We start from the raw sequence: 72,089 nt of genomic DNA, 5'->3' as shown, positions 1-72,089 counted from the left end.
ACTCGTTGTGTGAATCATTTGCCCTTGTTAATTAGTCAATGTGACTCGTTGTGTGAATCATTTGTCCTTGTTCATTAAGCATTGTGACTCGTTGTGTGAACCATTTGTCCTTGTTCATTAGTCATTGTGACTCGTTGTGTGAATCATTTGTCCTAGTTAATTAGGCATTTTGACTCGTTGTGTGAATCATTTGTCCTTGTTCATTAGTCATTGTAATCGTTGTGTGAATCATTTGTCCTTGATAATTACTCATTGTGACTCGTTGTGTAAATCATTTGTCCTTGTTCATTAGTGCTTGTGACTCGTTGTGTGAAACATTTGTCCTTGTTCGTTAGTCATTGTGAATCGTTCTATGAATCATTTGTCCTTGTTCATTAGTGCTTGTGACTTGTTGTGTGAAACATTTGTCCTTGTTCGTTAGTCATTGTTATTCGTTGTGTGAATCATTAATCCTAGTTAATCGATCATTGTGACTCGTTATGGAATCATTTGTCCTTGTTCCTTAGTCATTGTGACTCATTGTGTGAATCATTTGTCCTAGTTAATTAGTCATTGTGACTCGTTGTGTAAATCATTTGTCCATTTTCATTAGTCCTTGTGACTCGTTGTGTGAATCATTTGTCCTTCTTCATTAGTCATTGTGACTCGTTGTGTGAATCATTTGTCCTAGTTAATTAGGCATTGTGACTCGTTGTGTGAATCATTTGTCCTAGTTAATTAGTCATTGTGACTCGTTGTGTGAATCATTTTTCCTTGTTCATTAGTGCTTGTGACTCATTGTGTGAACCATTTTTGCTTGTTCGTTAGTCATTGTGACTCATTGTGTGAATCTTTTGTCCTAGTTATTTAGTCATTGTGACTCGTTGTGTGAATCATTTGTCCTTGTTCATTAGTCATTGTGACTCGTTGTGTGAATCATTTGTCCTTGTTAATTAGTTATTGTGACTCGTTGTATGACTCATTTGTCGTTGTTCATTAGTGGTTGTGACTCGTTGTGTGAAATATTTGTCCTTGTTTGTTAGTCATTGTGACTCGTGTGAATCCTTTGTCCTAGTTAATTAGTCATTGTGACTTGTTTCGTGAATCATTTGTCCTTGTTCATTAGTCATTGTGACTCGATGTGTGAATCATTTGTCCGAGTTAATTAGTCATTGTGACTCGTTGTGTAAATCATTTGTCCATATTCATTAGTCCTTGTGATTCGATGTGTGAATCATTTGTCCTAGTTAATTAGTCATTGTGACTCGTTCTATGAATCATTTGTCCTTGTTCATTAGAGTTTGCGACTTGTTGTGTGAAACATTTATCCTTGTTCGTTAGTTATTGTGACTCGTTGTGTGAATCCTCTGTCCTAGTTAATTAGTCATTGTGACTCGTTTTGTGAATCATTTGTCCTTGTTCATTAGTCATTGTGACTCATTGTGTGAATCATTTGTCCCAGTTAATTAGTCATTGTGACTCGTTGTGTATATCATTTGTCCATGTTCATTAGTCCTTGTGACTCGTTGTGTGAATCATTTGTCCTAGTTAATTAGTCATTGTGACTCGTTGCATGAATCATTTGTCCTTGTTCATTAGTCATTGTAAATCGTTGAGTGAATCATTTGTCCAAGTTAATTAGTCATTGTGACTCGTTGTGTAAATCATTTGTCCTTGTTCAGTAGTGCTTGTGACTCGTTGTGTGAACCATTTGTCCTTGTTCGATAGTCATTGTGACTCGTTGTGTGAATCTTTTGTCCTAGTTATTTAGTCATTGTGACTCGTTGTGTGAATCATTTGTCCTTGTTCATTAGTCCTTGTGATTCGTTGTGTGAATCATTTGTCCTAGTTAATTAGTCATTGTGACTCGTTCTATGAATCATTTGTCCTTGTTCATTAGAGTTTGTGACTTGTTGTGTGAAACATTTATCCTTGTTTATTAGTTATTGTGACTCGTTGTGTGAATCCTTTGTCCTAGTTAATTAGTCATTGTGACTCGTTTTGTGAATCATTTGTCCTTGTTCATTAGTCATTGTGACTCATTGTATGAATAATTTGTCCTAGTTAATTAGTCATTGTGACTCGTTGTGTGAATCATTTGCCCTTGTTAATTAGTCAATGTGACTCGTTGTGTGAATCATTTGTCCTTGTTCATTAGGCATTGTGACTCGTTGTGTGAACCATTTGTCCTTGTTCATTAGTCATTGTGACTCGTTGTGTGAATCATTTGTCCTAGTTAATTAGGCATTTTGACTCGTTGTGTGAATCATTTGTCCTTGTTCATTAGTCATTGTAATCGTTGTGTGAATCATTTGTCCTTGATAATTACTCATTGTGACTCGTTGTGTAAATCATTATTCCTTGTTCATTAGTGCTTGTGACTCGTTGTGTGAAACATTTGTCCTTGTTCGTTAGTCATTGTGAATCGTTCTATGAATCATTTGTCCTTGTTCATTAGTGCTTGTGACTTGTTGTGTGAAACATTTGTCCTTGTTCGTTAGTCATTGTGATTCGTTGTGTGAATCATTAATCCTAGTTAATCAGTCATTGTGACTCGTTATGTGAATCATTTGTCCTTGTTCCTTAGTCATTGTGACTCATTGTGTGAATCATTTGTCCTAGTTAATTAGTCATTGTGACTCGTTGTGTTAATCATTTGTCCTTATTCATTAGTCATTGTGACTCGTTGTGTGTGTTGGGAAATGTGTCCTCAACAATAGTGCGATCACATGATTTAAATATCATTATTAAAATCTCATTTTAAGAATACATGTGGGATGTAATATTTTACTATCAACTGGTCAACATATATCGGTAATGATTGGCTGACTAGAGTTTGACATTACTGTCGTGCGACGGTGGTGATCAGTTGATCCCCTTAGGTCATACCTATAGGGAAATACTCTTAATTGATTATTTAATTAATCGTATACCGATATGAGTTAATTAAATTGCTTAAAATTGACGGATGATTTTGTGAGTATAATTTACGTATCTTATTGTAAATATGATTAAATAAGACACGGTCTAAGTAATTGAATTATTTTATTACTTGGATGAAATTATTGTTTAAAGAAACAATTGAAACGGAATGAATAAATTATTATAAATACAGAATGTTGTAGTTTATAATTTGGAAACCTTTTTGGTACAAGTAATTACGAATTACTAGTCGATTTTGTATATGACATATTTTATGAGTATGTTGATTTTTAATATGTTAAAAATACATTACAATTTCATATGTCAAGTAACATGTCACATATGTTACAATTGACAAATGACAAAATAAAATGGACCATCCATTTTATTTTGTATGTACCGAAATTATAAGGAGTTAGTGGAATAAAATTGTGTTAATTGTTTAATGGTAGACACAATGATAAAAGCTAGGTAGTAGGCTTGCATGCCTAGTCTCTTGTGAAGAGCAAAAACAAAAGGCATTGGGCATACTACCCAATGCCCCTTTTTCGGCCACCAACAAGAAAGAGAGAAAAGCTCTTCTCTTTCACATCATTCATTCCTCCCATCTTATTTTTCTTAGTGTAAGAAAATCCTTAAAAACTCTCTACAATTTATGATAATTCTAGAGAAATAAAATCTCACAAAACATCCCCTCTTGACCGAAATAATCAAGAGCCCAAATACAATTTATTTGTATCAATTTTATTGTAAAACCATTATTATTACTAGATCTAAATAGTATTGGTTTATTAAGATGTATTCCTTGGGTATATGCTTTTGGGAGGGATTCTATACTTGAATCCTTGTTCTTCCATTTGGAGAGCTCAAGAACAAGTGAGTAGGAGAACTCACTTGTGCCCATAAAATCCGAAACATCCAATGTAAGATGATGATTTCTTCTTTATATTGTTTAGTAGTTTGCATGCATAAGATCACCATTTAATTTTATGACAAATTAAAATAAAACATATATGAGTATGTTAGTATGTATATGAATCTATATTTCCTTCAATCGGTATCAAGAGCCACGGTTGTTTGCATGCAAATCGGTTAAAAGTTTTTCCGAGTTATAAAGAGTAACATATAAAACTTGTAAATTTTGTGTTATTATGATATATCACGAAATTAATCCATGCATGTTAATATTTCTGGTCCTAAAATGTTTTAGGATATTTTGGTTAATTTTACGGATTTTTATTGTTCATATTTTACAATAATGGCATTTAAATATGATTTTATGAGTAAAAATGTCATTTTTGGTCTAAAAATAGCTATGCTTCGAATTTTCACTTGGATTTTGGATATGTTGTCACATGTATTATTTAGAGATAACCTGTAAATTTTCATAATTTTTGGACTTGTTATGCTCGAAAAATGAATTTTTCATTATTAAATTCGGATTTAAGTGAAAAATAGGTTAATATGAGTTAAATTTCGAATCTGGTCATAGAAAATTAATATGTTGTCACATGAAATTTTACAAGATGTGTGTAAAATAATTGGCTATAAAGAAGTCTTTTTGCATGATTTATGAATTTTTGGAAGAAAAATGGCATAAATAGTGACATTATTAGTGAAAATTAATAAAAACATAATCTATGACTTAGGAAAAACGTCTAATGTTGCATTTTATTATCTTTTTCAGATCTAAAATTGAAAAGTTAGTGAAAATAATTTTTCCATGTTTTTATGATTATTTTATTAAAAATCGATAAACCGCAACATTGTTTTTCCGGTAAATTTTCGAAATTTTTAACCTAAGATTTTGAACATTATGAGTGTCATGGAATTTTTCCAGAATGTTCATGAATTTAAATTTCAAATTTTGAATTTATTTGAAATTTTGTGATTTATTTGAAGTTTAATAGCTTATTTTTGTAATTTTGGTCCATTTATGAACAATTTTGTATATAAAAGTTAATTATGGTCAAATTATTAGTGAAGACTATATTTTGAGTCCTAAGAGGTTAGGGTAATTAACTTATGCATAAATATGAGTTTATGTATTTTTGTGATTATAAAATGTTGAAATCACGCAAATCCGTAAAAACCGAGTAATATACGATATTGGCTATTTAAAGGCGATTTAGCATAAAATTGAGCATGTTTATACATATTATAATGCTGCATTTTCTTTATGATTGTCATAATTTTAATTTATGTAATTTTTAATTATGTAATTTTACTTAGTATGGCCTTAGATTTTAATTGGTATTTCCCGAAATGTATGGGAATATCGATTCGGTTGTAATTTATTGTGATCTCGTATCACCGTTTTGTAATTTAATAGATTTATTTTATTTTAGTTACAAATGTATAATAGGAAATTATGTAATTTATTATGTAATTTAAATTCATTCCGGAGTTCCCAAAGACGGATTTCTTCAAAAATGGCGATACATAAAGACGGTGTTACCTCGAGATGCGTGCCACAACCGAAGTTCAAGGGACCAATGGAGTTGGTTTCCGAATATGTAATAGTTAAATAGTTTTTCTATTTTAGGAAAGGCCATACTAGGATTTATTTATTTTTATGCTTGCATTTTATTTTATGTCGCATGCATCGCTAAATCGCCATAACTAAAACATGCATCTTCTTTTATCGAGTTTATCGACCGTGTCAATTAAAATTATCGTAGTTCACCGCTTTAGTTCACTTAAAACGTGATAGATAATAAATTGACATGACCTCTCGCTAAAACAATCAATTGAGACATAGCCTTACCAAATAGTAGAAACCATGAAAACCTATTTCGCGAGGGAGTGCACTCGGCCCTACCGGGGTACAAACCTTGTTACGTAGGGGAAGTGGGTGATGAGTGTTAATCCACCGAGTTCATATTAATAAGGGTTTCATCGGCCATACCGTGCCCAAGTTGATGTGGACTTGGATCATGGACACATTTATTCGAAATTTGGATTGAGCTCAACGGAAGTATTCGCGACCGTAGTTGCATGTGTTCCGGGCTATAGATAAATATTAGAGTAATTTTATCGACCAAGAGTTCTAAAAGTATAATCGATTAAAACGTTAATCCACCGAGTTATATTGATAAGGGTTTCATCGGCCATACCGTGCCCAAGTTAATATGAATTTGGGTCTTGGAATCATTTATCATAGTTGGGTAGAGGTCACTATGTAAATGCTATACTTGTTTTTCCAAGTATTAATAAAACGATAAATGTTTTGTTTTCATTATTCCGTTATCACATTGTTCTATTTCTTTACCACTATTCATATACGATATCATTTCGTTTTTGATTCAAAACTCCATTAAAACATCGTAACTAAAGACAAAATTTGAATTTTCTTCTAAAGACCTCGTATTAACCATTGCTAAGGATCTCTTGTAAAGAGTATAGATTAAAGTTATTCATTATCAAACAGGTTTTTGATTCTTGACTAACACTTCTACTTACAATGGACTATGTTTCATGTACTTAAATGAATTACGTACATTAAAGCGATAAATTGTTTTGGTAATTAGTTTTGTCAGAATTCGTAATTGACCAAAATAACGCAACCACTTCAATGAAAGTTTTAAGACTAAAACGAACAAATGAAGATTGATCTTCATGAATTCAACTTTGCTTCTCAAAGCAAAGACTCATTGAATTAAGTGGGAGCATTCTCTTAAACCGTTAAGATAAGGACGAGGTTCAAGAAGTAAAGATTATAATGGAATTGATACAAGGTAATGTTAAAGGTAAAGTTGTTGAGAATGACGATACTAAACCTATCAATCCCGACCGATAAAGTTTCCATTGTCTTAAATGTTAGACACGAGAAAGGAAACTACCCCAAATTATTGAAGAATCAACAAGTTAGTTGTGTGACATCTAATGGGACCTTCTTCGTTAAATGTTTATTTGATTAAACATAAATTTTGCTAGTATTACTTCATCAATATTAGAAACCGGTGGTGGTTTTCATCATTATGTTTGATACATAGGATGATTAGAATATGACGACTAGCAACAATGAAGTCGAGAGATAGAGTAATTGTGTACTCAATCTAGTTTTTGGATTTAAAGTTGTACTTAATTATGACTATTAAGTGCATTAACTCTAAATAAGAATATAAACTTGTTAAGATACAAAAGAGGTTTCACTTTTGTGACCCTATACACCACGATTTGATGTATGGCTGGCCCATTATCAAGGTGAATATATTCTAAACCAAACTAGAATGATATATCATGTAGATGATGTAAGACTCAAATTGGTAACCCAAGATTAAACCTTAAATTCTGGAATGATGAACGCAAAGAGTTATCGAGTACTCTTGAAGCCATTAGATTGTTAATGGTTTATGTGTATCTTGTATTCAAAGCAAGATGTCTCGTGCCTTTTGGTTGAAAAGGAGATCGAGGTTGTAAATCAACGATCCAAAATAGGTTGATCATTATCTTTTACCAACGATTTAAGTTGACACTAATATGTTCACTTAATAAGGTAAATAGAGAAATCTTTGAAGAATTTCAAAGAGTTCAAGTAATCACGATTTAGTCGTGATGGGATTATCAAAGTGAAGACTTTGATATAAGCCAAAGGAATTGTGATATAGTATCACAAATTAATCTCTCTTAACACGCATTATGGGATAATGTATGATTGGATAAGAATTCAAACGCTATTTGATAAGGTTTGGACTTCGATCAAGTTACTTTGAGTTACTTGATCCTTTTGGGGATTTTATCATTTTGTCTAGATTATTTTTCCACTAAATCGAATCATATGTGATATGAAATGGTAAGGGTACCATGTTTGTAAGTTTTCACAAGAAACAAATGCTCATTTTTCCCTCTTCAATTATCACGAGTACAACGGGTTTTGCGGCTCGTGAAGCTGTCTTTCTAAAATACAAGTTTATTTTTAGAAGACAGAGTGGGAGAAATTATTCAAGAGCCACAAAGAATGCCACAGAGAATGTTATGTCGCAAGAAACTGGTCTTTCTTGGCTACATGAGACGTTTTGTGTAAGACATTGTTTCTTTAAAACCTAGGAGGTTAAATTCGTCACTTGTCAAAAATGATGAATTCATGCTACTTTTAAGAAAGTAAAGAGCTTATAACTTACAAAGAAATTGTTTGATTCAAGTTGATTACTTCTGGAAAGTAATGAACATATGACTTACATAAGAGTGTTTAAGTCACAACTCAATACAAGGCTTAGAGCCATGAAAATCCGAAATAAAAGGCTTGATTAGTGACAAAGGGTTTTGCACTAATAAAGAGATATTTCAAAGTAAGATTGGTTGCAAAGGGTTTTGCACTAGTTGAAATGCTTAAGTCTATTAGGGTCTTCTTAGGGATTGTGTTTCATTATGAGGTTATGAAATACATAGCAAGTGAATCTAAAACCCACTTCTTCAATAAGAGGAATGTATTCAATACATGTCATGAGTTTTATAGATTCTTGCAATCCTAAGATAATGTGAAACTTAAGAGAGAATCTTAAGTAGGACATCAATGAGTTGGAGTCAACATTTTGATCATGTGATAAAACTTTTCTCGATAAGTCGAGAAGTTGTGTTTATACATGGAGTTTAGTGGGAGTTACGGAAGTTTTAATTAGTCTTATATGTGGATGACATATTGATCATTGCGAATGATATAAGACTTTTGGAGTATTATAATACATCTTTATTATCCGGATTTATGAAGATAAATCCACATGATATTAACGTCAATAAGAAGTCTTATGTTGATAAGATTCATGACTAGTTCAATTAATTTGAACATATTTGATTGATTTCATTTGCTTCATTGCTGGGATCAATTAAATGAGAAATGATGTATAACACTTCATATGCTTTGAGTATGATGAATTGTTTTCAAAATCGAATTTAAGTAATCTTTACCAAGTAAGCCATAAAGATTACCCTTAAGTGCTTGCTGAAGCATTAAGGCTATGATGCAAAGTGTTTATGATGCAATTTTGTGTAAGGGTGTTACACAAGTGACAATTGACAATTGAGATTGCGCATGGTTTCCGACAAAACCATAATCAAAACACATTAGGATGGTTAAGATACCATTGTGGCAATGTTAATTAAGAAGTAGATTTTCTAGAATCGTTCTAGGCAATAAAGAACAATGAGAGATATTTATAACGGAAATTGAGTACACTTGCGATCATGAGATGTGCAAGAAAGATGAGTCATGCACACTGCTGTGAAAACAAGTGGGAGCTATTCTTAGGCTAGAGGGCCTATGTCTTGATTGGATCTCGACACGTACTCAAAAAGTTTTGTAATGCAAATGTATACATTACAAAGGAAAACGAGTATGTAGTAAGGTTGAGTAAGGTACAAGAAGTTGATAAAACCTACTAACCAAAGCCTTCTCAAAGGCTAAACATGATGAGTCATGTCATTTCAATTGAATTGAAATGAACAACTACGTACAAGATCAAATTAGATTATAGAACATGAATAGTAATCAAGCATTGACTATTCATATGTGATAATCGCATTTGTCGTTCGAGTTTTACTTTAAAACTCTTTTATTATACTTTGTTACATCCAAACGGGTTGTGGAGACAATTGAACCCCGTTAAAGTGAACACGGATTAGCATTGTATTCGCCCATAGTCACTTGTATGAGGTGACGTCTCGAAGTGACTAGAGTGTGATGCGATTGATGGCAAGTTCAAGTGCCATACAGGTCATGTGAGATGACTAGTCGATCACATAGGCGCATCATTAGGAACACTTTGTCGGGCCTTATGACCGCTTATAGAGTTCTGGCAAATTTATATAGCCTGGTCGTGGCGAGAGCTACTATAGTATTCAAATGAGTCGATTCTTTTGACTAAAGACTATTCACCTAAGATGGCACAGTTTCAGATTAACTTTGATTTGTGTTACTACGACCTTCGTAAATGGGGTCAAATGGGCATATTTTGGGTTATGATGGCTGTGGCTAGTCGAAGGGAATGAGTGCGATAGGAATTGTCCATCCCCTTGTCAGGGTTAAAACAATATCTCAGGGCCACTCGAGGAGTAATGAACTGGAAATGCGTGGCCACGCTCGGAAGGTATCCAGAGTGGATAAATCCGGTCAATCAGTTATTCTCCAGATCGAGGAAACCACTCTCGATATGATCACTTGCAAGTACGACCTGAAAGACACCTTGCATTGAGTGGGAGATAGTAATAGGACAAGAGAATTGGTGACGCACACTTGTCGAGGACAAGTGGGAGATTGTTGGGAAATGTGTCCTCAACAATAGTGCGATCACATGATTTAAATATCATTATTAAAATCTCATTTTAAGAATACATGTGGGATGTAATATTTTACTATCAACTGGTCAACATATATCGGTAATGATTGGGTGACTAGAGTTTGACATTACTTGTCGTGCGGCCGGTGGTGATCAGTTGATCCCCTTAGGTCATACCTATAGGGAAATACTCTTAATTGATTATTTAATTAATCGTATACCGATATGAGTTAATTAAATTGCTTAAAATTGACGGATGATTTTGTGAGTATAATTTACGTATCTTATTGTAAATATGATTAAATAAGACACGGTCTAAGTAATTGAATTATTTTATTACTTGGATGAAATTATTGTTTAAAGAAACAATTGAAACGGAATGAATAAATTATTATAAATACAGAATGTTGTAGTTTATAATTTGGAAACCTTTTTGGTACAAGTAATTACGAATTACTAGTCGATTTTGTATATGACATATTTTATGAGTATGTTGATTTTTAATATGTTAAAAATACATTACAATTTCATATGTCAAGTAACATGTCACATATGTTACAATTGACAAATGACAAAATAAAATGGACCATCCATTTTATTTTGTATGTACCGAAATTATAAGGAGTTAGTGGAATAAAATTGTGTTAATTGTTTAATGGTAGACACAATGATAAAAGCTAGGTAGTAGGCTTGCATGCCTAGTCTCTTGTGAAGAGCAAAAACAAAAGGCATTGGGCATACTACCCAATGCCCCTTTTTCGGCCACCAACAAGAAAGAGAGAAAAGCTCTTCTCTTTCACATCATTCATTCCTCCCATCTTATTTTTCTTAGTGTAAGAAAATCCTTAAAAACTCTCTACAATTTATGATAATTCTAGAGAAATAAAATCTCACAAAACATCCCCTCTTGACCGAAATAATCAAGAGCCCAAATACAATTTATTTGTATCAATTTTATTGTAAAACCATTATTATTACTAGATCTAAATAGTATTGGTTTATTAAGATGTATTCCTTGGGTATATGCTTTTGGGAGGGATTTTATACTTGAATCCTTGTTCTTCCATTTGGAGAGCTCAAGAACAAGTGAGTAGGAGAACTCACTTGTGCCCATAAAATCCGAAACATCCAATGTAAGATGATGATTTCTTCTTTATATTGTTTAGTAGTTTGCATGCATAAGATCACCATTTAATTTTATGACAAATTAAAATAAAACATATATGAGTATGTTAGTATGTATATGAATCTACATTTCCTTCAGTGTGAATCATTTGCCCTTGTTAATTAGTCAATGTGACTCGTTGTGTGAATCATTTGTCCTTGTTCATTAAGCATTGTGACTCGTTGTGTGAACCATTTGTCCTTGTTCATTAGTCATTGTGACTCGTTGTGTGAATCATTTGTCCTAGTTAATTAGGCATTTTGACTCGTTGTGTGAATCATTTGTCCTTGTTCATTAGTCATTGTAATCGTTGTGTGAATCATTTGTCCTTGATAATTACTCATTGTGACTCGTTGTGTAAATCATTTGTCCTTGTTCATTAGTGCTTGTGACTCGTTGTGTGAAACATTTGTCCTTGTTCGTTAGTCATTGTGAATCGTTCTATGAATCATTTGTCCTTGTTCATTAGTGCTTGTGACTTGTTGTGTGAAACATTTGTCCTTGTTTGTTAGTCATTGTTATTCGTTGTGTGAATCATTAATCCTAGTTAATCAGTCATTGTGACTCGTTATGGAATCATTTGTCCTTGTTCCTTAGTCATTGTGACTCATTGTGTGAATCATTTGTCCTAGTTAATTAGTCATTGTGACTCGTTGTGTAAATCATTTGTCCATGTTCATTAGTCCTTGTGACTCGTTGTGTGAATCATTTGTCCTTCTTCATTAGTCATTGTGACTCGTTGTGTGAATCATTTGTCCTAGTTAATTAGGCATTGTGACTTGTTGTGTGAATCATTTGTCCTAGTTAATTAGTCATTGTGACTCGTTGTGTGAATCATTTTTCCTTGTTCATTAGTGCTTGTGACTCATTGTGTGAACCATTTGTCCTTGTTCGTTAGTCATTGTGACTCATTGTGTGAATCTTTTGTCCTAGTTATTTAGTCATTGTGACTCGTTGTGTGAATCATTTGTCCTTGTTCATTAGTCATTGTGACTCGTTGTGTGAATCATTTGTCCTTGTTAATTAGTTATTGTGACTCGTTGTATGACTCATTTGTCGTTGTTCATTAGTGGTTGTGACTCGTTGTGTGAAATATTTGTCCTTGTTTGTTAGTCATTGTGACTCGTGTGAATCCTTTGTCCTAGTTAATTAGTCATTGTGACTTGTTTCGTGAATCATTTGTCCTTGTTCATTAGTCATTGTGACTCGATGTGTGAATCATTTGTCCTAGTTAATTAGTCATTGTGACTCGTTGTGTAAATCATTTGTCCATATTCATTAGTCCTTGTGATTCGATGTGTGAATCATTTGTCCTAGTTAATTAGTCATTGTGACTCGTTCTATGAATCATTTGTCCTTGTTCATTAGAGTTTGCGACTTGTTGTGTGAAACATTTATCCTTGTTTGTTAGTTATTGTGACTCGTTGTGTGAATCCTTTGTCCTAGTTAATTAGTCATTGTGACTCGTTTTGTGAATCATTTGTCCTTGTTCATTAGTCATTGTGACTCATTGTGTGAATCATTTGTCCCAGTTAATTAGTCATTGTGACTCGTTGTGTATATCATTTGTCCATGTTCATTAGTCCTTGTGACTCGTTGTGTGAATCATTTGTCCTAGTTAATTAGTCATTGTGACTCGTTGCATGAATCATTTGTCCTTGTTCATTAGTCATTGTAAATCGTTGAGTGAATCATGCCTTATTGTTAGAGCTTGCAACTTCACCATAGGTGCTTCTAAGAACTTGGAGATGGAACCAAGGTCACAAGACTTCATCTTTGAGCATGGAACATGAGGGACATACTCCATTGCTACTGATTTTCCAATGGAAAAAACCGAATGACAACACCAATAAAAACAGATTTTTTTCAAACAACAAACCAAAGTTTTGATAGACTCTCTTCACTCATTGGGTTCTTTTTTTTTTGTGTTTTTGAATGTAGTTAGGAAAATGAACTCACAAGACTAACCAAAGCTCTGATACCAAGTTGGAGTGAAACCTCTCACTCGATAATTTAAGTGGAAAAACTAAAGAAATGAGCCTAAGTTTGCATGAAACAAACTGAAATTTTAGGCGTGTCCTTGAGGGACGATTGAGGATATGTCTAGACCCGAACACAAAGCAATAGGAATAGACTCGATAGTTTAAAGCACACAAGCAAGTAAACTACCAAACTCCAAGCACACAAAGAAAGGAGCTCTTCAAGCACAAAGCAAAGAAGAGATTTTAATGAAGAAAACTCATGTTTCTTACTTGGTTTTTAACTTAAGCAAATCTGAATATTACACTTGGGAACTTGGTTTATTTATAGCCCAAGTCCTTCTAATCTTAACCATCCAAATTACATCTAATGGCTAACATTAAACAAGTAAGAAAACAAGAAAAAGTTGCTGAAATGCCCTCCTAGGCAGCCGTGAGCATCAACCAAGCAAGAACAATCCAAATGGTCTTCTCAAGGTCTTACAATGAAAGGGACATAAGAGCTATCCTAGGAACACACAATTGGAGGCTTCCTTAGTCAAATATTCAGCTGATATAGCCCCTTGAGAGCAGCCCCCAAAGCTCTTACACAATTGTAAGAATGATGGTGACACTTTGGACCTTCCTTGAAAGCGACATTTGAGCTCATTCTTCAAAATAAAGAAAACAGCCTCCTAGGACTGTTTTGGTCGGTCCAAGCAGCTGGAATTCGTCCTAGGATGGTCTTCATTTGATTAATAAAAAGATGGGACCGATTGGAAGCAAACTAAGCTCGATTGTTGAAAAACCGATAAACTCGTTACTCGGTTTTGTCTTGTGAATTCATCTCAGCTTGGATCCTTATTTAAATAAAAGTCCCTACACAAAAAGTCTCAAAATTCATTATAGAGTTGAGACATGATAAAAATTACCATGCTTTCCTAGACGGATTTTGAGTTTGACCCTAAAACAGAAGACGAGCCAAAACCGGGTTGTAGAACATCTCAGGAATTCAGTCGCATCTTGTAAGAGGCATATCTCTTAGCTCAAGATGAATATCAGGGCACATGATAGCTCATTTGAAAGCTAAGGGAGTTAGCTTTCACCTCCAAAAAGAATCAACCTTATGTGTTGAGTAAATCTTGAGTTATTGAACTGTTAGTGCACGTAGGTCATGGGTTGTCCAGTAATGCGCAGTCTGTTTGCATCGACCATAACTCAAGATATAAAATAGCTACGATGGTAATTCCAAATCCCTGATTTAGATAAGACCTTAAGCTTTCCAATGGCATAGGAATCATATGAATTGAACCGTTAGAACTTGAGATATAGAGATTGGAAGTCAGGCCTGCCGGAATAATACTTCAAAAAGCGATGAAACACTTTCAATTGTTAACCATTCCTTTGACTGTTTCTTTTGGCCTTGAAATGAATCAAAATGAAACAATATTGAAACAATTTTGTTTCAAACTCCCTTTCTTGAAAAGAATTTGTCCTCAAATTCTGTTGGTTTAAATTAAAGAGACTTGTTGCCAAGACTTTTGTCTTACCACTTATCAAAGCACCTAGCACACTTCAAGAGATGGCTCTCATGACTTCCTCCCGGATCATAGACTAGAATGGTGAATAGCAAGAGAGGTGTCGTGACATTCCCAACTTCATTTTGCTCACTCACCCAAATACCTCTTAGCCTCCTTGGAATAAAGCTCAAAGTTTCTTGGTTAGGTCGGAAGTGAGTACTACCATCAAATAGAGACTCTCCTCTTGCTTCATCCGGATCCTTGATTGAATCCCAACAAATGCCACCATTGAACATGCCCACGGACTGTCCAATCCCTACGGTTTGAAGGTCAAGTAGTCCTTGATCGACAATCACATCTCTCGGCTCCAAATCAGTTGCTTGTTCATTGATGGTCACATGGGAGAGGATATGGCTATTCTCCTCCTCACTAGTAGGCTTATATGTTGGGTTGAAGAGGGTTTTAGTTTCAAAACATGGACTCTCAAATGTAGCACTACATGGGTTAATCATCTCACCACAAATGCTAATGACTTTTGGCTCAAGGGATTTAGACTTAGGACAAGTAATGTTCAAGCTTGGCACAACTCCTTGGTCTAAACTCTCCTCTTTCCCATCTGTTTTGGCTACCTCTAAACTAACCCCTTTAGCTAAAACCTCATGGTTTTTAGGCCTTACTAAGCTCTTCTCAACATCCAAAGCCAACTCAAGCAATTCACCATATGAATGCATCATTTTCAAGTTGATTTTCATAGCAATTTCAGATTTCAAGCCAAGAAAAAATCTGATTTTTTTGAAAGGATTGAATTCATTGTCACACACAAAGTGTAATTCCTCAAATAATTTAGCATACTCAAGAACACTCAAGGAATTTTGTTTTAGGGTTTTAAGTTCATCCCACAAATCATCCATGGTAGAACAAGGTAGAAACTTTAGTCTCATGTTCCTTTCAAGTTTAAACCAAGAAATTATCATACCCTTCCCTTCCATTCTCCTTGAAAAATTAAGAGTATTATACCAAAGCAAAGCAACACCCTTTAAACAAGACACAACCAATTTACACTTCTCTTTATCAAAAAAACACTTGTTCTCGAAATAGCATTCAACATCAAACAACCAAGAAACAAATGCTCTACTGTTTTCACCATTAAAGGAAGGAAGTAATGGTGTGTTACCTTTACCTCTAAGGGTAGGAGAGGACTTAGAACACTCATTGGGCAGGAGGTGTTCTCCATGGCACAAATCAGGAGGTTTTGGTTCTCTCGGAACTCTATGACATCCGGTTGCACTCCTTGTAGGCACATCATCTTCATGCCTTATTGTTAGAGCTTGCAACTTCACCATAGGTGCTTCTAAGAACTTGGAGATGGAACCAAGGTCACAAGACTTCATCTTTGAGCATGGAACATGAGGGACATACTCCATTGCTACTGATTTTCCAATGGAAAAACCGAATGACAACACCAATAAAAACAGATTTTTTTCAAACAACAAACCAAAGTTTTGATAAACTCTCTTCACTCATTGGGTTTTTTTTTTTTTGTGTTTTTGAATGTAGTTAGGAAAATGAACTCACAAGACTAACCAAAGCTCTGATACCAAGTTGGAGTGAAACCTCTCACTCGATAATTTAAGTGGAAAAACTAAAGAAATGAGCCTAAGTTTGCATGAAACAAACTGAAATTTTAGGCGTGTCCTTGAGGGACGATTGAGGATATGTCTAGACCCGAACACAAAGCAATAGGAATAGACTCGATAGTTTAAAGCACACAAGCAAGTAAACTACCAAACTCCAAGCACACAAAGAAAGGGCTCTTCAAGCACAAAGCAAAGAAGAGATTTTAATGAAGAAAACTCATGTTTCTTACTTGGTTTTTAACTTAAGCAAATCTGAATATTACACTTGGGAACTTGGTTTATTTATAGCCCAAGTCCTTCTAATCTTAACCATCCAAATTACATCTAATGGCTAACATTAAACAAGTAAGAAAACAAGAAAAAGTTGCTTTGAAATGCCCTCCTAGGCACCGTGAGCATCAACCAAGCAAGAACAATCCAAATGGTCTTCTCAAGGTCTTACAATGAAAGGGACATAAGAGCTATCCTAGGAACACACAATTGGAGGCTTCCTTAGTCAAATATTCAGCTGATATAGCCCCTTGAGAGCAGCCCCCAAAGCTCTTACACAATTGTAAGAATGATGGTGACACTTTGGACCTTCCTTGAAAGCGACATTTGAGCTCATTCTTCAAAATAAAGAAAACAGCCTCCTAGGACTGTTTTGGTCGGTCCAAGCAGCTGGAATTCGTCCTAGGATGGTCTTCATTTGATTAATAAAAAGATGGGACCGATTGGAAGCAAACTAAGCTCGATTGTTGAAAAACCGATAAACTCGTTACTCGGTTTTGTCTTGTGAATTCATCTCAGCTTGGATCCTTATTTAAATAAAAGTCCCTACACAAAAAGTCTCAAAATTCATTATAGAGTTGAGAAATGATAAAAATTACCATGCTTTCCTAGACGGATTTTGAGTTTGACCCTAAAACAGAAGACGAGCCAAAACCGGGTTGTAGAACATCTCAGGAATTCAGTCGCATCTTGTAAGAGGCATATCTCTTAGCTCAAGATGAATATCAGGGCACATGATAGCTCATTTGAAAGCTAAGGGAGTTAGCTTTCACCTCCAAAAAGAATCAACCTTATGTGTTGAGTAAATCTTGAGTTATTGAACTGTTAGTGCACGTAGGTCATGGGTTGTCCAGTAATGCGCAGTCTGTTTGCATCGACCATAACTCAAGATATAAAATAGCTACGATGGTAATTCCAAATCCCTGATTTAGATAAGACCTTAAGCTTTCCAATGGCATAGGAATCATATGAATTGAACCGTTAGAACTTGAGATATAGAGATTGGAAGTCAGGCCTGCCGGAATAATACTTCAAAAAGCGATGAAACACTTTCAATTGTTAACCATTCCTTTGACTGTTTCTTTTGGCCTTGAAATGAATCAAAATGAAACAATATTGAAACAATTTTGTTTCAAACTCCCTTTCTTGAAAAGAATTTGTCCTCAAATTCTGTTGGTTTAAATTAAAGAGACTTGTTGCCAAGACTTTTGTCTTACCACTTATCAAAGCACCTAGCACACTTCAAGAGATGGCTCTCATGACTTCCTCCCGGATCATAGACTAGAATGGTGAATAGCAAGAGAGGTGTCGTGACATTCCCAACTTCATTTTGCTCACTCACCCAAATACCTCTTAGCCTCCTTGGAATAAAGCTCAAAGTTTCTTGGTTAGGTCGGAAGTGAGTACTACCATCAAATAGAGACTCTCCTCTTGCTTCATCCGGATCCTTGATTGAATCCCAACAAATGCCACCATTGAACATGCCCACGGACTGTCCAATCCCTACGGTTTGAAGGTCAAGTAGTCCTTGATCGACAATCACATCTCTCGGCTCCAAATCAGTTGCTTGTTCATTGATGGTCACATGGGAGAGGATATGGCTATTCTCCTCCTCACTAGTAGGCTTATATGTTGGGTTGAAGAGGGTTTTAGTTTCAAAACATGGACTCTCAAATGTAGCACTACATGGGTTAATCATCTCACCACAAATGCTAATGACTTTTGGCTCAAGGGATTTAGACTTAGGACAAGTAATGTTCAAGCTTGGCACAACTCCTTGGTCTAAACTCTCCTCTTTCCCATCTGTTTTGGCTACCTCTAAACTAACCCCTTTAGCTAAAACCTCATGGTTTTTAGGCCTTACTAAGCTCTTCTCAACATCCAAAGCCAACTCAAGCAATTCACCATATGAATGCATCATTTTCAAGTTGATTTTCATAGCAATTTCAGATTTCAAGCCAAGAAAAAATCTGATTTTTTTGAAAGGATTGAATTCATTGTCACACACAAAGTGTAATTCCTCAAATAATTTAGGATACTCAAGAACACTCAAGGAATTTTGTTTTAGGGTTTTAAGTTCATCCCACAAATCATCCATGGTAGAACAAGGTAGAAACTTTAGTCTCATGTTCCTTTCAAGTTTAAACCAAGAAATTATCATACCCTTCCCTTCCATTCTCCTTGAAAAATTAAGAGTATTATACCAAAGCAAAGCAACACCCTTTAAACAAGACACAACCAATTTACACTTCTCTTTATCAAAAAAACACTTGTTCTCGAAATAGCATTCAACATCAAACAACCAAGAAACAAATGCTCTACTGTTTTCACCATTAAAGGAAGGAAGTAATGGTGTGTTACCTTTACCTCTAAGGGTAGGAGAGGACTTAGAACACTCATTGGGCAGGAGGTGTTCTCCATGGCACAAATCAGGAGGTTTTGGTTCTCTCGGAACTCTATGACATCCGGTTGCACTCCTTGTAGGCACATCATCTTCATGCCTTATTGTTAGAGCTTGCAACTTCACCATAGGTGCTTCTAAGAACTTGGAGATGGAACCAAGGTCACAAGACTTCATCTTTGAGCATGGAACATGAGGGACATACTCCATTGCTACTGATTTTCCAATGGAAAAAACCGAATGACAACACCAATAAAAACAGATTTTTTTCAAACAACAAACCAAAGTTTTGATAGACTCTCTTCACTCATTGGGTTCTTTTTTTTTGTGTTTTTGAATGTAGTTAGGAAAATGAACTCACAAGACTAACCAAAGCTCTGATACCAAGTTGGAGTGAAACCTCTCACTCGATAATTTAAGTGGAAAAACTAAAGAAATGAGCCTAAGTTTGCATGAAACAAACTGAAATTTTAGGCGTGTCCTTGAGGGACGATTGAGGATATGTCTAGACCCGAACACAAAGCAATAGGAATAGACTCGATAGTTTAAAGCACACAAGCAAGTAAACTACCAAACTCCAAGCACACAAAGAAAGGAGCTCTTCAAGCACAAAGCAAAGAAGAGATTTTAATGAAGAAAACTCATGTTTCTTACTTGGTTTTTAACTTAAGCAAATCTGAATATTACACTTGGGAACTTGGTTTATTTATAGCCCAAGTCCTTCTAATCTTAACCATCCAAATTACATCTAATGGCTAACATTAAACAAGTAAGAAAACAAGAAAAAGTTGCTTTGAAATGCCCTCCTAGGCAAATGTGAGCATCAACCAAGCAAGAACAATCCAAATGGTCTTCTCAAGGTCTTACAATGAAAGGGACATAAGAGCTATCCTAGGAACACACAATTGGAGGCTTCCTTAGTCAAATATTCAGCTGATATAGCCCCTTGAGAGCAGCCCCCAAAGCTCTTACACAATTGTAAGAATGATGGTGACACTTTGGACCTTCCTTGAAAGCGACATTTGAGCTCATTCTTCAAAATAAAGAAAACAGCCTCCTAGGACTGTTTTGGTCGGTCCAAGCAGCTGGAATTCGTCCTAGGATGGTCTTCATTTGATTAATAAAAAGATGGGACCGATTGGAAGCAAACTAAGCTCGATTGTTGAAAAACCGATAAACTCGTTACTCGGTTTTGTCTTGTGAATTCATCTCAGCTTGGATCCTTATTTAAATAAAAGTCCCTACACAAAAAGTCTCAAAATTCATTATAGAGTTGAGACATGATAAAAATTACCATGCTTTCCTAGACGGATTTTGAGTTTGACCCTAAAACAGAAGACGAGCCAAAACCGGGTTGTAGAACATCTCAGGAATTCAGTCGCATCTTGTAAGAGGCATATCTCTTAGCTCAAGATGAATATCAGGGCACATGATAGCTCATTTGAAAGCTAAGGGAGTTAGCTTTCACCTCCAAAAAGAATCAACCTTATGTGTTGAGTAAATCTTGAGTTATTGAACTGTTAGTGCACGTAGGTCATGGGTTGTCCAGTAATGCGCAGTCTGTTTGCATCGACCATAACTCAAGATATAAAATAGCTACGATGGTAATTCCAAATCCCTGATTTAGATAAGACCTTAAGCTTTCCAATGGCATAGGAATCATATGAATTGAACCGTTAGAACTTGAGATATAGAGATTGGAAGTCAGGCCTGCCGGAATAATACTTCAAAAAGCGATGAAACACTTTCAATTGTTAACCATTCCTTTGACTGTTTCTTTTGGCCTTGAAATGAATCAAAATGAAACAATATTGAAACAATTTTGTTTCAAACTCCCTTTCTTGAAAAGAATTTGTCCTCAAATTCTGTTGGTTTAAATTAAAGAGACTTGTTGCCAAGACTTTTGTCTTACCACTTATCAAAGCACCTAGCACACTTCAAGAGATGGCTCTCATGACTTCCTCCCGGATCATAGACTAGAATGGTGAATAGCAAGAGAGGTGTCGTGACATTCCCAACTTCATTTTGCTCACTCACCCAAATACCTCTTAGCCTCCTTGGAATAAAGCTCAAAGTTTCTTGGTTAGGTCGGAAGTGAGTACTACCATCAAATAGAGACTCTCCTCTTGCTTCATCCGGATCCTTGATTGAATCCCAACAAATGCCACCATTGAACATGCCCACGGACTGTCCAATCCCTACGGTTTGAAGGTCAAGTAGTCCTTGATCGACAATCACATCTCTCGGCTCCAAATCAGTTGCTTGTTCATTGATGGTCACATGGGAGAGGATATGGCTATTCTCCTCCTCACTAGTAGGCTTATATGTTGGGTTGAAGAGGGTTTTAGTTTCAAAACATGGACTCTCAAATGTAGCACTACATGGGTTAATCATCTCACCACAAATGCTAATGACTTTTGGCTCAAGGGATTTAGACTTAGGACAAGTAATGTTCAAGCTTGGCACAACTCCTTGGTCTAAACTCTCCTCTTTCCCATCTGTTTTGGCTACCTCTAAACTAACACCTTTAGCTAAAACCTCATGGTTTTTAGGCCTTACTAAGCTCTTCTCAACATCCAAAGCCAACTCAAGCAATTCACCATATGAATGCATCATTTTCAAGTTGATTTTCATAGCAATTTCAGATTTCAAGCCAAGAAAAAATCTGATTTTTTTGAAAGGATTGAATTCATTGTCACACACAAAGTGTAATTCCTCAAATAATTTAGGATACTCAAGAACACTCAAGGAATTTTGTTTTAGGGTTTTAAGTTCATCCCACAAATCATCCATGGTAGAACAAGGTAGAAACTTTAGTCTCATGTTCCTTTCAAGTTTAAACCAAGAAATTATCATACCCTTCCCTTCCATTCTCCTTGAAAAATTAAGAGTATTATACCAAAGCAAAGCAACACCCTTTAAACAAGACACAACCAATTTACACTTCTCTTTATCAGAAAAACACTTGTTCTCGAAATAGCATTCAACATCAAACAACCAAGAAACAAATGCTCTACTGTTTTCACCATTAAAGGAAGGAAGTAATGGTGTGTTACCTTTACCTCTAAGGGTAGGAGAGGACTTAGAACACTCATTGGGCAGGAGGTGTTCTCCATGGCACAAATCAGGAGGTTTTGGTTCTCTCGGAACTCTATGACATCCGGTTGCACTCCTTGTAGGCACATCATCTTCATGCCTTATTGTTAGAGCTTGCAACTTCACCATAGGTGCTTCTAAGAACTTGGAGATGGAACCAAGGTCACAAGACTTCATCTTTGAGCATGGAACATGAGGGACATACTCCATTGCTACTGATTTTCCAATGGAAAAAACCGAATGACAACACCAATAAAAACAGATTTTTTTCAAACAACAAACCAAAGTTTTGATAGACTCTCTTCACTCATTGGGTTCTTTTTTTTTGTGTTTTTGAATGTAGTTAGGAAAATGAACTCACAAGACTAACCAAAGCTCTGATACCAAGTTGGAGTGAAACCTCTCACTCGATAATTTAAGTGGAAAAACTAAAGAAATGAGCCTAAGTTTGCATGAAACAAACTGAAATTTTAGGCGTGTCCTTGAGGGACGATTGAGGATATGTCTAGACCCGAACACAAAGCAATAGGAATAGACTCGATAGTTTAAAGCACACAAGCAAGTAAACTACCAAACTCCAAGCACACAGCAAAGGAGCTCTTCAAGCACAAAGCAAAGAAGAGATTTTAATGAAGAAAACTCATGTTTCTTACTTGGTTTTTAACTTAAGCAAATCTGAATATTACACTTGGGAACTTGGTTTATTTATAGCCCAAGTCCTTCTAATCTTAACCATCCAAATTACATCTAATGGCTAACATTAAACAAGTAAGAAAACAAGAAAAAGTTGCTTTTTGAAATGCCCTCCTAGGCGGCGTGAGCATCAACCAAGCAAGAACAATCCAAATGGTCTTCTCAAGGTCTTACAATGAAAGGGACATAAGAGCTATCCTAGGAACACACAATTGGAGGCTTCCTTAGTCAAATATTCAGCTGATATAGCCCCTTGAGAGCAGCCCCCAAAGCTCTTACACAATTGTAAGAATGATGGTGACACTTTGGACCTTCCTTGAAAGCGACATTTGAGCTCATTCTTCAAAATAAAGAAAACAGCCTCCTAGGACTGTTTTGGTCAGTCCAAGCAGCTGGAATTCGTCCTAGGATGGTCTTCATTTGATTAATAAAAAGATGGGACCGATTGGAAGCAAACTAAGCTCGATTGTTGAAAAACCGATAAACTCGTTACTCGGTTTTGTCTTGTGAATTCATCTCAGCTTGGATCCTTATTTAAATAAAAGTCCCTACACAAAAAGTCTCAAAATTCATTATAGAGTTGAGACATGATAAAAATTACCATGCTTTCCTAGACGGATTTTGAGTTTGACCCTAAAACAGAAGACGAGCCAAAACCGGGTTGTAGAACATCTCAGGAATTCAGTCGCATCTTGTAAGAGGCATATCTCTTAGCTCAAGATGAATATCAGGGCACATGATAGCTCATTTGAAAGCTAAGGGAGTTAGCTTTCACCTCCAAAAAGAATCAACCTTATGTGTTGAGTAAATCTTGAGTTATTGAACTGTTAGTGCACGTAGGTCATGGGTTGTCCAGTAATGCGCAGTCTGTTTGCATCGACCATAACTCAAGATATAAAATAGCTACGATGGTAATTCCAAATCCCTGATTTAGATAAGACCTTAAGCTTTCCAATGGCATAGGAATCATATGAATTGAACCGTTAGAACTTGAGATATAGAGATTGGAAGTCAGGCCTGCCGGAATAATACTTCAAAAAGCGATGAAACACTTTCAATTGTTAACCATTCCTTTGACTGTTTCTTTTGGCCTTGAAATGAATCAAAATGAAACAATATTGAAACAATTTTGTTTCAAACTCCCTTTCTTGAAAAGAATTTGTCCTCAAATTCTGTTGGTTTAAATTAAAGAGACTTGTTGCCAAGACTTTTGTCTTACCACTTATCAAAGCACCTAGCACACTTCAAGAGATGGCTCTCATGACTTCCTCCCGGATCATAGACTAGAATGGTGAATAGCAAGAGAGGTGTCGTGACATTCCCAACTTCATTTTGCTCACTCACCCAAATACCTCTTAGCCTCCTTGGAATAAAGCTCAAAGTTTCTTGGTTAGGTCGGAAGTGAGTACTACCATCAAATAGAGACTCTCCTCTTGCTTCATCCGGATCCTTGATTGAATCCCAACAAATGCCACCATTGAACATGCCCACGGACTGTCCAATCCCTACGGTTTGAAGGTCAAGTAGTCCTTGATCGACAATCACATCTCTCGGCTCCAAATCAGTTGCTTGTTCATTGATGGTCACATGGGAGAGGATATGGCTATTCTCCTCCTCACTAGTAGGCTTATATGTTGGGTTGAAGAGGGTTTTAGTTTCAAAACATGGACTCTCAAATGTAGCACTACATGGGTTAATCATCTCACCACAAATGCTAATGACTTTTGGCTCAAGGGATTTAGACTTAGGACAAGTAATGTTCAAGCTTGGCACAACTCCTTGGTCTAAACTCTCCTCTTTCCCATCTGTTTTGGCTACCTCTAAACTAACCCCTTTAGCTAAAACCTCATGGTTTTTAGGCCTTACTAAGCTCTTCTCAACATCCAAAGCCAACTCAAGCAATTCACCATATGAATGCATCATTTTCAAGTTGATTTTCATAGCAATTTCAGATTTCAAGCCAAGAAAAAATCTGATTTTTTTGAAAGGATTGAATTCATTGTCACACACAAAGTGTAATTCCTCAAATAATTTAGCATACTCAAGAACACTCAAGGAATTTTGTTTTAGGGTTTTAAGTTCATCCCACAAATCATCCATGGTAGAACAAGGTAGAAACTTTAGTCTCATGTTCCTTTCAAGTTTAAACCAAGAAATTATCATACCCTTCCCTTCCATTCTCCTTGAAAAATTAAGAGTATTATACCAAAGCAAAGCAACACCCTTTAAACAAGACACAACCAATTTACACTTCTCTTTATCAAAAAAACACTTGTTCTCGAAATAGCATTCAACATCAAACAACCAAGAAACAAATGCTCTACTGTTTTCACCATTAAAGGAAGGAAGTAATGGTGTGTTACCTTTACCTCTAAGGGTAGGAGAGGACTTAGAACACTCATTGGGCAGGAGGTGTTCTCCATGGCACAAATCAGGAGGTTTTGGTTCTCTCGGAACTCTATGACATCCGGTTGCACTCCTTGTAGGCACATCATCTTCATGCCTTATTGTTAGAGCTTGCAACTTCACCATAGGTGCTTCTAAGAACTTGGAGATGGAACCAAGGTCACAAGACTTCATCTTTGAGCATGGAACATGAGGGACATACTCCATTGCTACTGATTTTCCAATGGAAAAAACCGAATGACAACACCAATAAAAACAGATTTTTTTCAAACAACAAACCAAAGTTTTGATAGACTCTCTTCACTCATTGGGTTCTTTTTTTTTGTGTTTTTGAATGTAGTTAGGAAAATGAACTCACAAGACTAACCAAAGCTCTGATACCAAGTTGGAGTGAAACCTCTCACTCGATAATTTAAGTGGAAAAACTAAAGAAATGAGCCTAAGTTTGCATGAAACAAACTGAAATTTTAGGCGTGTCCTTGAGGGACGATTGAGGATATGTCTAGACCCGAACACAAAGCAATAGGAATAGACTCGATAGTTTAAAGCACACAAGCAAGTAAACTACCAAACTCCAAGCACACAAAGAAAGGAGCTCTTCAAGCACAAAGCAAAGAAGAGATTTTAATGAAGAAAACTCATGTTTCTTACTTGGTTTTTAACTTAAGCAAATCTGAATATTACACTTGGGAACTTGGTTTATTTATAGCCCAAGTCCTTCTAATCTTAACCATCCAAATTACATCTAATGGCTAACATTAAACAAGTAAGAAAACAAGAAAAAGTTGCTGAAATGCCCTCCTAGGCAGCCGTGAGCATCAACCAAGCAAGAACAATCCAAATGGTCTTCTCAAGGTCTTACAATGAAAGGGACATAAGAGCTATCCTAGGAACACACAATTGGAGGCTTCCTTAGTCAAATATTCAGCTGATATAGCCCCTTGAGAGCAGCCCCCAAAGCTCTTACACAATTGTAAGAATGATGGTGACACTTTGGACCTTCCTTGAAAGCGACATTTGAGCTCATTCTTCAAAATAAAGAAAACAGCCTCCTAGGACTGTTTTGGTCGGTCCAAGCAGCTGGAATTCGTCCTAGGATGGTCTTCATTTGATTAATAAAAAGATGGGACCGATTGGAAGCAAACTAAGCTCGATTGTTGAAAAACCGATAAACTCGTTACTCGGTTTTGTCTTGTGAATTCATCTCAGCTTGGATCCTTATTTAAATAAAAGTCCCTACACAAAAAGTCTCAAAATTCATTATAGAGTTGAGACATGATAAAAATTACCATGCTTTCCTAGACGGATTTTGAGTTTGACCCTAAAACAGAAGACGAGCCAAAACCGGGTTGTAGAACATCTCAGGAATTCAGTCGCATCTTGTAAGAGGCATATCTCTTAGCTCAAGATGAATATCAGGGCACATGATAGCTCATTTGAAAGCTAAGGGAGTTAGCTTTCACCTCCAAAAAGAATCAACCTTATGTGTTGAGTAAATCTTGAGTTATTGAACTGTTAGTGCACGTAGGTCATGGGTTGTCCAGTAATGCGCAGTCTGTTTGCATCGACCATAACTCAAGATATAAAATAGCTACGATGGTAATTCCAAATCCCTGATTTAGATAAGACCTTAAGCTTTCCAATGGCATAGGAATCATATGAATTGAACCGTTAGAACTTGAGATATAGAGATTGGAAGTCAGGCCTGCCGGAATAATACTTCAAAAAGCGATGAAACACTTTCAATTGTTAACCATTCCTTTGACTGTTTCTTTTGGCCTTGAAATGAATCAAAATGAAACAATATTGAAACAATTTTGTTTCAAACTCCCTTTCTTGAAAAGAATTTGTCCTCAAATTCTGTTGGTTTAAATTAAAGAGACTTGTTGCCAAGACTTTTGTCTTACCACTTATCAAAGCACCTAGCACACTTCAAGAGATGGCTCTCATGACTTCCTCCCGGATCATAGACTAGAATGGTGAATAGCAAGAGAGGTGTCGTGACATTCCCAACTTCATTTTGCTCACTCACCCAAATACCTCTTAGCCTCCTTGGAATAAAGCTCAAAGTTTCTTGGTTAGGTCGGAAGTGAGTACTACCATCAAATAGAGACTCTCCTCTTGCTTCATCCGGATCCTTGATTGAATCCCAACAAATGCCACCATTGAACATGCCCACGGACTGTCCAATCCCTACGGTTTGAAGGTCAAGTAGTCCTTGATCGACAATCACATCTCTCGGCTCCAAATCAGTTGCTTGTTCATTGATGGTCACATGGGAGAGGATATGGCTATTCTCCTCCTCACTAGTAGGCTTATATGTTGGGTTGAAGAGGGTTTTAGTTTCAAAACATGGACTCTCAAATGTAGCACTACATGGGTTAATCATCTCACCACAAATGCTAATGACTTTTGGCTCAAGGGATTTAGACTTAGGACAAGTAATGTTCAAGCTTGGCACAACTCCTTGGTCTAAACTCTCCTCTTTCCCATCTGTTTTGGCTACCTCTAAACTAACCCCTTTAGCTAAAACCTCATGGTTTTTAGGCCTTACTAAGCTCTTCTCAACATCCAAAGCCAACTCAAGCAATTCACCATATGAATGCATCATTTTCAAGTTGATTTTCATAGCAATTTCAGATTTCAAGCCAAGAAAAAATCTGATTTTTTTGAAAGGATTGAATTCATTGTCACACACAAAGTGTAATTCCTCAAATAATTTAGCATACTCAAGAACACTCAAGGAATTTTGTTTTAGGGTTTTAAGTTCATCCCACAAATCATCCATGGTAGAACAAGGTAGAAACTTTAGTCTCATGTTCCTTTCAAGTTTAAACCAAGAAATTATCATACCCTTCCCTTCCATTCTCCTTGAAAAATTAAGAGTATTATACCAAAGCAAAGCAACACCCTTTAAACAAGACACAACCAATTTACACTTCTCTTTATCAAAAAAACACTTGTTCTCGAAATAGCATTCAACATCAAACAACCAAGAAACAAATGCTCTACTGTTTTCACCATTAAAGGAAGGAAGTAATGGTGTGTTACCTTTACCTCTAAGGGTAGGAGAGGACTTAGAACACTCATTGGGCAGGAGGTGTTCTCCATGGCACAAATCAGGAGGTTTTGGTTCTCTCGGAACTCTATGACATCCGGTTGCACTCCTTGTAGGCACATCATCTTCATGCCTTATTGTTAGAGCTTGCAACTTCACCATAGGTGCTTCTAAGAACTTGGAGATGGAACCAAGGTCACAAGACTTCATCTTTGAGCATGGAACATGAGGGACATACTCCATTGCTACTGATTTTCCAATGGAAAAAACCGAATGACAACACCAATAAAAACAGATTTTTTTCAAACAACAAACCAAAGTTTTGATAGACTCTCTTCACTCATTGGGTTCTTTTTTTTTGTGTTTTTGAATGTAGTTAGGAAAATGAACTCACAAGACTAACCAAAGCTCTGATACCAAGTTGGAGTGAAACCTCTCACTCGATAATTTAAGTGGAAAAACTAAAGAAATGAGCCTAAGTTTGCATGAAACAAACTGAAATTTTAGGCGTGTCCTTGAGGGACGATTGAGGATATGTCTAGACCCGAACACAAAGCAATAGGAATAGACTCGATAGTTTAAAGCACACAAGCAAGTAAACTACCAAACTCCAAGCACACAAAGAAAGGAGCTCTTCAAGCACAAAGCAAAGAAGAGATTTTAATGAAGAAAACTCATGTTTCTTACTTGGTTTTTAACTTAAGCAAATCTGAATATTACACTTGGGAACTTGGTTTATTTATAGCCCAAGTCCTTCTAATCTTAACCATCCAAATTACATCTAATGGCTAACATTAAACAAGTAAGAAAACAAGAAAAAGTTGCTTTGAAATGCCCTCCTAGGCGTACCGTGAGCATCAACCAAGCAAGAACAATCCAAATGGTCTTCTCAAGGTCTTACAATGAAAGGGACATAAGAGCTATCCTAGGAACACACAATTGGAGGCTTCCTTAGTCAAATATTCAGCTGATATAGCCCCTTGAGAGCAGCCCCCAAAGCTCTTACACAATTGTAAGAATGATGGTGACACTTTGGACCTTCCTTGAAAGCGACATTTGAGCTCATTCTTCAAAATAAAGAAAACAGCCTCCTAGGACTGTTTTGGTCGGTCCAAGCAGCTGGAATTCGTCCTAGGATGGTCTTCATTTGATTAATAAAAAGATGGGACCGATTGGAAGCAAACTAAGCTCGATTGTTGAAAAACCGATAAACTCGTTACTCGGTTTTGTCTTGTGAATTCATCTCAGCTTGGATCCTTATTTAAATAAAAGTCCCTACACAAAAAGTCTCAAAATTCATTATAGAGTTGAGACATGATAAAAATTACCATGCTTTCCTAGACGGATTTTGAGTTTGACCCTAAAACAGAAGACGAGCCAAAACCGGGTTGTAGAACATCTCAGGAATTCAGTCGCATCTTGTAAGAGGCATATCTCTTAGCTCAAGATGAATATCAGGGCACATGATAGCTCATTTGAAAGCTAAGGGAGTTAGCTTTCACCTCCAAAAAGAATCAACCTTATGTGTTGAGTAAATCTTGAGTTATTGAACTGTTAGTGCACGTAGGTCATGGGTTGTCCAGTAATGCGCAGTCTGTTTGCATCGACCATAACTCAAGATATAAAATAGCTACGATGGTAATTCCAAATCCCTGATTTAGATAAGACCTTAAGCTTTCCAATGGCATAGGAATCATATGAATTGAACCGTTAGAACTTGAGATATAGAGATTGGAAGTCAGGCCTGCCGGAATAATACTTCAAAAAGCGATGAAACACTTTCAATTGTTAACCATTCCTTTGATCGACTTTTTGGCCTTGAAATGAATCAAAATGAAACAATATTGAAACAATTTTGTTTCAAACTCCCTTTCTTGAAAAGAATTTGTCCTCAAATTCTGTTGGTTTAAATTAAAGAGACTTGTTGCCAAGACTTTTGTCTTACCACTTATCAAAGCACCTAGCACACTTCAAGAGATGGCTCTCATGACTTCCTCCCGGATCATAGACTAGAATGGTGAATAGCAAGAGAGGTGTCGTGACATTCCCAACTTCATTTTGCTCACTCACCCAAATACCTCTTAGCCTCCTTGGAATAAAGCTCAAAGTTTCTTGGTTAGGTCGGAAGTGAGTACTACCATCAAATAGAGACTCTCCTCTTGCTTCATCCGGATCCTTGATTGAATCCCAACAAATGCCACCATTGAACATGCCCACGGACTGTCCAATCCCTACGGTTTGAAGGTCAAGTAGTCCTTGATCGACAATCACATCTCTCGGCTCCAAATCAGTTGCTTGTTCATTGATGGTCACATGGGAGAGGATATGGCTATTCTCCTCCTCACTAGTAGGCTTATATGTTGGGTTGAAGAGGGTTTTAGTTTCAAAACATGGACTCTCAAATGTAGCACTACATGGGTTAATCATCTCACCACAAATGCTAATGACTTTTGGCTCAAGGGATTTAGACTTAGGACAAGTAATGTTCAAGCTTGGCACAACTCCTTGGTCTAAACTCTCCTCTTTCCCATCTGTTTTGGCTACCTCTAAACTAACCCCTTTAGCTAAAACCTCATGGTTTTTAGGCCTTACTAAGCTCTTCTCAACATCCAAAGCCAACTCAAGCAATTCACCATATGAATGCATCATTTTCAAGTTGATTTTCATAGCAATTTCAGATTTCAAGCCAAGAAAAAATCTGATTTTTTTGAAAGGATTGAATTCATTGTCACACACAAAGTGTAATTCCTCAAATAATTTAGCATACTCAAGAACACTCAAGGAATTTTGTTTTAGGGTTTTAAGTTCATCCCACAAATCATCCATGGTAGAACAAGGTAGAAACTTTAGTCTCATGTTCCTTTCAAGTTTAAACCAAGAAATTATCATACCCTTCCTTCCATTCTCCTTGAAAAATTAAGAGTATTATACCAAAGCAAAGCAACACCCTTTAAACAAGACACAACCAATTTACACTTCTCTTTATCAGAAAAACACTTGTTCTCGAAATAGCATTCAACATCAAACAACCAAGAAACAAATGCTCTACTGTTTTCACCATTAAAGGAAGGAAGTAATGGTGTGTTACCTTTACCTCTAAGGGTAGGAGAGGACTTAGAACACTCATTGGGCAGGAGGTGTTCTCCATGGCACAAATCAGGAGGTTTTGGTTCTCTCGGAACTCTATGACATCCGGTTGCACTCCTTGTAGGCACATCATCTTCATGCCTTATTGTTAGAGCTTGCAACTTCACCATAGGTGCTTCTAAGAACTTGGAGATGGAACCAAGGTCACAAGACTTCATCTTTGAGCATGGAACATGAGGGACATACTCCATTGCTACTGATTTTCCAATGGAAAAAACCGAATGACAACACCAATAAAAACAGATTTTTTTCAAACAACAAACCAAAGTTTTGATAGACTCTCTTCACTCATTGGGTTCTTTTTTTTTGTGTTTTTGAATGTAGTTAGGAAAATGAACTCACAAGACTAACCAAAGCTCTGATACCAAGTTGGAGTGAAACCTCTCACTCGATAATTTAAGTGGAAAAACTAAAGAAATGAGCCTAAGTTTGCATGAAACAAACTGAAATTTTAGGCGTGTCCTTGAGGGACGATTGAGGATATGTCTAGACCCGAACACAAAGCAATAGGAATAGACTCGATAGTTTAAAGCACACAAGCAAGTAAACTACCAAACTCCAAGCACACAAAGAAAGGAGCTCTTCAAGCACAAAGCAAAGAAGAGATTTTAATGAAGAAAACTCATGTTTCTTACTTGGTTTTTAACTTAAGCAAATCTGAATATTACACTTGGGAACTTGGTTTATTTATAGCCCAAGTCCTTCTAATCTTAACCATCCAAATTACATCTAATGGCTAACATTAAACAAGTAAGAAAACAAGAAAAAGTTCTTTGAAATGCCCTCCTAGGCAGCCGTGAGCATCAACCAAGCAAGAACAATCCAAATGGTCTTCTCAAGGTCTTACAATGAAAGGGACATAAGAGCTATCCTAGGAACACACAATTGGAGGCTTCCTTAGTCAAATATTCAGCTGATATAGCCCCTTGAGAGCAGCCCCCAAAGCTCTTACACAATTGTAAGAATGATGGTGACACTTTGGACCTTCCTTGAAAGCGACATTTGAGCTCATTCTTCAAAATAAAGAAAACAGCCTCCTAGGACTGTTTTGGTCGGTCCAAGCAGCTGGAATTCGTCCTAGGATGGTCTTCATTTGATTAATAAAAAGATGGGACCGATTGGAAGCAAACTAAGCTCGATTGTTGAAAAACCGATAAACTCGTTACTCGGTTTTGTCTTGTGAATTCATCTCAGCTTGGATCCTTATTTAAATAAAAGTCCCTACACAAAAAGTCTCAAAATTCATTATAGAGTTGAGACATGATAAAAATTACCATGCTTTCCTAGACGGATTTTGAGTTTGACCCTAAAACAGAAGACGAGCCAAAACCGGGTTGTAGAACATCTCAGGAATTCAGTCGCATCTTGTAAGAGGCATATCTCTTAGCTCAAGATGAATATCAGGGCACATGATAGCTCATTTGAAAGCTAAGGGAGTTAGCTTTCACCTCCAAAAAGAATCAACCTTATGTGTTGAGTAAATCTTGAGTTATTGAACTGTTAGTGCACGTAGGTCATGGGTTGTCCAGTAATGCGCAGTCTGTTTGCATCGACCATAACTCAAGATATAAAATAGCTACGATGGTAATTCCAAATCCCTGATTTAGATAAGACCTTAAGCTTTCCAATGGCATAGGAATCATATGAATTGAACCGTTAGAACTTGAGATATAGAGATTGGAAGTCAGGCCTGCCGGAATAATACTTCAAAAAGCGATGAAACACTTTCAATTGTTAACCATTCCTTTGACTGTTTCTTTTGGCCTTGAAATGAATCAAAATGAAACAATATTGAAACAATTTTGTTTCAAACTCCCTTTCTTGAAAAGAATTTGTCCTCAAATTCTGTTGGTTTAAATTAAAGAGACTTGTTGCCAAGACTTTTGTCTTACCACTTATCAAAGCACCTAGCACACTTCAAGAGATGGCTCTCATGACTTCCTCCCGGATCATAGACTAGAATGGTGAATAGCAAGAGAGGTGTCGTGACATTCCCAACTTCATTTTGCTCACTCACCCAAATACCTCTTAGCCTCCTTGGAATAAAGCTCAAAGTTTCTTGGTTAGGTCGGAAGTGAGTACTACCATCAAATAGAGACTCTCCTCTTGCTTCATCCGGATCCTTGATTGAATCCCAACAAATGCCACCATTGAACATGCCCACGGACTGTCCAATCCCTACGGTTTGAAGGTCAAGTAGTCCTTGATCGACAATCACATCTCTCGCTCCAAATCGTTGCTTGTTCATTGATGGTCACATGGGAGAGGATATGGCTATTCTCCTCCTCACTAGTAGGCTTATATGTTGGGTTGAAGAGGGTTTTAGTTTCAAAACATGGACTCTCAAATGTAGCACTACATGGGTTAATCATCTCACCACAAATGCTAATGACTTTTGGCTCAAGGGATTTAGACTTAGGACAAGTAATGTTCAAGCTTGGCACAACTCCTTGGTCTAAACTCTCCTCTTTCCCATCTGTTTTGGCTACCTCTAAACTAACCCCTTTAGCTAAAACCTCATGGTTTTTAGGCCTTACTAAGCTCTTCTCAACATCCAAAGCCAACTCAAGCAATTCACCATATGAATGCATCATTTTCAAGTTGATTTTCATAGCAATTTCAGATTTCAAGCCAAGAAAAAATCTGATTTTTTTGAAAGGATTGAATTCATTGTCACACACAAAGTGTAATTCCTCAAATAATTTAGCATACTCAAGAACACTCAAGGAATTTTGTTTTAGGGTTTTAAGTTCATCCCACAAATCATCCATGGTAGAACAAGGTAGAAACTTTAGTCTCATGTTCCTTTCAAGTTTAAACCAAGAAATTATCATACCCTTCCCTTCCATTCTCCTTGAAAAATTAAGAGTATTATACCAAAGCAAAGCAACACCCTTTAAACAAGACACAACCAATTTACACTTCTCTTTATCAGAAAAACACTTGTTCTCGAAATAGCATTCAACATCAAACAACCAAGAAACAAATGCTCTACTGTTTTCACCATTAAAGGAAGGAAGTAATGGTGTGTTACCTTTACCTCTAAGGGTAGGAGAGGACTTAGAACACTCATTGGGCAGGAGGTGTTCTCCATGGCACAAATCAGGAGGTTTTGGTTCTCTCGGAACTCTATGACATCCGGTTGCACTCCTTGTAGGCACATCATCTTCATGCCTTATTGTTAGAGCTTGCAACTTCACCATAGGTGCTTCTAAGAACTTGGAGATGGAACCAAGGTCACAAGACTTCATCTTTGAGCATGGAACATGAGGGACATACTCCATTGCTACTGATTTTCCAATGGAAAAAACCGAATGACAACACCAATAAAAACAGATTTTTTTCAAACAACAAACCAAAGTTTTGATACTCTTCACTCATTGGGTTCTTTTTTTTTGTGTTTTTGAATGTAGTTAGGAAAATGAACTCACAAGACTAACCAAAGCTCTGATACCAAGTTGGAGTGAAACCTCTCACTCGATAATTTAAGTGGAAAAACTAAAGAAATGAGCCTAAGTTTGCATGAAACAAACTGAAATTTTAGGCGTGTCCTTGAGGGACGATTGAGGATATGTCTAGACCCGAACACAAAGCAATAGGAATAGACTCGATAGTTTAAAGCACACAAGCAAGTAAACTACCAAACTCCAAGCACACAAAGAAAGGAGCTCTTCAAGCACAAAGCAAAGAAGAGATTTTAATGAAGAAAACTCATGTTTCTTACTTGGTTTTTAACTTAAGCAAATCTGAATATTACACTTGGGAACTTGGTTTATTTATAGCCCAAGTCCTTCTAATCTTAACCATCCAAATTACATCTAATGGCTAACATTAAACAAGTAAGAAAACAAGAAAAAGTTGCTGAAATGCCCTCCTAGGCAGCCGTGAGCATCAACCAAGCAAGAACAATCCAAATGGTCTTCTCAAGGTCTTACAATGAAAGGGACATAAGAGCTATCCTAGGAACACACAATTGGAGGCTTCCTTAGTCAAATATTCAGCTGATATAGCCCCTTGAGAGCAGCCCCCAAAGCTCTTACACAATTGTAAGAATGATGGTGACACTTTGGACCTTCCTTGAAAGCGACATTTGAGCTCATTCTTCAAAATAAAGAAAACAGCCTCCTAGGACTGTTTTGGTCGGTCCAAGCAGCTGGAATTCGTCCTAGGATGGTCTTCATTTGATTAATAAAAAGATGGGACCGATTGGAAGCAAACTAAGCTCGATTGTTTAAAAACCGATAAACTCGTTACTCGGTTTTGTCTTGTGAATTCATCTCAGCTTGGATCCTTATTTAAATAAAAGTCCCTACACAAAAAGTCTCAAAATTCATTATAGAGTTGAGACATGATAAAAATTACCATGCTTTCCTAGACGGATTTTGAGTTTGACCCTAAAACAGAAGACGAGCCAAAACCGGGTTGTAGAACATCTCAGGAATTCAGTCGCATCTTGTAAGAGGCATATCTCTTAGCTCAAGATGAATATCAGGGCACATGATAGCTCATTTGAAAGCTAAGGGAGTTAGCTTTCACCTCCAAAAAGAATCAACCTTATGTGTTGAGTAAATCTTGAGTTATTGAACTGTTAGTGCACGTAGGTCATGGGTTGTCCAGTAATGCGCAGTCTGTTTGCATCGACCATAACTCAAGATATAAAATAGCTACGATGGTAATTCCAAATCCCTGATTTAGATAAGACCTTAAGCTTTCCAATGGCATAGGAATCATATGAATTGAACCGTTAGAACTTGAGATATAGAGATTGGAAGTCAGGCCTGCCGGAATAATACTTCAAAAAGCGATGAAACACTTTCAATTGTTAACCATTCCTTTGATTTTTTCTTTTGGCCTTGAAATGAATCAAAATGAAACAATATTGAAACAATTTTGTTTCAAACTCCCTTTCTTGAAAAGAATTTGTCCTCAAATTCTGTTGGTTTAAATTAAAGAGACTTGTTGCCAAGACTTTTGTCTTACCACTTATCAAAGCACCTAGCACACTTCAAGAGATGGCTCTCATGACTTCCTCCCGGATCATAGACTAGAATGGTGAATAGCAAGAGAGGTGTCGTGACATTCCCAACTTCATTTTGCTCACTCACCCAAATACCTCTTAGCCTCCTTGGAATAAAGCTCAAAGTTTCTTGGTTAGGTCGGAAGTGAGTACTACCATCAAATAGAGACTCTCCTCTTGCTTCATCCGGATCCTTGATTGAATCCCAACAAATGCCACCATTGAACATGCCCACGGACTGTCCAATCCCTACGGTTTGAAGGTCAAGTAGTCCTTGATCGACAATCACATCTCTCGGCTCCAAATCAGTTGCTTGTTCATTGATGGTCACATGGGAGAGGATATGGCTATTCTCCTCCTCACTAGTAGGCTTATATGTTGGGTTGAAGAGGGTTTTAGTTTCAAAACATGGACTCTCAAATGTAGCACTACATGGGTTAATCATCTCACCACAAATGCTAATGACTTTTGGCTCAAGGGATTTAGACTTAGGACAAGTAATGTTCAAGCTTGGCACAACTCCTTGGTCTAAACTCTCCTCTTTCCCATCTGTTTTGGCTACCTCTAAACTAACCCCTTTAGCTAAAACCTCATGGTTTTTAGGCCTTACTAAGCTCTTCTCAACATCCAAAGCCAACTCAAGCAATTCACCATATGAATGCATCATTTTCAAGTTGATTTTCATAGCAATTTCAGATTTCAAGCCAAGAAAAAATCTGATTTTTTTGAAAGGATTGAATTCATTGTCACACACAAAGTGTAATTCCTCAAATAATTTAGCATACTCAAGAACACTCAAGGAATTTTGTTTTAGGGTTTTAAGTTCATCCCACAAATCATCCATGGTAGAACAAGGTAGAAACTTTAGTCTCATGTTCCTTTCAAGTTTAAACCAAGAAATTATCATACCCTTCCCTTCCATTCTCCTTGAAAAATTAAGAGTATTATACCAAAGCAAAGCAACACCCTTTAAACAAGACACAACCAATTTACACTTCTCTTTATCAAAAAAACACTTGTTCTCGAAATAGCATTCAACATCAAACAACCAAGAAACAAATGCTCTACTGTTTTCACCATTAAAGGAAGGAAGTAATGGTGTGTTACCTTTACCTCTAAGGGTAGGAGAGGACTTAGAACACTCATTGGGCAGGAGGTGTTCTCCATGGCACAAATCAGGAGGTTTTGGTTCTCTCGGAACTCTATGACATCCGGTTGCACTCCTTGTAGGCACATCATCTTCATGCCTTATTGTTAGAGCTTGCAACTTCACCATAGGTGCTTCTAAGAACTTGGAGATGGAACCAAGGTCACAAGACTTCATCTTTGAGCATGGAACATGAGGGACATACTCCATTGCTACTGATTTTCCAATGGAAAAACCGAATGACAACACCAATAAAAACAGATTTTTTCAAACAACAAACCAAAGTTTTGATAGACTCTCTTCACTCATTGGGTTCTTTTTTTTTGTGTTTTTGAATGTAGTTAGGAAAATGAACTCACAAGACTAACCAAAGCTCTGATACCAAGTTGGAGTGAAACCTCTCACTCGATAATTTAAGTGGAAAAACTAAAGAAATGAGCCTAAGTTTGCATGAAACAAACTGAAATTTTAGGCGTGTCCTTGAGGGACGATTGAGGATATGTCTAGACCCGAACACAAAGCAATAGGAATAGACTCGATAGTTTAAAGCACACAAGCAAGTAAACTACCAAACTCCAAGCACACAGCAAAGGAGCTCTTCAAGCACAAAGCAAAGAAGAGATTTTAATGAAGAAAACTCATGTTTCTTACTTGGTTTTTAACTTAAGCAAATCTGAATATTACACTTGGGAACTTGGTTTATTTATAGCCCAAGTCCTTCTAATCTTAACCATCCAAATTACATCTAATGGCTAACATTAAACAAGTAAGAAAACAAGAAAAAGTTCTTTAAATGCCCTCCTAGGCGTAGTGAGCATCAACCAAGCAAGAACAATCCAAATGGTCTTCTCAAGGTCTTACAATGAAAGGGACATAAGAGCTATCCTAGGAACACACAATTGGAGGCTTCCTTAGTCAAATATTCAGCTGATATAGCCCCTTGAGAGCAGCCCCCAAAGCTCTTACACAATTGTAAGAATGATGGTGACACTTTGGACCTTCCTTGAAAGCGACATTTGAGCTCATTCTTCAAAATAAAGAAAACAGCCTCCTAGGACTGTTTTGGTCGGTCCAAGCAGCTGGAATTCGTCCTAGGATGGTCTTCATTTGATTAATAAAAAGATGGGACCGATTGGAAGCAAACTAAGCTCGATTGTTGAAAAACCGATAAACTCGTTACTCGGTTTTGTCTTGTGAATTCATCTCAGCTTGGATCCTTATTTAAATAAAAGTCCCTACACAAAAAGTCTCAAAATTCATTATAGAGTTGAGACATGATAAAAATTACCATGCTTTCCTAGACGGATTTTGAGTTTGACCCTAAAACAGAAGACGAGCCAAAACCGGGTTGTAGAACATCTCAGGAATTCAGTCGCATCTTGTAAGAGGCATATCTCTTAGCTCAAGATGAATATCAGGGCACATGATAGCTCATTTGAAAGCTAAGGGAGTTAGCTTTCACCTCCAAAAAGAATCAACCTTATGTGTTGAGTAAATCTTGAGTTATTGAACTGTTAGTGCACGTAGGTCATGGGTTGTCCAGTAATGCGCAGTCTGTTTGCATCGACCATAACTCAAGATATAAAATAGCTACGATGGTAATTCCAAATCCCTGATTTAGATAAGACCTTAAGCTTTCCAATGGCATAGGAATCATATGAATTGAACCGTTAGAACTTGAGATATAGAGATTGGAAGTCAGGCCTGCCGGAATAATACTTCAAAAAGCGATGAAACACTTTCAATTGTTAACCATTCCTTTGACTGTTTCTTTTGGCCTTGAAATGAATCAAAATGAAACAATATTGAAACAATTTTGTTTCAAACTCCCTTTCTTGAAAAGAATTTGTCCTCAAATTCTGTTGGTTTAAATTAAAGAGACTTGTTGCCAAGACTTTTGTCTTACCACTTATCAAAGCACCTAGCACACTTCAAGAGATGGCTCTCATGACTTCCTCCCGGATCATAGACTAGAATGGTGAATAGCAAGAGAGGTGTCGTGACATTCCCAACTTCATTTTGCTCACTCACCCAAATACCTCTTAGCCTCCTTGGAATAAAGCTCAAAGTTTCTTGGTTAGGTCGGAAGTGAGTACTACCATCAAATAGAGACTCTCCTCTTGCTTCATCCGGATCCTTGATTGAATCCCAACAAATGCCACCATTGAACATGCCCACGGACTGTCCAATCCCTACGGTTTGAAGGTCAAGTAGTCCTTGATCGACAATCACATCTCTCGGCTCCAAATCAGTTGCTTGTTCATTGATGGTCACATGGGAGAGGATATGGCTATTCTCCTCCTCACTAGTAGGCTTATATGTTGGGTTGAAGAGGGTTTTAGTTTCAAAACATGGACTCTCAAATGTAGCACTACATGGGTTAATCATCTCACCACAAATGCTAATGACTTTTGGCTCAAGGGATTTAGACTTAGGACAAGTAATGTTCAAGCTTGGCACAACTCCTTGGTCTAAACTCTCCTCTTTCCCATCTGTTTTGGCTACCTCTAAACTAACCCCTTTAGCTAAAACCTCATGGTTTTTAGGCCTTACTAAGCTCTTCTCAACATCCAAAGCCAACTCAAGCAATTCACCATATGAATGCATCATTTTCAAGTTGATTTTCATAGCAATTTCAGATTTCAAGCCAAGAAAAAATCTGATTTTTTTGAAAGGATTGAATTCATTGTCACACACAAAGTGTAATTCCTCAAATAATTTAGCATACTCAAGAACACTCAAGGAATTTTGTTTTAGGGTTTTAAGTTCATCCCACAAATCATCCATGGTAGAACAAGGTAGAAACTTTAGTCTCATGTTCCTTTCAAGTTTAAACCAAGAAATTATCATACCCTTCCCTTCCATTCTCCTTGAAAAATTAAGAGTATTATACCAAAGCAAAGCAACACCCTTTAAACAAGACACAACCAATTTACACTTCTCTTTATCAGAAAAACACTTGTTCTCGAAATAGCATTCAACATCAAACAACCAAGAAACAAATGCTCTCTTGTTTTCACCATTAAAGGAAGGAAGTAATGGTGTGTTACCTTTACCTCTAAGGGTAGGAGAGGACTTAGAACACTCATTGGGCAGGAGGTGTTCTCCATGGCACAAATCAGGAGGTTTTGGTTCTCTCGGAACTCTATGACATCCGGTTGCACTCCTTGTAGGCACATCATCTTCATGCCTTATTGTTAGAGCTTGCAACTTCACCATAGGTGCTTCTAAGAACTTGGAGATGGAACCAAGGTCACAAGACTTCATCTTTGAGCATGGAACATGAGGGACATACTCCATTGCTACTGATTTTCCAATGGAAAAAACCGAATGACAACACCAATAAAAACAGATTTTTTTCAAACAACAAACCAAAGTTTTGATAGACTCTCTTCACTCATTGGGTTCTTTTTTTTTGTGTTTTTGAATGTAGTTAGGAAAATGAACTCACAAGACTAACCAAAGCTCTGATACCAAGTTGGAGTGAAACCTCTCACTCGATAATTTAAGTGGAAAAACTAAAGAAATGAGCCTAAGTTTGCATGAAACAAACTGAAATTTTAGGCGTGTCCTTGAGGGACGATTGAGGATATGTCTAGACCCGAACACAAAGCAATAGGAATAGACTCGATAGTTTAAAGCACACAAGCAAGTAAACTACCAAACTCCAAGCACACAAGAAAAGGAGCTCTTCAAGCACAAAGCAAAGAAGAGATTTTAATGAAGAAAACTCATGTTTCTTACTTGGTTTTTAACTTAAGCAAATCTGAATATTACACTTGGGAACTTGGTTTATTTATAGCCCAAGTCCTTCTAATCTTAACCATCCAAATTACATCTAATGGCTAACATTAAACAAGTAAGAAAACAAGAAAAAGTTGCTTTGAAATGCCCTCCTAGGCGTACCGTGAGCATCAACCAAGCAAGAACAATCCAAATGGTCTTCTCAAGGTCTTACAATGAAAGGGACATAAGAGCTATCCTAGGAACACACAATTGGAGGCTTCCTTAGTCAAATATTCAGCTGATATAGCCCCTTGAGAGCAGCCCCCAAAGCTCTTACACAATTGTAAGAATGATGGTGACACTTTGGACCTTCCTTGAAAGCGACATTTGAGCTCATTCTTCAAAATAAAGAAAACAGCCTCCTAGGACTGTTTTGGTCGGTCCAAGCAGCTGGAATTCGTCCTAGGATGGTCTTCATTTGATTAATAAAAAGATGGGACCGATTGGAAGCAAACTAAGCTCGATTGTTGAAAAACCGATAAACTCGTTACTCGGTTTTGTCTTGTGAATTCATCTCAGCTTGGATCCTTATTTAAATAAAAGTCCCTACACAAAAAGTCTCAAAATTCATTATAGAGTTGAGACATGATAAAAATTACCATGCTTTCCTAGACGGATTTTGAGTTTGACCCTAAAACAGAAGACGAGCCAAAACCGGGTTGTAGAACATCTCAGGAATTCAGTCGCATCTTGTAAGAGGCATATCTCTTAGCTCAAGATGAATATCAGGGCACATGATAGCTCATTTGAAAGCTAAGGGAGTTAGCTTTCACCTCCAAAAAGAATCAACCTTATGTGTTGAGTAAATCTTGAGTTATTGAACTGTTAGTGCACGTAGGTCATGGGTTGTCCAGTAATGCGCAGTCTGTTTGCATCGACCATAACTCAAGATATAAAATAGCTACGATGGTAATTCCAAATCCCTGATTTAGATAAGACCTTAAGCTTTCCAATGGCATAGGAATCATATGAATTGAACCGTTAGAACTTGAGATATAGAGATTGGAAGTCAGGCCTGCCGGAATAATACTTCAAAAAGCGATGAAACACTTTCAATTGTTAACCATTCCTTTGATCGTTTCTTTTGGCCTTGAAATGAATCAAAATGAAACAATATTGAAACAATTTTGTTTCAAACTCCCTTTCTTGAAAAGAATTTGTCCTCAAATTCTGTTGGTTTAAATTAAAGAGACTTGTTGCCAAGACTTTTGTCTTACCACTTATCAAAGCACCTAGCACACTTCAAGAGATGGCTCTCATGACTTCCTCCCGGATCATAGACTAGAATGGTGAATAGCAAGAGAGGTGTCGTGACATTCCCAACTTCATTTTGCTCACTCACCCAAATACCTCTTAGCCTCCTTGGAATAAAGCTCAAAGTTTCTTGGTTAGGTCGGAAGTGAGTACTACCATCAAATAGAGACTCTCCTCTTGCTTCATCCGGATCCTTGATTGAATCCCAACAAATGCCACCATTGAACATGCCCACGGACTGTCCAATCCCTACGGTTTGAAGGTCAAGTAGTCCTTGATCGACAATCACATCTCTCGGCTCCAAATCAGTTGCTTGTTCATTGATGGTCACATGGGAGAGGATATGGCTATTCTCCTCCTCACTAGTAGGCTTATATGTTGGGTTGAAGAGGGTTTTAGTTTCAAAACATGGACTCTCAAATGTAGCACTACATGGGTTAATCATCTCACCACAAATGCTAATGACTTTTGGCTCAAGGGATTTAGACTTAGGACAAGTAATGTTCAAGCTTGGCACAACTCCTTGGTCTAAACTCTCCTCTTTCCCATCTGTTTTGGCTACCTCTAAACTAACCCCTTTAGCTAAAACCTCATGGTTTTTAGGCCTTACTAAGCTCTTCTCAACATCCAAAGCCAACTCAAGCAATTCACCATATGAATGCATCATTTTCAAGTTGATTTTCATAGCAATTTCAGATTTCAAGCCAAGAAAAAATCTGATTTTTTTGAAAGGATTGAATTCATTGTCACACACAAAGTGTAATTCCTCAAATAATTTAGCATACTCAAGAACACTCAAGGAATTTTGTTTTAGGGTTTTAAGTTCATCCCACAAATCATCCATGGTAGAACAAGGTAGAAACTTTAGTCTCATGTTCCTTTCAAGTTTAAACCAAGAAATTATCATACCCTTCCCTTCCATTCTCCTTGAAAAATTAAGAGTATTATACCAAAGCAAAGCAACACCCTTTAAACAAGACACAACCAATTTACACTTCTCTTTATCAGAAAAACACTTGTTCTCGAAATAGCATTCAACATCAAACAACCAAGAAACAAATGCTCTACTGTTTTCACCATTAAAGGAAGGAAGTAATGGTGTGTTACCTTTACCTCTAAGGGTAGGAGAGGACTTAGAACACTCATTGGGCAGGAGGTGTTCTCCATGGCACAAATCAGGAGGTTTTGGTTCTCTCGGAACTCTATGACATCCGGTTGCACTCCTTGTAGGCACATCATCTTCATGCCTTATTGTTAGAGCTTGCAACTTCACCATAGGTGCTTCTAAGAACTTGGAGATGGAACCAAGGTCACAAGACTTCATCTTTGAGCATGGAACATGAGGGACATACTCCATTGCTACTGATTTTCCAATGGAAAAAACCGAATGACAACACCAATAAAAACAGATTTTTTTCAAACAACAAACCAAAGTTTTGATAGACTCTCTTCACTCATTGGGTTCTTTTTTTTTGTGTTTTTGAATGTAGTTAGGAAAATGAACTCACAAGACTAACCAAAGCTCTGATACCAAGTTGGAGTGAAACCTCTCACTCGATAATTTAAGTGGAAAAACTAAAGAAATGAGCCTAAGTTTGCATGAAACAAACTGAAATTTTAGGCGTGTCCTTGAGGGACGATTGAGGATATGTCTAGACCCGAACACAAAGCAATAGGAATAGACTCGATAGTTTAAAGCACACAAGCAAGTAAACTACCAAACTCCAAGCACACAGCAAAGGAGCTCTTCAAGCACAAAGCAAAGAAGAGATTTTAATGAAGAAAACTCATGTTTCTTACTTGGTTTTTAACTTAAGCAAATCTGAATATTACACTTGGGAACTTGGTTTATTTATAGCCCAAGTCCTTCTAATCTTAACCATCCAAATTACATCTAATGGCTAACATTAAACAAGTAAGAAAACAAGAAAAAGTTGCTGAAATGCCCTCCTAGGCAGCCGTGAGCATCAACCAAGCAAGAACAATCCAAATGGTCTTCTCAAGGTCTTACAATGAAAGGGACATAAGAGCTATCCTAGGAACACACAATTGGAGGCTTCCTTAGTCAAATATTCAGCTGATATAGCCCCTTGAGAGCAGCCCCCAAAGCTCTTACACAATTGTAAGAATGATGGTGACACTTTGGACCTTCCTTGAAAGCGACATTTGAGCTCATTCTTCAAAATAAAGAAAACAGCCTCCTAGGACTGTTTTGGTCGGTCCAAGCAGCTGGAATTCGTCCTAGGATGGTCTTCATTTGATTAATAAAAAGATGGGACCGATTGGAAGCAAACTAAGCTCGATTGTTGAAAAACCGATAAACTCGTTACTCGGTTTTGTCTTGTGAATTCATCTCAGCTTGGATCCTTATTTAAATAAAAGTCCCTACACAAAAAGTCTCAAAATTCATTATAGAGTTGAGACATGATAAAAATTACCATGCTTTCCTAGACGGATTTTGAGTTTGACCCTAAAACAGAAGACGAGCCAAAACCGGGTTGTAGAACATCTCAGGAATTCAGTCGCATCTTGTAAGAGGCATATCTCTTAGCTCAAGATGAATATCAGGGCACATGATAGCTCATTTGAAAGCTAAGGGAGTTAGCTTTCACCTCCAAAAAGAATCAACCTTATGTGTTGAGTAAATCTTGAGTTATTGAACTGTTAGTGCACGTAGGTCATGGGTTGTCCAGTAATGCGCAGTCTGTTTGCATCGACCATAACTCAAGATATAAAATAGCTACGATGGTAATTCCAAATCCCTGATTTAGATAAGACCTTAAGCTTTCCAATGGCATAGGAATCATATGAATTGAACCGTTAGAACTTGAGATATAGAGATTGGAAGTCAGGCCTGCCGGAATAATACTTCAAAAAGCGATGAAACACTTTCAATTGTTAACCATTCCTTTGATCTTTCTTTTGGCCTTGAAATGAATCAAAATGAAACAATATTGAAACAATTTTGTTTCAAACTCCCTTTCTTGAAAAGAATTTGTCCTCAAATTCTGTTGGTTTAAATTAAAGAGACTTGTTGCCAAGACTTTTGTCTTACCACTTATCAAAGCACCTAGCACACTTCAAGAGATGGCTCTCATGACTTCCTCCCGGATCATAGACTAGAATGGTGAATAGCAAGAGAGGTGTCGTGACATTCCCAACTTCATTTTGCTCACTCACCCAAATACCTCTTAGCCTCCTTGGAATAAAGCTCAAAGTTTCTTGGTTAGGTCGGAAGTGAGTACTACCATCAAATAGAGACTCTCCTCTTGCTTCATCCGGATCCTTGATTGAATCCCAACAAATGCCACCATTGAACATGCCCACGGACTGTCCAATCCCTACGGTTTGAAGGTCAAGTAGTCCTTGATCGACAATCACATCTCTCGGCTCCAAATCAGTTGCTTGTTCATTGATGGTCACATGGGAGAGGATATGGCTATTCTCCTCCTCACTAGTAGGCTTATATGTTGGGTTGAAGAGGGTTTTAGTTTCAAAACATGGACTCTCAAATGTAGCACTACATGGGTTAATCATCTCACCACAAATGCTAATGACTTTTGGCTCAAGGGATTTAGACTTAGGACAAGTAATGTTCAAGCTTGGCACAACTCCTTGGTCTAAACTCTCCTCTTTCCCATCTGTTTTGGCTACCTCTAAACTAACCCCTTTAGCTAAAACCTCATGGTTTTTAGGCCTTACTAAGCTCTTCTCAACATCCAAAGCCAACTCAAGCAATTCACCATATGAATGCATCATTTTCAAGTTGATTTTCATAGCAATTTCAGATTTCAAGCCAAGAAAAAATCTGATTTTTTTGAAAGGATTGAATTCATTGTCACACACAAAGTGTAATTCCTCAAATAATTTAGCATACTCAAGAACACTCAAGGAATTTTGTTTTAGGGTTTTAAGTTCATCCCACAAATCATCCATGGTAGAACAAGGTAGAAACTTTAGTCTCATGTTCCTTTCAAGTTTAAACCAAGAAATTATCATACCCTTCCCTTCCATTCTCCTTGAAAAATTAAGAGTATTATACCAAAGCAAAGCAACACCCTTTAAACAAGACACAACCAATTTACACTTCTCTTTATCAGAAAAACACTTGTTCTCGAAATAGCATTCAACATCAAACAACCAAGAAACAAATGCTCTACTGTTTTCACCATTAAAGGAAGGAAGTAATGGTGTGTTACCTTTACCTCTAAGGGTAGGAGAGGACTTAGAACACTCATTGGGCAGGAGGTGTTCTCCATGGCACAAATCAGGAGGTTTTGGTTCTCTCGGAACTCTATGACATCCGGTTGCACTCCTTGTAGGCACATCATCTTCATGCCTTATTGTTAGAGCTTGCAACTTCACCATAGGTGCTTCTAAGAACTTGGAGATGGAACCAAGGTCACAAGACTTCATCTTTGAGCATGGAACATGAGGGACATACTCCATTGCTACTGATTTTCCAATGGAAAAACCGAATGACAACACCAATAAAAACAGATTTTTTTCAAACAACAAACCAAAGTTTTGATAGACTCTCTTCACTCATTGGGTTCTTTTTTTTTGTGTTTTTGAATGTAGTTAGGAAAATGAACTCACAAGACTAACCAAAGCTCTGATACCAAGTTGGAGTGAAACCTCTCACTCGATAATTTAAGTGGAAAAACTAAAGAAATGAGCCTAAGTTTGCATGAAACAAACTGAAATTTTAGGCGTGTCCTTGAGGGACGATTGAGGATATGTCTAGACCCGAACACAAAGCAATAGGAATAGACTCGATAGTTTAAAGCACACAAGCAAGTAAACTACCAAACTCCAAGCACACAAAGAAAGGAGCTCTTCAAGCACAAAGCAAAGAAGAGATTTTAATGAAGAAAACTCATGTTTCTTACTTGGTTTTTAACTTAAGCAAATCTGAATATTACACTTGGGAACTTGGTTTATTTATAGCCCAAGTCCTTCTAATCTTAACCATCCAAATTACATCTAATGGCTAACATTAAACAAGTAAGAAAACAAGAAAAAGTTGCTGAAATGCCCTCCTAGGCAGCCGTGAGCATCAACCAAGCAAGAACAATCCAAATGGTCTTCTCAAGGTCTTACAATGAAAGGGACATAAGAGCTATCCTAGGAACACACAATTGGAGGCTTCCTTAGTCAAATATTCACTGATATAGCCCCTTGAGAGAGCAGCCCCAAAGCTCTTACACAATTGTAAGAATGATGGTGACACTTTGGACCTTCCTTGAAAGCGACATTTGAGCTCATTCTTCAAAATAAAGAAAACAGCCTCCTAGGACTGTTTTGGTCGGTCCAAGCAGCTGGAATTCGTCCTAGGATGGTCTTCATTTGATTAATAAAAAGATGGGACCGATTGGAAGCAAACTAAGCTCGATTGTTGAAAAACCGATAAACTCGTTACTCGGTTTTGTCTTGTGAATTCATCTCAGCTTGGATCCTTATTTAAATAAAAGTCCCTACACAAAAAGTCTCAAAATTCATTATAGAGTTGAGACATGATAAAAATTACCATGCTTTCCTAGACGGATTTTGAGTTTGACCCTAAAACAGAAGACGAGCCAAAACCGGGTTGTAGAACATCTCAGGAATTCAGTCGCATCTTGTAAGAGGCATATCTCTTAGCTCAAGATGAATATCAGGGCACATGATAGCTCATTTGAAAGCTAAGGGAGTTAGCTTTCACCTCCAAAAAGAATCAACCTTATGTGTTGAGTAAATCTTGAGTTATTGAACTGTTAGTGCACGTAGGTCATGGGTTGTCCAGTAATGCGCAGTCTGTTTGCATCGACCATAACTCAAGATATAAAATAGCTACGATGGTAATTCCAAATCCCTGATTTAGATAAGACCTTAAGCTTTCCAATGGCATAGGAATCATATGAATTGAACCGTTAGAACTTGAGATATAGAGATTGGAAGTCAGGCCTGCCGGAATAATACTTCAAAAAGCGATGAAACACTTTCAATTGTTAACCATTCCTTTGATCGTTTTTTCTTTTGGCCTTGAAATGAATCAAAATGAAACAATATTGAAACAATTTTGTTTCAAACTCCCTTTCTTGAAAAGAATTTGTCCTCAAATTCTGTTGGTTTAAATTAAAGAGACTTGTTGCCAAGACTTTTGTCTTACCACTTATCAAAGCACCTAGCACACTTCAAGAGATGGCTCTCATGACTTCCTCCCGGATCATAGACTAGAATGGTGAATAGCAAGAGAGGTGTCGTGACATTCCCAACTTCATTTTGCTCACTCACCCAAATACCTCTTAGCCTCCTTGGAATAAAGCTCAAAGTTTCTTGGTTAGGTCGGAAGTGAGTACTACCATCAAATAGAGACTCTCCTCTTGCTTCATCCGGATCCTTGATTGAATCCCAACAAATGCCACCATTGAACATGCCCACGGACTGTCCAATCCCTACGGTTTGAAGGTCAAGTAGTCCTTGATCGACAATCACATCTCTCGGCTCCAAATCAGTTGCTTGTTCATTGATGGTCACATGGGAGAGGATATGGCTATTCTCCTCCTCACTAGTAGGCTTATATGTTGGGTTGAAGAGGGTTTTAGTTTCAAAACATGGACTCTCAAATGTAGCACTACATGGGTTAATCATCTCACCACAAATGCTAATGACTTTTGGCTCAAGGGATTTAGACTTAGGACAAGTAATGTTCAAGCTTGGCACAACTCCTTGGTCTAAACTCTCCTCTTTCCCATCTGTTTTGGCTACCTCTAAACTAACCCCTTTAGCTAAAACCTCATGGTTTTTAGGCCTTACTAAGCTCTTCTCAACATCCAAAGCCAACTCAAGCAATTCACCATATGAATGCATCATTTTCAAGTTGATTTTCATAGCAATTTCAGATTTCAAGCCAAGAAAAAATCTGATTTTTTTGAAAGGATTGAATTCATTGTCACACACAAAGTGTAATTCCTCAAATAATTTAGCATACTCAAGAACACTCAAGGAATTTTGTTTTAGGGTTTTAAGTTCATCCCACAAATCATCCATGGTAGAACAAGGTAGAAACTTTAGTCTCATGTTCCTTTCAAGTTTAAACCAAGAAATTATCATACCCTTCCCTTCCATTCTCCTTGAAAAATTAAGAGTATTATACCAAAGCAAAGCAACACCCTTTAAACAAGACACAACCAATTTACACTTCTCTTTATCAGAAAAACACTTGTTCTCGAAATAGCATTCAACATCAAACAACCAAGAAACAAATGCTCTACTGTTTTCACCATTAAAGGAAGGAAGTAATGGTGTGTTACCTTTACCTCTAAGGGTAGGAGAGGACTTAGAACACTCATTGGGCAGGAGGTGTTCTCCATGGCACAAATCAGGAGGTTTTGGTTCTCTCGGAACTCTATGACATCCGGTTGCACTCCTTGTAGGCACATCATCTTCATGCCTTATTGTTAGAGCTTGCAACTTCACCATAGGTGCTTCTAAGAACTTGGAGATGGAACCAAGGTCACAAGACTTCATCTTTGAGCATGGAACATGAGGGACATACTCCATTGCTACTGATTTTCCAATGGAAAAAACCGAATGACAACACCAATAAAAACAGATTTTTTTCAAACAACAAACCAAAGTTTTGATAGACTCTCTTCACTCATTGGGTTCTTTTTTTTTGTGTTTTTGAATGTAGTTAGGAAAATGAACTCACAAGACTAACCAAAGCTCTGATACCAAGTTGGAGTGAAACCTCTCACTCGATAATTTAAGTGGAAAAACTAAAGAAATGAGCCTAAGTTTGCATGAAACAAACTGAAATTTTAGGCGTGTCCTTGAGGGACGATTGAGGATATGTCTAGACCCGAACACAAAGCAATAGGAATAGACTCGATAGTTTAAAGCACACAAGCAAGTAAACTACCAAACTCCAAGCACACAAAGAAAGGAGCTCTTCAAGCACAAAGCAAAGAAGAGATTTTAATGAAGAAAACTCATGTTTCTTACTTGGTTTTTAACTTAAGCAAATCTGAATATTACACTTGGGAACTTGGTTTATTTATAGCCCAAGTCCTTCTAATCTTAACCATCCAAATTACATCTAATGGCTAACATTAAACAAGTAAGAAAACAAGAAAAAGTTGCTGAAATGCCCTCCTAGGCAGCCGTGAGCATCAACCAAGCAAGAACAATCCAAATGGTCTTCTCAAGGTCTTACAATGAAAGGGACATAAGAGCTATCCTAGGAACACACAATTGGAGGCTTCCTTAGTCAAATATTCAGCTGATATAGCCCCTTGAGAGCAGCCCCCAAAGCTCTTACACAATTGTAAGAATGATGGTGACACTTTGGACCTTCCTTGAAAGCGACATTTGAGCTCATTCTTCAAAATAAAGAAAACAGCCTCCTAGGACTGTTTTGGTCGGTCCAAGCAGCTGGAATTCGTCCTAGGATGGTCTTCATTTGATTAATAAAAAGATGGGACCGATTGGAAGCAAACTAAGCTCGATTGTTGAAAAACCGATAAACTCGTTACTCGGTTTTGTCTTGTGAATTCATCTCAGCTTGGATCCTTATTTAAATAAAAGTCCCTACACAAAAAGTCTCAAAATTCATTATAGAGTTGAGACATGATAAAAATTACCATGCTTTCCTAGACGGATTTTGAGTTTGACCCTAAAACAGAAGACGAGCCAAAACCGGGTTGTAGAACATCTCAGGAATTCAGTCGCATCTTGTAAGAGGCATATCTCTTAGCTCAAGATGAATATCAGGGCACATGATAGCTCATTTGAAAGCTAAGGGAGTTAGCTTTCACCTCCAAAAAGAATCAACCTTATGTGTTGAGTAAATCTTGAGTTATTGAACTGTTAGTGCACGTAGGTCATGGGTTGTCCAGTAATGCGCAGTCTGTTTGCATCGACCATAACTCAAGATATAAAATAGCTACGATGGTAATTCCAAATCCCTGATTTAGATAAGACCTTAAGCTTTCCAATGGCATAGGAATCATATGAATTGAACCGTTAGAACTTGAGATATAGAGATTGGAAGTCAGGCCTGCCGGAATAATACTTCAAAAAGCGATGAAACACTTTCAATTGTTAACCATTCCTTTGACTGTTTCTTTTGGCCTTGAAATGAATCAAAATGAAACAATATTGAAACAATTTTGTTTCAAACTCCCTTTCTTGAAAAGAATTTGTCCTCAAATTCTGTTGGTTTAAATTAAAGAGACTTGTTGCCAAGACTTTTGTCTTACCACTTATCAAAGCACCTAGCACACTTCAAGAGATGGCTCTCATGACTTCCTCCCGGATCATAGACTAGAATGGTGAATAGCAAGAGAGGTGTCGTGACATTCCCAACTTCATTTTGCTCACTCACCCAAATACCTCTTAGCCTCCTTGGAATAAAGCTCAAAGTTTCTTGGTTAGGTCGGAAGTGAGTACTACCATCAAATAGAGACTCTCCTCTTGCTTCATCCGGATCCTTGATTGAATCCCAACAAATGCCACCATTGAACATGCCCACGGACTGTCCAATCCCTACGGTTTGAAGGTCAAGTAGTCCTTGATCGACAATCACATCTCTCGGCTCCAAATCAGTTGCTTGTTCATTGATGGTCACATGGGAGAGGATATGGCTATTCTCCTCCTCACTAGTAGGCTTATATGTTGGGTTGAAGAGGGTTTTAGTTTCAAAACATGGACTCTCAAATGTAGCACTACATGGGTTAATCATCTCACCACAAATGCTAATGACTTTTGGCTCAAGGGATTTAGACTTAGGACAAGTAATGTTCAAGCTTGGCACAACTCCTTGGTCTAAACTCTCCTCTTTCCCATCTGTTTTGGCTACCTCTAAACTAACCCCTTTAGCTAAAACCTCATGGTTTTTAGGCCTTACTAAGCTCTTCTCAACATCCAAAGCCAACTCAAGCAATTCACCATATGAATGCATCATTTTCAAGTTGATTTTCATAGCAATTTCAGATTTCAAGCCAAGAAAAAATCTGATTTTTTTGAAAGGATTGAATTCATTGTCACACACAAAGTGTAATTCCTCAAATAATTTAGCATACTCAAGAACACTCAAGGAATTTTGTTTTAGGGTTTTAAGTTCATCCCACAAATCATCCATGGTAGAACAAGGTAGAAACTTTAGTCTCATGTTCCTTTCAAGTTTAAACCAAGAAATTATCATACCCTTCCCTTCCATTCTCCTTGAAAAATTAAGAGTATTATACCAAAGCAAAGCAACACCCTTTAAACAAGACACAACCAATTTACACTTCTCTTTATCAGAAAAACACTTGTTCTCGAAATAGCATTCAACATCAAACAACCAAGAAACAAATGCTCTACTGTTTTCACCATTAAAGGAAGGAAGTAATGGTGTGTTACCTTTACCTCTAAGGGTAGGAGAGGACTTAGAACACTCATTGGGCAGGAGGTGTTCTCCATGGCACAAATCAGGAGGTTTTGGTTCTCTCGGAACTCTATGACATCCGGTTGCACTCCTTGTAGGCACATCATCTTCATGCCTTATTGTTAGAGCTTGCAACTTCACCATAGGTGCTTCTAAGAACTTGGAGATGGAACCAAGGTCACAAGACTTCATCTTTGAGCATGGAACATGAGGGACATACTCCATTGCTACTGATTTTCCAATGGAAAAAACCGAATGACAACACCAATAAAAACAGATTTTTTCAAACAACAAACCAAAGTTTTGATAGACTCTCTTCACTCATTGGGTTCTTTTTTTTTGTGTTTTTGAATGTAGTTAGGAAAATGAACTCACAAGACTAACCAAAGCTCTGATACCAAGTTGGAGTGAAACCTCTCACTCGATAATTTAAGTGGAAAAACTAAAGAAATGAGCCTAAGTTTGCATAAAACAAACTGAAATTTTAGGCGTGTCCTTGAGGGACGATTGAGGATATGTCTAGACCCGAACACAAAGCAATAGGAATAGACTCGATAGTTTAAAGCACACAAGCAAGTGAACTACCAAACTCCAAGCACACGAAGAAAGGAGCTCTTCAAGCACAAAGCAAAGAAGAGATTTTAATGAAGAAAACTCATGTTTCTTACTTGGTTTTTAACTTAAGCAAATCTGAATATTACACTTGGGAACTTGGTTTATTTATAGCCCAAGTCCTTCTAATCTTAACCATCCAAATTACATCTAATGGCTAACATTAAACAAGTAAGAAAACAAGAAAAAGTTGCTGAAATGCCCTCCTAGGCAGCCGTGAGCATCAACCAAGCAAGAACAATCCAAATGGTCTTCTCAAGGTCTTACAATGAAAGGGACATAAGAGCTATCCAAGGAACACACAATTGGAGGCTTCCTTAGTCAAATATTCAGCTGATATAGCCCCTTGAGAGCAGCCCCCAAAGCTCTTACACAATTGTAAGAATGATGGTGACACTTTGGACCTTCCTTGAAAGCGACATTTGAGCTCATTCTTCAAAATAAAGAAAACAGCCTCCTAGGACTGTTTTGGTCGGTCCAAGCAGCTGGAATTCGTCCTAGGATGGTCTTCATTTGATTAATAAAAAGATGGGACCGATTGGAAGCAAACTAAGCTCGATTGTTGAAAAACCGATAAACTCGTTACTCGGTTTTGTCTTGTGAATTCATCTCAGCTTGGATCCTTATTTAAATAAAAGTCCCTACACAAAAAGTCTCAAAATTCATTATAGAGTTGAGACATGATAAAAATTACCATGCTTTCCTAGACGGATTTTGAGTTTGACCCTAAAACAGAAGACGAGCCAAAACCGGGTTGTAGAACATCTCAGGAATTCAGTCGCATCTTGTAAGAGGCATATCTCTTAGCTCAAGATGAATATCAGGGCACATGATAGCTCATTTGAAAGCTAAGGGAGTTAGCTTTCACCTCCAAAAAGAATCAACCTTATATGTTGAGTAAATCTTGAGTTATTGAACTGTTAGTGCACGTAGGTCATGGGTTGTCCAGTAATGCGCAGTCTGTTTGCATCGACCATAACTCAAGATATAAAATAGCTACGATGGTAATTCCAAATCCCTGATTTAGATAAGACCTTAAGCTTTCCAATGGCATAGGAATCATATGAATTGAACCGTTAGAACTTGAGATATAGAGATTGGAAGTCAGGCCTGCCGGAATAATACTTCAAAAAGCGATGAAACACTTTCAATTGTTAACCATTCCTTTGACTGTTTCTTTTAGCCTTGAAATGAATCAAAATGAAACAATATTGAAACAATTTTGTTTCAACAACATAGATTACGAAGCAAGTAAAGAAAATAGATTTTGAATTTCCGCAGCCCATTTCACACGGCAGCTCTAGCCGTGGTCTTGTGAGTCCGTCTTCCTCGTTTCGCGCGCTTGTTTTTATTGCTAATTCGTGACCTGAATTCCCGTTGTATTTATTTTGGGCTCGGTTTTGGAACGAAATTTATTTGTAATTCCCGCTGAAATTTATAATAATTTTTACCCCCCCTCTATACGCATCAGTGACTCGTTGTGTGAATCATTTGTCCTTGTTCATTAAGCATTGTGACTCGTTGTGTGAACCATTTGTCCTTGTTCATTAGTCATTGTGACTCGTTGTGTGAATCATTTGTCCTAGTTAATTAGGCATTTTGACTCGTTGTGTGAATCATTTGTCCTTGTTCATTAGTCATTGTAATCGTTGTGTGAATCATTTGTCCTTGATAATTACTCATTGTGACTCGTTGTGTAAATCATTTGTCCTTGTTCATTAGTGCTTGTGACTCGTTGTGTGAAACATTTGTCCTTGTTCGTTAGTCATTGTGAATCGTTCTATGAATCATTTGTCCTTGTTCATTAGTGCTTGTGACTTGTTGTGTGAAACATTTGTCCTTGTTCGTTAGTCATTGTTATTCGTTGTGTGAATCATTAATCCTAGTTAATCAGTCATTGTGACTCGTTATGGAATCATTTGTCCTTGTTCCTTAGTCATTGTGACTCATTGTGTGAATCATTTGTCCTAGTTAATTAGTCATTGTGACTCGTTGTGTAAATCATTTGTCCATGTTCATTAGTCCTTGTGACTCGTTGTGTGAATCATTTGTCCTTCTTCATTAGTCATTGTGACTCGTTGTGTGAATCATTTGTCCTAGTTAATTAGGCATTGTGACTCGTTGTGTGAATCATTTGTCCTAGTTAATTAGTCATTGTGACTCGTTGTGTGAATCATTTTTCCTTGTTCATTAGTGCTTGTGACTCATTGTGTGAACCATTTGTCCTTCTTCGTTAGTCATTGTGACTCATTGTGTGAATCTTTTGTCCTAGTTATTTAGTCATTGTGACTCGTTGTGTGAATCATTTGTCCTTGTTCATTAGTCATTGTGACTCGTTGTGTGAATCATTTGTCCTTGTTAATTAGTTATTGTGACTCGTTGTATGACTCATTTGTCGTTGTTCATTAGTGGTTGTGACTCGTTGTGTGAAATATTTGTCCTTGTTTTTAGTCATTGTGACTCGTGTGAATCCTTTGTCCTAGTTAATTAGTCATTGTGACTTGTTTCGTGAATCATTTGTCCTTGTTCATTAGTCATTGTGACTCGATGTGTGAATCATTTGTCCTAGTTAATTAGTCATTGTGACTCGTTGTGTAAATCATTTGTCCATATTCATTAGTCCTTGTGATTCGATGTGTGAATCATTTGTCCTAGTTAATTAGTCATTGTGACTCGTTCTATGAATCATTTGTCCTTGTTCATTAGAGTTTGCGACTTGTTGTGTGAAACATTTATCCTTGTTCGTTAGTTATTGTGACTCGTTGTGTGAATCCTTTGTCCTAGTTAATTAGTCATTGTGACTCGTTTTATGAATCATTTGTCCTTGTTCATTAGTCATTGTGACTCATTGTGTGAATCATTTGTCCCAGTTAATTAGTCATTGTGACTCGTTGTGTATATCATTTGTCCATGTTCATTAGTCCTTGTGACTCGTTGTGTGAATCATTTGTCCTAGTTAATTAGTCATTGTGACTCGTTGCATGAATCATTTGTCCTTGTTCATTAGTCATTGTAAATCGTTGAGTGAATCATTTGTCCTAGTTAATTAGTCATTGTGACTCGTTGTGTGAATCATTTGTCCTTGTTCAGTAGTGCTTGTGACTCGTTGTGTGAACCATTTGTCCTTGTTCGTTAGTCATTGTGACTCGTTGTGTGAATCTTTTGTCCTAGTTATTTAGTCATTGTGACTCGTTGTGTGAATCATTTGTCCTTGTTCATTAGTCCTTGTGATTCGTTGTGTGAATCATTTGTCCTAGTTAATTAGTCATTGTGACTCGTTCTATGAATCATTTGTCCTTGTTCATTAGAGTTTGTGACTTGTTGTGTGAAACATTTATCCTTGTTCATTAGTTATTGTGACTCGTTGTGTGAATCCTTTGTCCTAGTTAATTAGTCATTGTGACTCGTTTTGTGAATCATTTGTTCTTGTTCATTAGTCATTGTGACTCATTGTATGAATCATTTGTCCTAGTTAATTAGTCATTGTGACTCGTTGTGTTAATCATTTGTCCTTATTCATTAGTCATTGTGACTCGTTGTGTGAATCATTTGCCCTTGTTAATTAGTCAATGTGACTCGTTGTGTGAATCATTTGTCCTTGTTCATTAAGCATTGTGACTCGTTGTGTGAACCATTTGTCCTTGCTCATTAGTCATTGTGACTCGTTGTGTGAATCATTTGTCCTAGTTAATTAGGCATTTTGACTCGTTGTGTGAATCATTTGTCCTTGTTCATTAGTCATTGTAATCGTTGTGTGAATCATTTGTCCTTGATAATTACTCATTGTGACTCGTTGTGTAAATCATTTGTCCTTGTTCATTAGTGCTTTTGACTCGTTGTGTGAAACATTTGTCCTTGTTCGTTAGTCATTGTGAATCGTTTTATGAATCATTTGTCCTTGTTCATTAGTGCTTTTGACTTGTTGTAAGAAACATTTGTCCTTGTTCGTTAGTCATTGTTATTCGTTGTGTGAATCATTAATCCTAGTTAATCAGTCATTGTGACTCGTTATGGAATCATTTGTCCTTGTTCCTTAGTCATTGTGACTCATTGTGTGAATCATTTGTCCTAGTTAATTAGTCATTGTGACTCGTTGTGTAAATCATTTGTCCATGTTCATTAGTCCTTGTGACTCGTTGTGTGAATCATTTGTCCTTCTTCATTAGTCATTGTGACTCGTTGTGTGAATCATTTGTCCTAGTTAATTAGGCATTGTGACTCGTTGTGTGAATCATTTGTCCTAGTTAATTAGTCATTGTGACTCGTTGTGTGAATCATTTTTCCTTGTTCATTAGTGCTTGTGACTCATTGTGTGAACCATTTGTCCTTCTTCGTTAGTCCTTGTGACTCATTGTGTGAATCTTTTGTCCTAGTTATTTAGTCATTGTGACTCGTTGTGTGAATCATTTGTCCTTGTTCATTAGTCATTGTGACTCGTTGTGTGAATCATTTGTCCTTGTTAATTAGTTATTGTGACTCGTTGTATGACTCATTTGTCGTTGTTCATTAGTGGTTGTGACTCGTTGTGTGACATATTTGTCCTTGTTTTTAGTCATTGTGACTCGTGTGAATCCTTTGTCCTAGTTAATTAGTCATTGTGACTTGTTTCGTGAATCATTTGTCCTTGTTCATTAGTCATTGTGACTCGATGTGTGAATCATTTGTCCTAGTAATTAGTCATTGTGACTCGTTGTGTAAATCATTTGTCCATATTCATTAGTCCTTGTGATTCGATGTGTGAATCATTTGTCCTAGTTAATTAGTCATTGTGACTCGTTCTATGAATCATTTGTCCTTGTTCATTAGAGTTTGCGACTTGTTGTGTGAAACATTTATCCTTGTTCGTTAGTTATTGTGACTCGTTGTGTGAATCCTTTGTCCTAGTTAATTAGTCATTGTGACTCGTTTTGTGAATCATTTGTCCTTGTTCATTAGTCATTGTGACTCATTGTGTGAATCATTTGTCCCGATTAATTAGTCATTGTGACTCGTTGTGTATATCATTTGTCCATGTTCATTAGTCCTTGTGACTCGTTGTGTGAATCATTTGTCCTAGTTAATTAGTCATTGTGACTCGTTGCATGAATCATTTGTCCTTGTTCATTAGTCATTGTAAATCGTTGAGTGAATCATTTGTCCTAGTTAATTAGTCATTGTGACTCGTTGTGTGAATCATTTGTCCTTGTTCAGTAGTGCTTGTGACTCGTTGTGTGAACCATTTGTCCTTGTTCGTTAGTCATTGTGACTCGTTGTGTGAATCTTTTGTCCTAGTTATTTAGTCATTGTGACTCGTTGTGTGAATCATTTGTCCTTGTTCATTAGTCCTTGTGATTCGTTGTGTGAATCATTTGTCCTAGTTAATTAGTCATTGTGACTCGTTCTATGAATCATTTGTCCTTGTTCATTAGAGTTTGTGACTTGTTGTGTGAAACATTTATCCTTGTTCATTAGTTATTGTGACTCGTTGTGTGAATCCTTTGTCCTAGTTAATTAGTCATTGTGACTCGTTTTGTGAATCATTTGTTCTTGTTCATTAGTCATTGTGACTCATTGTATGAATCATTTGTCCTAGTTAATTAGTCATTGTGACTCGTTGTGTTAATCATTTGTCCTTATTCATTAGTCATTGTGACTCGTTGTGTGAATCATTTGCCCTTGTTAATTAGTCAATGTGACTCGTTGTGTGAATCATTTGTCCTTGTTCATTAAGCATTGTGACTCGTTGTGTGAACCATTTGTCCTTGTTCATTAGTCATTGTGACTCGTTGTGTGAATCATTTGTCCTAGTTAATTAGGCATTTTGACTCGTTGTGTGAATCATTTGTCCTTGTTCATTAGTCATTGTAATCGTTGTGTGAATCATTTGTCCTTGATAATTACTCATTGTGACTCGTTGTGTAAATCATTTGTCCTTGTTCATTAGTGCTTGTGACTCGTTGTGTGAAACATTTGTCCTTGTTCGTTAGTCATTGTGAATCGTTCTATGAATCATTTGTCCTTGTTCATTAGTGCTTTTGACTTGTTGTGTGAAACATTTGTCCTTGTTCGTTAGTCATTGTTATTCGTTGTGTGAATCATTAATCCTAGTTAATCAGTCATTGTGACTCGTTATGGAATCATTTGTCCTTGTTCCTTAGTCATTGTGACTCATTGTGTGAATCATTTGTCCTAGTTAATTAGTCATTGTGACTCGTTGTGTAAATCATTTGTCCATGTTCATTAGTCCTTGTGACTCGTTGTGTGAATCATTTGTCCTTCTTCATTAGTCATTGTGACTCGTTGTGTGAATCATTTGTCCTAGTTAATTAGGCATTGTGACTCGTTGTGTGAATCATTTGTCCTAGTTAATTAGTCATTGTGACTCGTTGTGTGAATCATTTTTCCTTGTTCATTAGTGCTTGTGACTCATTGTGTGAACCATTTGTCCTTCTTCGTTAGTCCTTGTGACTCATTGTGTGAATCTTTTGTCCTAGTTATTTAGTCATTGTGACTCGTTGTGTGAATCATTTGTCCTTGTTCATTAGTCATTGTGACTCGTTGTGTGAATCATTTGTCCTTGTTAATTAGTTATTGTGACTCGTTGTATGACTCATTTGTCGTTGTTCATTAGTGGTTGTGACTCGTTGTGTGACATATTTGTCCTTGTTTTTAGTCATTGTGACTCGTGTGAATCCTTTGTCCTAGTTAATTAGTCATTGTGACTTGTTTCGTGAATCATTTGTCCTTGTTCATTAGTCATTGTGACTCGATGTGTGAATCATTTGTCCTAGTAATTAGTCATTGTGACTCGTTGTGTAAATCATTTGTCCATATTCATTAGTCCTTGTGATTCGATGTGTGAATCATTTGTCCTAGTTAATTAGTCATTGTGACTCGTTCTATGAATCATTTGTCCTTGTTCATTAGAGTTTGCGACTTGTTGTGTGAAACATTTATCCTTGTTCGTTAGTTATTGTGACTCGTTGTGTGAATCCTTTGTCCTAGTTAATTAGTCATTGTGACTCGTTTTGTGAATCATTTGTCCTTGTTCATTAGTCATTGTGACTCATTGTGTGAATCATTTGTCCCAGTTAATTAGTCATTGTGACTCGTTGTGTATATCATTTGTCCATGTTCATTAGTCCTTGTGACTCGTTGTGTGAATCATTTGTCCTAGTTAATTAGTCATTGTGACTCGTTGCATGAATCATTTGTCCTTGTTCATTAGTCATTGTAAATCGTTGAGTGAATCATTTGTCCTAGTTAATTAGTCATTGTGACTCGTTGTGTGAATCATTTGTCCTTGTTCAGTAGTGCTTGTGACTCGTTGTGTGAACCATTTGTCCTTGTTCGTTAGTCATTGTGACTCGTTGTGTGAATCTTTTGTCCTAGTTATTTAGTCATTGTGACTCGTTGTGTGAATCATTTGTCCTTGTTCATTAGTCCTTGTGATTCGTTGTGTGAATCATTTGTCCTAGTTAATTAGTCATTGTGACTCGTTCTATGAATCATTTGTCCTTGTTCATTAGAGTTTGTGACTTGTTGTGTGAAACATTTATCCTTGTTCATTAGTTATTGTGACTCGTTGTGTGAATCCTTTGTCCTAGTTAATTAGTCATTGTGACTCGTTTTGTGAATCATTTGTTCTTGTTCATTAGTCATTGTGACTCATTGTATGAATCATTTGTCCTATTTAATTAGTCATTGTGACTCGTTGTGTTAATCATTTGTCCTTATTCATTAGTCATTGTGACTCGTTGTGTGAATCATTTGCCCTTGTTTATTAGTCAATGTGACTCGTTGTGTGAATCATTTGTCCTTGTTCATTAAGCATTGTGACTCGTTGTGTGAACCATTTTTCCTTGTTCATTAGTCATTGTGACTCGTTGTGTGAATCATTTGTCCTAGTTAATTAGGCATTTTGACTCGTTGTGTGAATCATTTGTCCTTGTTCATTAGTCATTGTAATCGTTGTGTGAATCATTTGTCCTTGATAATTACTCATTGTGACTCGTTGTGTAAATCATTTGTCCTTGTTCATTAGTGCTTGTGACTCGTTGTGTGAAACATTTGTCCTTGTTCGTTAGTCATTGTGAATCGTTCTATCAATCATTTGTCCTTGTTCATTAGTGCTTGTGACTTGTTGTGTGAAACATTTGTCCTTGTTCGTTAGTCATTGTTATTCGTTGTGTGAATCATTAATCCTAGTTAATCAGTCATTGTGACTCGTTATGGAATCATTTGTCCTTGTTCCTTAGTCATTGTGACTCATTGTGTGAATCATTTGTCCTAGTTAATTAGTCATTGTGACTCGTTGTGTAAATCATTTGTCCATGTTCATTAGTCCTTGTGACTCGTTGTGTGAATCATTTGTCCTTCTTCATTAGTCATTGTGACTCGTTGTGTGAATCATTTGTCCTAGTTAATTAGGCATTGTGACTCGTTGTGTGAATCATTTGTCCTAGTTAATTAGTCATTGTGACTCGTTGTGTGAATCATTTTTCCTTGTTCATTAGTGCTTGTGACTCATTGTGTGAACCATTTGTCCTTGTTCGTTAGTCATTGTGACTCATTGTGTGAATCTTTTGTCCTAGTTATTTAGTCATTGTGACTCGTTGTGTGAATCATTTGTCCTTGTTCATTAGTCATTGTGACTCGTTGTGTGAATCATTTGTCCTTGTTAATTAGTTATTGTGACTCGTTGTATGACTCATTTGTCGTTGTTCATTAGTGGTTGTGACTCGTTGTGTGAAATATTTGTCCTTGTTTGTTAGTCATTGTGACTCGTGTGAATCCTTTGTCCTAGTTAATTAGTCATTGTGACTTGTTTCGTGAATCATTTGTCCTTGTTCATTAGTCATTGTGACTCGATGTGTGAATCATTTGTCCTAGTTAATTAGTCATTGTGACTCGTTGTGTAAATCATTTGTCCATATTCATTAGTCCTTGTGATTCGATGTGTGAATCATTTGTCCTAGTTAATTAGTCATTGTGACTCGTTCTATGAATCATTTGTCCTTGTTCATTAGAGTTTGCGACTTGTTGTGTGAAACATTTATCCTTGTTCGTTAGTTATTGTGACTCGTTGTGTGAATCCTTTGTCCTAGTTAATTAGTCATTGTGACTCGTTGTGTGAATCATTTGTCCTTGTTAATTAGTTATTGTGACTCGTTGTATGACTCATTTGTCGTTGTTCATTAGTGGTTGTGACTCGTTGTGTGAAATATTTGTCCTTGTTTGTTAGTCATTGTGACTCGTGTGAATCCTTTGTCCTAGTTAATTAGTCATTGTGACTTGTTTCGTGAATCATTTGTCCTTGTTCATTAGTCATTGTGACTCGATGTGTGAATCATTTGTCCTAGTTAATTAGTCATTGTGACTCGTTGTGTAAATCATTTGTCCATATTCATTAGTCCTTGTGATTCGATGTGTGAATCATTTGTCCTAGTTAATTAGTCATTGTGACTCGTTCTATGAATCATTTGTCCTTGTTCATTAGAGTTTGCGACTTGTTGTGTGAAACATTTATCCTTGTTCGTTAGTTATTGTGACTCGTTGTGTGAATCCTTTGTCCTAGTTAATTAGTCATTGTGACTCGTTTTGTGAATCATTTGTCCTTGTTCATTAGTCATTGTGACTCATTGTGTGAATCATTTGTCCCGATTAATTAGTCATTGTGAGTCGTTGTGTATATCATTTGTCCATGTTCATTAGTCCTTGTGACTCGTTGTGTGAATCATTTGTCCTAGTTAATTAGTCATTGTGACTCGTTGCATGAATCATTTGTCCTTGTTCATTAGTCATTGTAAATCGTTGAGTGAATCATTTGTCCTAGTTAATTAGTCATTGTGACTCGTTGTGTGAATCATTTGTCCTTGTTCATTAGTGCTTGTGACTCGTTGTGTGAACCATTTGTCCTTGTTCGTTAGTCATTGTGACTCGTTGTGTGAATCTTTTGTCCTAGTTATTTAGTCATTGTGACTCGTTGTGTGAATCATTTGTCCTTGTTCATTAGTCCTTGTGATTCGTTTTGTGAATCATTTGTCCTAGTTAATTAGTCATTGTGACTCGTTCTATGAATCATTTGTCCTTGTTCATTAGAGTTTGTGACTTGTTGTGTGAAACATTTATCCTTGTTCATTAGTTATTGTGACTCGTTGTGTGAATCCTTTGTCCTAGTTAATTAGTCATTGTGACTCGTTTTGTGAATCATTTGTCCTTGTTCATTAGTCATTGTGACTCATTGTATGAATCATTTGTCCTAGTTAATTAGTCATTGTGACTCGTTGAGTTAATCATTTGTCCTTATTCATTAGTCATTGTGACTCGTTGTGTGAATCATTTGCCCTTGTTAATTAGTCAATGTGACTCGTTGTGTGAATCATTTGTCCTTGTTCATTAGGCATTGTGACTCGTTGTGTGAATCCTTTGTCCTAGTTAATTAGTCATTGTGACTCGTTTTGTGAATCATTTGTTCTTGTTCATTAGTCATTGTGACTCATTGTATGAATCATTTGTCCTAGTTAATTAGTCATTGTGACTCGTTGTGTTAATCATTTGTCCTTATTCATTAGTCATTGTGACTCGTTGTGTGAATCATTTGCCCTTGTTTATTAGTCAATGTGACTCGATGTGTGAATCATTTGTCCTAGTTAATTAGTCATTGTGACTCGTTGTGTAAATCATTTGTCCATATTCATTAGTCCTTGTGATTCGATGTGTGAATCATTTGTCCTAGTTAATTAGTCATTGTGACTCGTTCTATGAATCATTTGTCCTTGTTCATTAGAGTTTACGACTTGTTGTGTGAAACATTTATCCTTGTTCGTTAGTTATTGTGACTCGTTGTGTGAATCCTTTGTCCTAGTTAATTAGTCATTGTGACTCGTTTTGTGAATCATTTGTCCTTGTTCATTAGTCATTGTGACTCATTGTGTGAATCATTTGTCCCAGTTAATTAGTCATTGTGACTCGTTGTGTGAATCATTTGTCCTAGTTAATTAGTCATTGTGACTCGTTGCATGAATCATTTGTCCTTGTTCATTAGTCATTGTAAATCGTTGAGTGAATCATTTGTCCTAGTTAATTAGTCATTGTGACTCGTTGTGTGAATCATTTGTCCTTGTTCAGTAGTGCTTGTGACTCGTTGTGTGAACCATTTGTCCTTGTTCGTTAGTCATTGTGACTCGTTGTGTGAATCTTTTGTCCTAGTTATTTAGTCATTGTGACTCGTTGTGTGAATCATTTGTCCTTGTTCATTAGTCCTTGTGATTCGTTGTGTGAATCATTTGTCCTAGTTAATTAGTCATTGTGACTCGTTCTATGAATCATTTGTCCTTGTTCATTAGAGTTTGTGACTTGTTGTGTGAAACATTTATCCTTGTTCATTAGTTATTGTGACTCGATGTGTGAATCCTTTGTCCTAGTTAATTAGTCATTGTGACTCGTTTTGTGAATCATTTGTTCTTGTTCATTAGTCATTGTGACTCATTGTATGAATCATTTGTCCTAGTTAATTAGTCATTGTGACTCGTTGTGTTAATCATTTGTCCTTATTCATTAGTCATTGTGACTCGTTGTGTGAATCATTTGCCCTTGTTTATTAGTCAATGTGACTCGTTGTGTGAATCATTTGTCCTTGTTCATTAAGCATTGTGACTCGTTGTGTGAACCATTTTTCCTTGTTCATTAGTCATTGTGACTCGTTGTGTGAATCATTTGTCCTAGTTAATTAGGCATTTTGACTCGTTGTGTGAATCATTTGTCCTTGTTCATTAGTCATTGTAATCGTTGTGTGAATCATTTGTCCTTGATAATTACTCATTGTGACTCGTTGTGTAAATCATTTGTCCTTGTTCATTAGTGCTTGTGACTCGTTGTGTGAAACATTTGTCCTTGTTCGTTAGTCATTGTGAATCGTTCTATGAATCATTTGTCCTTGTTCATTAGTGCTTGTGACTTGTTGTGTGAAACATTTGTCCTTGTTCGTTAGTCATTGTTATTCGTTGTGTGAATCATTAATCCTAGTTAATCAGTCATTGTGACTCGTTATGGAATCATTTGTCCTTGTTCCTTAGTCATTGTGACTCATTGTGTGAATCATTTGTCCTAGTTAATTAGTCATTGTGACTCGTTGTGTAAATCATTTGTCCATGTTCATTAGTCCTTGTGACTCGTTGTGTGAATCATTTGTCCTTCTTCATTAGTCATTGTGACTCGTTGTGTGAATCATTTGTCCTAGTTAATTCGGCATTGTGACTCGTTGTGTGAATCATTTGTCCTAGTTAATTAGTCATTGTGACTCGTTGTGTGAATCATTTTTCCTTGTTCATTAGTGCTTGTGACTCATTGTGTGAACCATTTGTCCTTGTTCGTTAGTCATTGTGACTCATTGTGTGAATCTTTTGTCCTAGTTATTTAGTCATTGTGACTCGTTGTGTGAATCATTTGTCCTTGTTCATTAGTCATTGTGACTCGTTGTGTGAATCATTTGTCCTTGTTAATTAGTTATTGTGACTCGTTGTATGACTCATTTGTCGTTGTTCATTAGTGGTTGTGACTCGTTGTGTGAAATATTTGTCCTTGTTTGTTAGTCATTGTGACTCGTGTGAATCCTTTGTCCTAGTTAATTAGTCATTGTGACTTGTTTCGTGAATCATTTGTCCTTGTTCATTAGTCATTGTGACTCGATGTGTGAATCATTTGTCCTAGTTAATTAGTCATTGTGACTCGTTGTGTAAATCATTTGTCCATATTCATTAGTCCTTGTGATTCGATGTGTGAATCATTTGTCCTAGTTAATTAGTCATTGTGACTCGTTCTATGAATCATTTGTCCTTGTTCATTAGAGTTTGCGACTTGTTGTGTGAAACATTTATCCTTGTTCGTTAGTTATTGTGACTCGTTGTGTGAATCCTTTGTCCTAGTTAATTAGTCATTGTGACTCGTTTTGTGAATCATTTGTCCTTGTTCATTAGTCATTGTGACTCATTGTGTGAATCATTTGTCCCAGTTAATTAGTCATTGTGAGTCGTTGTGTATATCATTTGTCCATGTTCATTAGTCCTTGTGACTCGTTGTGTGAATCATTTGTCCTAGTTAATTAGTCATTGTGACTCGTTGCATGAATCATTTGTCCTTGTTCATTAGTCATTGTAAATCGTTGAGTGAATCATTTGTCCTAGTTAATTAGTCATTGTGACTCGTTGTGTGAATCATTTGTCCTTGTTCAGTAGTGCTTGTGACTCGTTGTGTGAACCATTTGTCCTTGTTCGTTAGTCATTGTGACTCGTTGTGTGAATCTTTTGTCCTAGTTATTTAGTCATTGTGACTCGTTGTGTGAATCATTTGTCCTTGTTCATTAGTCCTTGTGATTCGTTGTGTGAATCATTTGTCCTAGTTAATTAGTCATTGTGACTCGTTCTATGAATCATTTGTCCTTGTTCATTAGAGTTTGTGACTTGTTGTGTGAAACATTTATCCTTGTTCATTAGTTATTGTGACTCGTTGTGTGAATCCTTTGTCCTAGTTAATTAGTCATTGTGACTCGTTTTGTGAATCATTTGTCCTTGTTCATTAGTCATTGTGACTCATTGTATGAATCATTTGTCCTAGTTAATTAGTCATTGTGACTCGTTGAGTTAATCATTTGTCCTTATTCATTAGTCATTGTGACTCGTTGTGTGAATCATTTGCCCTTGTTAATTAGTCAATGTGACTCGTTGTGTGAATCATTTGTCCTTGTTCATTAGGCATTGTGACTCGTTGTGTGAATCCTTTGTCCTAGTTAATTAGTCATTGTGACTCGTTTTGTGAATCATTTGTTCTTGTTCATTAGTCATTGTGACTCATTGTATGAATCATTTGTCCTAGTTAATTAGTCATTGTGACTCGTTGTGTTAATCATTTGTCCTTATTCATTAGTCATTGTGACTCGTTGTGTGAATCATTTGCCCTTGTTTATTAGTCAATGTGACTCGTTGTGTGAATCATTTGTCCTTGTTCATTAAGCATTGTGACTCGTTGTGTGAACCATTTTTCCTTGTTCATTAGTCATTGTGACTCGTTGTGTGAATCATTTGTCCTAGTTAATTAGGCATTTTGACTCGTTGTGTGAATCATTTGTCCTTGTTCATTTGTCATTGTAATCGTTGTGTGAATCATTTGTCCTTGATAATTACTCATTGTGACTCGTTGTGTAAATCATTTGTCCTTGTTCATTAGTGCTTGTGACTCGTTGTGTGAAACATTTGTCCTTGTTCGTTAGTCATTGTGAATCGTTCTATGAATCATTTGTCCTTGTTCATTAGTGCTTGTGACTTGTTGTGTGAAACATTTGTCCTTGTTCGTTAGTCATTGTTATTCGTTGTGTGAATCATTAATCCTAGTTAATCAGTCATTGTGACTCGTTATGGAATCATTTGTCCTTGTTCCTTAGTCATTGTGACTCATTGTGTGAATCATTTGTCCTAGTTAATTAGTCATTGTGACTCGTTGTGTAAATCATTTGTCCATGTTCATTAGTCCTTGTGACTCGTTGTGTGAATCATTTGCCCTTCTTCATTAGTCATTGTGACTCGTTGTGTGAATCATTTGTCCTAGTTAATTAGGCATTGTGGCTCGTTGTGTGAATCATTTGTCCTAGTTAATTAGTCATTGTGACTCGTTGTGTGAATCATTTTTCCTTGTTCATTAGTGCTTGTGACTCATTGTGTGAACCATTTGTCCTTGTTCGTTAGTCATTGTGACTCATTGTGTGAATCTTTTGTCCTAGTTATTTAGTCATTGTGACTCGTTGTGTGAATCATTTGTCCTTGTTCATTAGTCATTGTGACTCGTTGTGTGAATCATTTGTCCTTGTTAATTAGTTATTGTGACTCGTTGTATGACTCTTTTGTCGTTGTTCATTAGTGGTTGTGACTCGTTGTGTGAAATATTTGTCCTTGTTTGTTAGTCATTGTGACTCGTGTGAATCCTTTGTCCTAGTTAATTAGTCATTGTGACTTGTTTCGTGAATCATTTGTCCTTGTTCATTAGTCATTGTGACTCGATGTGTGAATCATTTGTCCTAGTTAATTAGTCATTGTGACTCGTTGTGTAAATCATTTGTCCATATTCATTAGTCCTTGTGATTCGATGTGTGAATCATTTGTCCTAGTTAATTAGTCATTGTGACTCGTTCTATGAATCATTTGTCCTTGTTCATTAGAGTTTGCGACTTGTTGTGTGAAACATTTATCCTTGTTCGTTAGTTATTGTGACTCGTTGTGTGAATCCTTTGTCCTAGTTAATTAGTCATTGTGACTCGTTTTGTGAATCATTTGTCCTTGTTCATTAGTCATTGTGACTCATTGTGTGAATCATTTGTCCCGATTAATTAGTCATTGTGAGTCGTTGTGTATATCATTTGTCCATGTTCATTAGTCCTTGTGACTCGTTGTGTGAATCATTTGTCCTAGTTAATTAGTCATTGTGACTCGTTGCATGAATCATTTGTCCTTGTTCATTAGTCATTGTAAATCGTTGAGTGAATCATTTGTCCTAGTTAATTAGTCATTGTGACTCGTTGTGTGAATCATTTGTCCTTGTTCAGTAGTGCTTGTGACTCGTTGTGTGAACCATTTGTCCTTGTTCGTTAGTCATTGTGACTCGTTGTGTGAATCTTTTGTCCTAGTTATTTAGTCATTGTGACTCGTTTTGTGAATCATTTGTCCTTGTTCATTAGTCCTTGTGATTCGTTGTGTGAATCATTTGTCCTAGTTAATTAGTCATTGTGACTCGTTCTATGAATCATTTGTCCTTGTTCATTAGAGTTTGTGACTTGTTGTGTGAAACATTTATCCTTGTTCATTAGTTATTGTGACTCGTTGTGTGAATCCTTTGTCCTAGTTAATTAGTCATTGTGACTCGTTTTGTGAATCATTTGTCCTTGTTCATTAGTCATTGTGACTCATTGTATGAATCATTTGTCCTAGTTAATTAGTCATTGTGACTCGTTGAGTTAATCATTTGTCCTTATTCATTAGTCATTGTGACTCGTTGTGTGAATCATTTGCCCTTGTTAATTAGTCAATGTGACTCGTTGTGTGAATCATTTGTCCTTGTTCATTAGGCATTGTGACTCGTTGTGTGAATCATTAATCCTTGTTCATTAGTCATTGTGACTCGTTGTGTGAATCATTTGTCCTAGTTAATTAGGCATTTTGACTCGTTGTGTGAATCATTTGTCCTTGTTCATTAGTCATTGTAATCGTTGTGTGAATCATTTGTCCTTGATAATTACTCATTGTGACTCGTTGTGTAAATCATTTGTCCTTGTTCATTAGTGCTTGTGACTCGTTGTGTGAAACATTTGTCCTTGTTCGTTAGTCATTGTGAATCGTTCTATGAATCATTTGTCCTTGTTCATTAGTGCTTGTGACTTGTTGTGTGAAACATTTGTCCTTGTTCGTTAGTCACTGTGATTCGTTGTGTGAATCATTAATCCTAGTTAATCAGTCATTGTGACTCGTTATGTGAATCATTTGTCCTTGTTCCTTAGTCATTGTGACTCATTGTGTGAATCATGTGTCCTAGTTAATTAGTCATTGTGACTCGTTGTGTAAATCATTTGTCCATGTTCATTAGTCCTTGTGACTCGTTGTGTGAATCATTTGTCCTTCTTCATTAGTCATTGTGACTCGTTGTGTGAATCATTTGTCCTAGATAATTAGGCATTGTGACTCGTTGTGTGAATCATTTGTCCTAGTTAATTAGTCATTGTGACTCGTTGTGTGAATCATTTTTCCTTGTTCATTAGTGCTTGTGACTCATTGTGTAAACCATTTGTCCTTGTTCGTTAGTCATTGTGACTCATTGTGTGAATCTTTTGTCCTAGTTATTTAGTCATTGTGACTCGTTGTGTGAATCATTTGTCCTTGTTCATTAGTCATTGTGACTCGTTGTGTGAATCATTTGTCCTTGTGAATTAGTTATTGTGACTCGTTGTATGACTCATTTGTCGTTGTTCATTAGTGGTTGTGACTCGTTGTGTGAAATATTTGTCCTTGTTTGTTAGTCATTGTGACTCGTGTGAATCCTTTGTCCTAGTTAATTAGTCATTGAGACTTGTTTCGTGAATCATTTGTCCTTGTTCATTAGTCATTGTGACTCGATGTGTGAATCATTTGTCCTAGTTAATTAGTCATTGTGACTCGTTGTGTAAATCATTTGTCCATATTCATTAGTCCTTGTGATTCGATGTGTGAATCATTTGTCCTAGTTAATTAGTCATTGTGACTCGTTCTATGAATCATTTGTCCTTGTTCATTAGAGTTTGCGACTTGTTGTGTGAAACATTTATCCTTGTTCGTTAGTTATTGTGACTCGTTGTGTGAATCCTTTGTCCTAGTTAATTAGTCATTGTGACTCGTTTTGTGAATCATTTGTCCTTGTTCATTAGTCATTGTGACTCATTGTGTGAATCATTTGTCCCAGTTAATTAGTCATTGTGAGTCGTTGTGTATATCATTTGTCCATGTTCATTAGTCCTTGTGACTCGTTGTGTGAATCATTTGTCCTAGTTAATTAGTCATTGTGACTCGTTGCATGAATCATTTGTCCTTGTTCATTAGTCATTGTAAATCGTTGAGTGAATCATTTGTCCTAGTTAATTAGTCATTGTGACTCGTTGTGTGAATCATTTGTCCTTGTTCAGTAGTGCTTGTGACTCGTTGTGTGAACCATTTGTCCTTGTTCGTTAGTCATTGTGACTCGTTGTGTGAATCTTTTGTCCTAGTTATTTAGTCATTGTGACTCGTTGTGTGAATCATTTGTCCTTGTTCATTAGTCCTTGTGATTCGTTGTGTGAATCATTTGTCCTAGTTAATTAGTCATTGTGACTCGTTCTATGAATCATTTGTCCTTGTTCATTAGAGTTTGTGACTTGTTGTGTGAAACATTTATCCTTGTTCATTAGTTATTGTGACTCGTTGTGTGAATCCTTTGTCCTAGTTAATTAGTCATTGTGACTCGTTTTGTGAATCATTTGTCCTTGTTCATTAGTCATTGTGACTCATTGTATGAATCATTTGTCCTAGTTAATTAGTCATTGTGACTCGTTGAGTTAATCATTTGTCCTTATTCATTAGTCATTGTGACTCGTTGTGTGAATCATTTGCCCTTGTTAATTAGTCAATGTGACTCGTTGTGTGAATCATTTGTCCTTGTTCATTAGGCATTGTGACTCGTTGTGTGAATCATTTATCCTTGTTCATTAGTCATTGTGACTCGTTGTGTGAATCATTTGTCCTAGTTAATTAGGCATTTTGACTCGTTGTGTGAATCATTTGTCCTTGTTCATTAGTCATTGTAATC

This window comes from Silene latifolia, chromosome Y (assembly GCF_048544455.1).
Source record: "Silene latifolia isolate original U9 population chromosome Y, ASM4854445v1, whole genome shotgun sequence".
Classification (NCBI taxonomy): Eukaryota; Viridiplantae; Streptophyta; class Magnoliopsida; order Caryophyllales; family Caryophyllaceae; genus Silene; species Silene latifolia.
This window is presented reverse-complemented; position numbering follows the sequence as displayed.